Source organism: Ranitomeya imitator, chromosome 3, assembly GCF_032444005.1.
Source record: "Ranitomeya imitator isolate aRanImi1 chromosome 3, aRanImi1.pri, whole genome shotgun sequence".
NCBI classification, from domain to species: domain Eukaryota; kingdom Metazoa; phylum Chordata; class Amphibia; order Anura; family Dendrobatidae; genus Ranitomeya; species Ranitomeya imitator.
Genome location: NC_091284.1, coordinates 254,226,282 through 254,298,370, shown reverse-complemented (window position 1 = coordinate 254,298,370; position 72,089 = coordinate 254,226,282). Strand labels below are relative to the sequence as shown.

Genomic DNA, 72,089 nt, shown 5'->3' with positions numbered 1-72,089 from the left:
CCTACAAACAACCACGCAGAGGGGGCAAAAAGACCCTCCGCACCGACTAACGGTACAGAGGTGCTCCCTCTGCGTCCCAGAGCTTCCAGCAAGCCAGAAAAACCAATTAAGCAAGCTGGACAGAAAAAATAGCAAACAAAAATAACACAAGCAAAACTTAGCTTATGCAGAGCAGACAGGCCACAGGAACGATCCAGGAGGAAGCAAGACCAATACTAGAACATTGACTGGAGGCCAGGAGCAAAGCACTAGGTGGAGTTAAATAGAGCAGCACCTAACGACTTCACCACATCACCTGAGGAAGGAAACTCAGAAGCCGCAGTACCACTCACCTCCACCAACGGAAGCTCATAGACAGAATCAGCCGAAGTACCACTTGTGACCACAGGAGGGAGCTCTGCCACAGAATTCACAACAGTACCCCCCTCCTTGAGGAGGGGTCACCGAACCCTCACCAGAGCCCCCAGGCCGACCAGGATGAGCCATATGAAAGGCACGAACAAGATCGGCAGCATGGACATCAGAGGCAAAGACCCAGGAATTATCTTCCTGACCATAACCCTTCCACTTAACCAGATACTGGAGTTTCCGTCTCGAAACACGAGAATCCAAAATTTTCTCCACAACATACTCCAACTCCCCCTCCACCAAAACCGGGGCAGGAGGATCAACAGATGGAACCATAGGTGCCACGTATCTCCGCAACAATGACCTATGGAATACGTTATGGATGGAAAAAGAATCTGGAAGGGTCAAACGAAAAGACACAGGATTAAGAACCTCAGAAATCCTATACGGACCAATGAAACGAGGCTTAAACTTAGGAGAGGAAACCTTCATAGGAATATGACGAGATGACAACCAAACCTGTTGTGAATTCTGTGGCTGAATTCACTCCTGTGGTCACAAGTGGTATTGCAGCCTCTGGGCTTCCTCCCTCAGGTGTTTTGGTGAGCTCGTTGGCTGCCTTGCTATTTAACTCCACCTGAGTCTGTCTTCCTTGCTCCTTGTCAATGTTCCAGTGTTGGATCTGAGCTACTGCATCTTTCCTGTGGCCTGCTGCTCTGCTAGATAAGTGTTTCTTTGTTTTTGTTTCCGTTTTTTCTGTCCAGCTGTGCTATTCTCTTTTGCTGGAAGCTCTGAGACGCAAAGGGTGCACCGCCGTGCCGTTAGTTCGGCACGGTGGGTCTTTTTGCCCCCCTTTGCGTGGTTCTGCTTTAGGGTTTTTTGTAGACTGCATAGTTCTCTTTGCTATCCTCGCTCTGTCTAGAATATCGGGCCTCACTTTGCTGAATCTATTTCATTCCTACGTTTTGTCTTTTCATCTTGCTAACAGTCATTATATGTGGGGGGCTGCCTATTCCTTTGGGGTATTTCTCTGAGGCAAGTCAGGCTTGTATTTCTATCTTCAGGCTAGTCAGCTCCTCAGGCAGTGCCGAGTTGCATAGGTAGTGTTAGGCGCAATCCACTGCTGCTTTTAGTTGTGTGAGGATAGGTTCAGGTATTGCAGTCTGCAGAGATTCCACGTCTCAGAGCTTGTTCTATTGTTTTTGGGTTATTGCCATATCACTGTATGTGCGCTGATTACTGCACACTGTGTTGCCTGATAGCACAGCATAACAGTACAAGGAGCCGAACCAATGATTCTCAATAGAGGGAAAAAAGAAGTCCTGACATCATTTTTTTTTCCTCAGCTCTGTCTTCAGTTTTTTTTTTTTTTTCCCCTAGACATTAGAGTGCTTCAGGACACAGCTGTGGACATGGATATTCAGGCTCTGTGCTCCTCAATGGATAATCTCGTTATAAATGTACAAAAGATTCAAGATACAATTGATCAGAAATCTATGCTAGAACCAAGAATTCCTATTCCTGATTTGTTTTTTGGTGACAGAACTAAGTTCCTGAGCTTCAAAAATAATTGTAAGCTATTTCTGGCCTTGAAACCTCATTCTTCTGGTAATCCTATTCATCAGGTTTTGATTATTATTTCTTTTTTGCGCGGCGACCCACAGGACTGGGCGTTTTCTCTTGCGCCAGGAGACCCTGCATTGAGTAATGTTAATGCGTTTTTCCAGGCGCTTGGATTGCTTTACGATGAGCCTAATTCAGTGGATCAGGCTGAGAAAAATTTGCTGGCTTTATGCCAGGGTCAGGATGATGTAGAAGTATATTGTCAGAAATTTAGGAAGTGGTCAGTACTCACTCTGTGGAATGAATCTGCACTGGCGGCTTGGTTCAGAAAGGGTCTCTCTGAAGCTCTTAAGGATGTCATGGTGAGATTTCCTATGCCTGCTGGTTTGAATGAGTCTATGTCCTTGGCCATTCAGATCGGTCGTCGCTTGCGCGAGCGTAAATCTGTGCACCATCTGGCGGTGTTGTCTGAGAGTAAACCTGAGCCTATGCAGTGCGACAGGACTATGACTAAAGTTGAACGGCAAGAACACAGACGTCTGAACAGGCTGTGTTTCTACTGTGGTGATTCCACTCATGCTATTTCTAATTGTCCTAAGCGCACTAGGCGGTTCGATAGCTCTGCCGTCATTGGTACTGTACAGTCCAAATTCCTTCTGTCCATTACCTTGATATGCTCTTTGTCATCGTATTCTGTCATGGCGTTTGTGGATTCAGGCGCTGCCCTGAATCTGATGGATTTGGATTATGCTAAACGTTGTGGATTTTTCTTGGAGCCTTTGCGGTGTCCTATTCCGTTGAGAGGAATTGATGCTACACCTTTGGCCAAGAATAAGCCTCAGTACTGGGCCCAGCTGACCATGTGCATGGCTCCTGCACATCAGGAAGTTATTCGCTTTCTGGTACTGCATAATCTGCATGATGTGGTCGTGTTGGGGTTGCCATGGCTACAAACCCATAATCCAGTATTAGATTGGAACTCTATGTCGGTAACCAGCTGGGGTTGTCAGGGAGTACATGGTGATGTTCCATTTTTGTCTATTTCGTCATCCATTCCTTCTGACATCCCAGAGTTCTTGTCTGACTTTCAGGATGTATTTGAAGAGCCCAAGTCTGATGCCCTACCTCCGCATAGGAATTGTGATTGTGCTATCAATTTGATTCCTGGTAGTAAATTCCCTAAGGGTCGTTTATTTAATTTGTCCGTGCCTGAACACACCGCTATGCGCAGTTATGTGAAAGAATCCCTGGAGAAGGGACATATTCGCCCATCGTCATCACCATTGGGAGCAGGGTTCTTTTTTGTAGCCAAAAAGGATGGTTCGCTAAGACCGTGTATTGATTACCGCCTTCTTAATAAGATCACTGTTAAGTTTCAGTATCCCTTGCCATTGATATCTGACTTGTTTGCTCGGATTAAGGGGGCTAGTTGGTTTACTAAGATTGATCTTCGTGGTGCGTATAATCTGGTGAGAATCAGGCAGGGAGATGAATGGAAAACGGCATTTAATACGCCCGAGGGTCATTTTGAGTATCTGGTGATGCCGTTCGGACTTGCCAATGCTCCATCTGTTTTTCAGTCTTTTATGCATGACATTTTCCGTGAGTATCTGGATAAATTCCTGATTGTTTACTTGGATGACATTTTGATCTTCTCTGATGATTGGGAGTCTCATGTGAAGCAAGTCAGAATGGTTTTCCAGGTACTGCGTGCTAATTCCTTGTTCGTGAAGGGATCAAAGTGTCTCTTCGGTGTGCAGAAAGTTTCATTTTTGGGGTTCATCTTTTCCCCTTCTACTATCGAGATGGATCCGGTTAAGGTCCAGGCCATCCAGGATTGGACTCGGCCGACATCTCTGAAAAGTCTGCAGAAATTCCTGGGCTTTGCTAATTTTTATCGTCGCTTCATCTGTAATTTTTCTAGCATTGCCAGACCATTGACCGATTTGACCAAAAAGGGTGCTGATTTGGTTAATTGGTCTTCTGCTGCCGTGGAAGCTTTTCAGGAGTTGAAGCGTCGTTTTTGCTGTGCCCCTGTGTTGTGTCAACCAGATGTTTCTCTTCCGTTCCAGGTCGAGGTTGATGCTTCTGAGATTGGAGCAGGGGCGGTTTTGTCACAGAGAGGTTCTGGTTGCTCAGTGTTGAAACCATGTGCTTTCTTTTCCAGGAAATTTTCTGCTGCTGAGCGTAATTATGATGTGGGCAACCGAGAGTTGCTGGCCATGAAGTGGGCATTCGAGGAGTGGCGTCATTGGCTTGAGGGAGCTAAGCATCGCGTGGTGGTATTGACTGATCATAAGAATCTTACTTATCTCGAGTCTGCCAAGCGCTTGAATCCTAGACAGGCCCGTTGGTCGTTATTTTTTGCTCGTTTTGATTTTGTGATTTCGTACCTTCCGGGCTCTAAAAATGTGAAGGCGGATGCTCTGTCTAGGAGTTTTGTGCCCGACTCTCCGGGGTTATCTGAGCCGGCGAGTATCCTCAAGGAAGGAGTCATTGTGTCTGCCATCTCTCCTGATTTGCGGAGAGTGTTGCAGAAATTTCAGGCTAATAAACCTGATCGTTGTCCGGCCGAGAAACTGTTCGTCCCTGATAGGTGGACTAGTAAAGTTATCTCTGAACTTCATTGTTCGGTGCTGGCTGGTCATCCAGGAATCTTTGGTACCAGAGAGTTAGTGGCTAGATCCTTCTGGTGGCCATCTCTGTCACGGGATGTGCGTGCTTTTGTGCAGTCCTGTGGGATTTGTGCTAGGGCTAAGCCCTGCTGTTCACGTGCCAGTGGGTTGCTTTTGCCCTTGCCGGTCCCGAAGAGGCCTTGGACACATATTTCGATGGATTTCATTTCTGACCTTCCCGTTTCTCAAAAGATGTCGGTCATTTGGGTGGTCTGTGATCGCTTTTCTAAAATGGTCCATCTGGTGCCCTTGGTTAAATTGCCTTCCTCCTCTGATTTGGTGCCTTTGTTCTTCCAGCATGTGGTTCGTTTGCATGGCATTCCTGAGAATATTGTTTCTGACAGAGGTTCCCAGTTTGTCTCGAGGTTCTGGCGAGCCTTTTGTGGTAGGATGGGCATTGACCTATCTTTTTCCTCGGCCTTCCATCCTCAGACTAATGGCCAGACCGAACGAACCAATCAGACCTTGGAAACATATCTGAGATGTTTTGTTTCTGCTGACCAGGATGATTGGGTGTCATTTTTGCCGTTGGCTGAGTTCGCCCTTAATAATCGGGCCAGCTCGGCTACCTTGGTCTCTCCATTTTTCTGCAATTCTGGGTTCCATCCTCGTTTCTCTTCAGGACAGGTTGAGTCTTCGGACTGTCCTGGTGTGGATTCTGTGGTGGACAGGTTGCAGCAGATCTGGACTCAGGTAGTGGACAATTTGACCTTGTCCCAGGAGAAGGCTCAGCTTTTCGCTAATCGTAGACGCCGTGTGGGTCCCCGACTTCGTATTGGGGATCTGGTTTGGTTATCTTCTCGTCATATTCCTATGAAGGTTTCCTCTCCTAAATTTAAACCTCGTTTTATTGGTCCGTATAGGATTTCTGAGATTCTCAATCCGGTGTCTTTTCGTCTGACCCTCCCAGACTCCTTTTCCATACATAATGTATTCCATAGGTCGTTGTTGAGAAGATACGTGGCACCTATGGTTCCATCTGTGGAGCCTCCTGCCCCTGTTTTGGTGGAGGGGGAATTGGAGTATATTGTGGAGAAAATTTTGGATTCTCGTGTCTCTAGACGGAAACTCCAGTATCTGGTCAAATGGAAGGGTTATGCTCAGGAGGATAATTCCTGGGTTTTTGCCTCTGATGTCCATGCCCCAGATCTTGTTCGTGCCTTTCATGTGGCTCATCCTGGTCGGCCTGGGGGTTCTGGTGAGGGTTCAGTGACCCCTCCTCAAGGGGGGGGTACTGTTGTGAATTCTGTGGCTGAATTCACTCCTGTGGTCACAAGTGGTATTGCAGCCTCTGGGCTTCCTCCCTCAGGTGTTTTGGTGAGCTCGTTGGCTGCCTTGCTATTTAACTCCACCTGAGTCTGTCTTCCTTGCTCCTTGTCAATGTTCCAGTGTTGGATCTGAGCTACTGCATCTTTCCTGTGGCCTGCTGCTCTGCTAGATAAGTGTTTCTTTGTTTTTGTTTCCGTTTTTTCTGTCCAGCTGTGCTATTCTCTTTTGCTGGAAGCTCTGAGACGCAAAGGGTGCACCGCCGTGCCGTTAGTTCGGCACGGTGGGTCTTTTTGCCCCCCTTTGCGTGGTTCTGCTTTAGGGTTTTTTGTAGACTGCATAGTTCTCTTTGCTATCCTCGCTCTGTCTAGAATATCGGGCCTCACTTTGCTGAATCTATTTCATTCCTACGTTTTGTCTTTTCATCTTGCTAACAGTCATTATATGTGGCGGGCTGCCTATTCCTTTGGGGTATTTCTCTGAGGCAAGTCAGGCTTGTATTTCTATCTTCAGGCTAGTCAGCTCCTCAGGCAGTGCCGAGTTGCATAGGTAGTGTTAGGCGCAATCCACTGCTGCTTTTAGTTGTGTGAGGATAGGTTCAGGTATTGCAGTCTGCAGAGATTCCACGTCTCAGAGCTTGTTCTATTGTTTTTGGGTTATTGCCATATCACTGTATGTGCGCTGATTACTGCACACTGTGTTGCCTGATAGCACAGCATAACACAAACCAAATCCCCAACACGAAGTCGGGGACCCACACAGCATCTGCGATTAGCGAAACGTTGAGCCTTCTCCTGGGACAAGGTCAAATTGTCCACTACATGAGTCCAAATCTGCTGTAACCTGTCCACCACCGTATCCACACCAGGACAGTCCGAAGACTCAACCTGCCCTGAAGAGAAACGAGGATGGAACCCAGAGTTGCAGAAAAACGGTGAAACCAAGGTAGCCGAGCTGGCCCGATTATTAAGGGCGAACTCAGCCAAAGGCAAGAAGGACACCCAATCATCCTGATCAGCAGAAACAAAGCATCTCAGATATGTTTCCAAGGTCTGATTGGTTCGTTCGGTCTGGCCATTAGTCTGAGGATGGAAAGCCGAGGAAAAAGACAAATCAATGCCCATCCTAGCACAAAAAGCTTGCCAAAACCTCGAAACAAACTGGGAACCTCTGTCAGAAACGATGTTCTCTGGAATGCCATGTAAACGAACCACATGCTGGAAGAACAATGGCACCAAATCAGAGGAGGAAGGTAATTTAGACAAGGGTACCAAATGGATCATCTTAGAGAAGCGATCACAAACCACCCAAATGACCGACATTTTTTGAGAGACGGGGAGATCCGAAATAAAATCCATAGAGATATGTGTCCAAGGCCTCTTCGGGACCGGCAAGGGCAAAAGCAACCCACTGGCACGAGAACAGCAGGGCTTAGCCCGAGCACAAATCCCACAGGACTGCACAAAAGAACGCACATCCCGCGACAGAGACGGCCACCAAAAGGATCTAGCCACTAAATCTCTGGTACCAAAGATTCCAGGATGACCAGCCAACACCGAACAATGAACCTCAGAGATAACTTTATTCGTCCACCTATCAGGGACAAACAGTTTCTCCGCTGGGCAACGATCAGGTTTATTAGCCTGAAATTTTTGCAGCACCCACCGCAAATCAGGGGAGATGGCAGACAAAATTACTCCCTCTTTGAAAATACCCGCCGGCTCAGACAAACCCGGAGAGTCGGGCACAAAACTCCTAGACAGGGCATCCGCCTTCACATTTTTAGAGCCCGGAAGGTACGAAACCACAAAGTCAAAACGGGAGAAAAACAGCGACCAACGAGCTTGTCTAGGATTCATCCGTTTGGCAGACTCGAGATAAGTCAAGTTCTTGTGATCAGTCAAGACCACCACGCGATGCTTAGCTCCTTCAAGCCAATGACGCCACTCCTCGAATGCCCACTTCATGGCCAGCAACTCTCGATTGCCAACATCATAATTTCGCTCAGTAGGCGAAAACTTCCTGGAAAAGAAGGCGCATGGTTTCATCACCGAGCAATCAGAACTTCTCTGCGACAAAACAGCCCCCGCTCCAATTTCAGAAGCATCAACCTCGACCTGGAACGGAAGCGAAACATCTGGTTGACACAACACAGGGGCAGAAGAAAAACGACGCTTTAACTCTTGAAAAGCTTCCACAGCAGCAGAAGACCAATTGACCACATCAGCACCCTTCTTGGTCAAATCGGTCAATGGTTTAGCAATACTAGAAAAATTACAGATGAAGCGACGATAAAAATTAGCAAAGCCCAGGAACTTTTGCAGACTCTTCAGAGATGTCGGCTGAGTCCAATCATAGATGGCCTGGACCTTAACAGGGTCCATCTCGATAGTAGAAGGGGAAAAAATGAACCCCAAAAATGAAACCTTCTGAACACCAAAGAGACACTTTGATCCCTTCACAAACAAAGAATTAGCACGCAGGACCTGGAACACCATTCTGACCTGCTTCACATGAGACTCCCAATCATCCGAGAAGACCAAAATATCATCCAAGTATACAATCAGGAATTTATCCAGGTACTCTCGGAAGATGTCATGCATAAAGGACTGGAACACCGATGGAGCATTGGCAAGTCCGAAAGGCATAACTAGGTACTCAAAATGGCCCTCGGGCGTATTAAATGCAGTTTTCCATTCATCGCCCCGCTTAATACGCACAAGATTATACGCACCACGAAGATCTATCTTGGTGAACCAACTAGCCCCCTTGATCCGAGCAAACAAATCAGATAGCAGCGGCAAGGGGTACTGAAATTTGACCGTGATTTTATTTAGAAGGCGGTAATCTATACAAGGTCTCAGCGAACCATCCTTCTTGGCCACAAAAAAGAACCCCGCTCCCAATGGCGACGATGACGGGCGAATATGACCTTTCTCCAAGGACTCCTTCACGTAACTCCGCATAGCGGCGTGCTCAGGTACAGATAAATTAAACAGTCGACCTTTAGGAAACTTACTACCAGGAATCAAATCGATAGCACAATCACAATCCCTATGCGGAGGTAGGGCATTGGACTTGGGCTCATCAAATACATCCCGGTAATCAGACAAGAACTCTGGGACCTCAGAAGGGGTGGATGACGAAATAGACAGAAATGGAACATCACCATGTACCCCCTGACAACCCCAGCTGGACACAGACATTGATTTCCAATCTAATACTGGGTTATGGACTTGTAGCCATGGCAACCCCAACACGACCACATCATGCAGATTATGCAACACCAGAAAGCGAATATCCTCCTGATGTGCAGGAGCCATGCACATGGTCAGCTGGGTCCAGTACTGAGGCTTATTCTTGGCCAAAGGCGTAGCATCAATTCCTCTCAATGGAATAGGACACTGCAAGGGCTCCAAGAAAAACCCACAACGCCTAGCAAACTCGGCAAGTCCATCAAATTCAGGGCAGCGCCTGAATCCACAAATGCCATGACAGAATACGATGACAAAGAGCAGATCAAAGTAACGGACAAAAGAAATTTTGACTGTACCGTACCAATGGTGGCAGACCTAGCGAACCGCTTAGTGCGCTTAGGACAATCGGAGATAGCATGAGTGGAATCACCACAGTAGAAACACAGCCCATTCTGACGTCTGTGTTCTTGCCGTTCAACTCTGGTCAAAGTCCTATCGCACTGCATAGGCTCAGGTTTATGCTCGGATAATACCGCCAAATGGTGCACAGATTTACGCTCACGCAAGCGTCGACCGATCTGAATGGCCAAAGACATAGACTTATTCAGACCAGCAGGCATGGGAAATCCCACCATGACATCCTTAAGGGCTTCAGAGAGACCCTTTCTGAAAATAGCTGCCAGCGCACCTTCATTCCATTGAGTGAGCACGGACAACTTTCTAAACTTCTGACAATAAATCTCTATCTCATCCTGACCCTGACACAGAGCCAGCAAATTTTTCTCTGCCTGATCCACCGAATTAGGTTCATCGTACAGCAATCCGAGCGCCAGGAAAAACGCATCAATATTACATAATGCAGGATCTCCTGGTGCAAGGGAAAATGCCCAGTCTTGAGGGTCGCCACGTAATAAAGAAATAATGATCCTAACTTGTTGAACTGAGTCACCAGAGGAGCGAGGTTTCAAAGCCAGAAACAGTTTACAATTATTTTTGAAACTCAGAAATTTAGCTCTATCTCCAGAAAACAAATCAGGAATAGGAATTCTTGGTTCTAACATAGAATTCTGAACCACAAAGTCTTGAATATTTTGTACTCTTGCAGTGAGATGATCCACACATGAAGACAGACCTTTAATGTCCATCACTACACCTGTGTCCTGAACCACCCAAATGTCTAGGGGAAAAAAAAGGCAAAACACAGTGCAAAGAAAAAAAAATGGTCTCAGAACTTCTTTTTTCCCTCTATTGAGAAGCATTAGTACTTTGGGCCTCCAGTACTGTTATGATTAGGTAATTCAGAACCACAATGGACCTTGAAGTTCAGAGCACACAAAGTGACCTGACAATAACCAAAAGACATAGGACGAGCTCTGAGACGTGGGAACTCTGCTGACCGCAATCCCTAATCCTATCCAACCACACTAGAGGCAGCCGTGGATTGCGCCTAACGCTCCCTATGCAACTCGGCACAGCCTGAGAAACTAGCTAGGCCTAAGATAGAAAAATAAGCCTACCTTGCCTCAGAGAAATACCCCAAAGGAAAAGGCAGCCCCCCACATATAATGACTGTGAGTAGAGATGAAAATACAAACGCAGAGATGAAATAGATTTAGCAAAGTGAGGTCCAACTTACTGAACAGACCGAAGATAGGAAAGATAACTTTGCGGTCAACACAAAACCCTACAAACAACCACGCAGAGGGGTAAAAAGACCCCCCGCACCGACTAACGGTACGGAGGTGCTCCCTCTGCGTCCCAGAGCTTCCAGCAAGCCAGAAAAACCAATTAAGCAAGCTGGACAGAAAAAATAGCAAACAAAAATAACACAAGCAAAACTTAGCTTATGCAGAGCAGACAGGCCACAGGAACGATTCAGGAGGAAGCAAGACCAATACTAGAACATTGACTGGAGGCCAGGAGCAAAGCACTAGGTGGAGTTAAATAGAGCAGCACCTAACGACTTCACCACATCACCTGAGGAAGGAAACTCAGAAGCCACAGTACCACTCACCTCCACCAACGGAAGCTCATAGACAGAATCAGCCGAAGTACCATTTGTGACCACAGGAGGGAGCTCTGCCACAGAATTCACAACAGATAATACTCTGATGCCCATGTCCCCTGTAAAAAACAACTAAATAATAAACAACCATATCCTTCACCTGTCCAACGTGAAGATAATCCATACTGTCCCATGCTGTTTTCCATCTCTGCGACGTGATTTTCAAAATGAACACTGGCATAATGCGACCGTTCACGCTGAAAGCCAGGACACAATTAGCTGCTACGAGTGCTGCTTCAGTGACTAGTAGTGACAAACCAAATAGGTTCCCTAGGGTACAGGATACATTTATTGTGTTCTGTGAAGCCTGCAAGCATTAATGTAGGCTTCGTCCTTGTTCATTTGGGGGTGTGGAGTAATGGGTTGAGATTGGTATTTCTCTCCTTCAAGGAGATACTCAATCCTGGGCCTTTTTTATGTATTTTTGAGGCTCTAGTCCTTGTGTGTAATGATCCGGACCACGTCTCCCTTGCGTAGTCTAAGTTACATAAGCTCCAGTGACCAGCCAGCAGAGGAATTCTTCTCAAGAGTTCCGTAGATAGGCTACTGATGCACGGTGGATGCATTAGTGCTTTATGAAACTCCTATATCGTTGGAGGCCACTATGGCTCTAGCCAAACGAATAGATAGACACCTCAGGGATACAGCTGTTGTGACTCCGCCCTCTATATTACTCCTTATAACAAAGGTTCTCACTGTGTGTTCTGAACAGCTGATTCAGTTAGGAATGGCCTCCCCTCAGTATGAGTCTTTTGCGGTTTGCTTTAAAACGGAGTTGTGGTTTTTCTGTAGTCAAAATAGGCACTTTATTGGGGTCTGTCCTTCTTTACCAAAGCACAAAAAGCTGTCCAAAAACTTCTAACCCCAGGTTGTGCGGAGGGTAACAACCTGGGTGTATACTGTATATCTCCTTTGCATGTGTATCTAAGTTTTTCTTACCCACAGAAGTGGTTATTGGTATGAAAACTGAGAAGTTGTCTATCCTCTTGTAGAGTGAGGTGGGAGACAATATGGTGGATGCTCGGTTCGCACGGGACCTTGGTCTACCCTGTAGTACTCTGGCGAAACCCATCTCCATATTTGCGAATGGCTCTGTACCTCTCAGGGAAATTTTACGCTAGTAGTGCATAATGTGAACCTGTGGAAACCCGTGATTAACCTGGCTCTGCTTCTTGCCTTGGACACCGAGCCGTGGTATCACCTCACCTAAGGGACCCTGCTCAGGTACACACCGTACCGCCCACCGCGCTTCGGCATCACCGCACCTCTGCCGCCACCACACCACTGCCACAACTCCACAACTCCCATGGACACTAGGCCGTGGCGTCGCCCACCTTAGCAGGAAGGGACGCTGAGAGATGCACTCCTCACAGCCCACATCGAACATCAGCACCGCCGACACCGGCCCGAACCTATCCTGAGGAAGGGAACATGCCTCCTGTACCACTGCCAGCCCTCAAGTACGACATCTTAAATTCGGACAATAAGATGGACCCCATCTTAAACACTATGTTCCAAATTATTATGCAGATGACATTTTTCTCGCATTTTCCTAAATGGTCGGTGCAAATGACAGTCAGTCTAATAAACGTCATCACCCGTTAGCGTATACATCGAATTTTATTGAAGAAACCTCCCAATGATAACAGTGTAATCTCCAAAATGAATAAAAACTCAAAATGCACTGTTCCAAATTATTAGGCACAGTAGAATTTCTAAACATTTGATATGTTTTAACCCCTTTACCCCCAAGGGTGGTTTGCACGTCAATGACCAGGCCAATTTTTACAATTCTGACCACTGTCCCTTTTGTGAGGTTATAACTCTGGAACGCTTCAACGGATCCTGGTGATTCTGACATTGTTTTCTCGTGACATATTGTACTTCATGATAGTGGTAAAATTTCTTTGATAGTACCTGCGTTTATTTGTGAAAAAAACGGAAATTTGGCGAAAATTTTGAAAATTTCGCAATTTTCAAACTTTGAATTTTTATGCAATTAAATCACAGAGATATGTCACACAAAATACTTAATAAGTAACATTTCCCACATGTCTCCTTTACATCAGCATAATTTTGGAACCAAATTTTTTTTTTGTTAGGGAGTTATAAGGGTTAAAAGTTGACCAGCAATTTCTCATTTTTACAACACCATTTTTTTTTAGGGACCACATCTCATTTGAAGTCATTTTGAGGGGTCTATATGATAGAAAATACCCAAGTGTGACACCATTCTAAAAACTGCACCCCTCAAGGTGCTCAAAACCACATTCAAGAAGTTTATTAACCCTTCAGGTGTTTAATAGGATTTTTTTGAATGTTTAAATAAAAATGAACATTTAACTTTTTTACACAAAAAATTTACTTCAGCTCCAATTTGTTTTATTTTACCAAAGGTAACAGGAGAAAATGGACCCCAAAAGTTGTTGTCCAATTTGTCCTGAGTACGCTGATATCCCCTATGTGGCAGTAAACCACTGTTTGGGCGCATGGGAGAGCTCGGAAGGGAAGGAGCGCCGTTTGACTTTTCAATGCAAAATTGACAGGAATTGAGATGGGACGCCATGTTGCGTTTGGAGAGTCACTGATGTGCCTAAACATTGAAACCCCCCACAAGTGACACCATTTTGGAAAGTAGACCCCCTAAGGAACTTATCTGGATGTGTGGTGAGCACTTTGACCCACCAAGTGCTTCACAGAAGTTTATAATGCAGAACCGTAAAAATAAAAAATCATATTTTTTCACAAAAATTATATTTTTGCCCCCAATTTTTTATTTTTCCAAGGGTAAGAGAAGAAATTGGACCTCAAAAGTTGTTGTCCAATTTGTCCTGAGTACGCTGATACCCCATATGTGGCAGTAAACCACTGTTTGGGCGCATGGGAGAGCTCGGAAGGGAAGGAGCGCCGTTTGACTTTTCAATGCAAAATTGACAGAAATTGAGATGGGACGCCATGTTGCGTTTGGAGAGCCACTGATGTGCCTAAACATTGAAACCCCCCACAAGTGACACCATTTTGGAAAGTAGACCCCCTAAGGAACTTATCTAGAGGTGTGGTGAGAACTTTGACCCACCAAGTGCTTCACAGAAGTTTATAATGCAGAACCGTAAAAATAAAAAAATCATATTTTTTCACAAAAATTATATTTTTGCCCCCAATTTTTTATTTTTCCAAGGGTAAGAGAAGAAATTGGACCTCAAAAGTTGTTGTCCAATTTGTCCTGAGTATGCTGATACCCCATATGTGGCAGTAAACCACTGTTTGGGTGCATGGGAGAGCTCGGAAGGGAAGGAGCGCCGTTTGACTTTTCAATGCAAAATTGACAGGAATTGAGATGGGACGCCATGTTGCGTTTGGAGAGCCACTGATGTGCCTAAACATTGAAACCCCCCACAAGTGACACCATTTTGGAAAGTAGACCCCCTAAGGAACTTATCTGGATGTGTGGTGAGCACTTTGACCCACCAAGGGCTTCACAGAAGTTTATAATGCAGAGCCATAAAAATAAAACCAAAATTTTTTCCCACAAAAATTATTTTTTAGCCCCCAGTTTTGTATTTTCCCTAGGGTAACAGGAGAAATTGGACCCCACAAGTTGTTGTCCAATTTGTCCTGAGTACGCTGATACCCCATATGTGGGGGGGAACCACCGTTTGGGCGCATGGGAGGGCTCGGAAGGGAAGGAGCGCCATTTGGAATGCAGACTTAGATGGAATGGTCTGCAGGTGTCACATTGCGTTTGCAGAGCCCCTAATGTACCTAAACAGTAGAAACCCCCCACAAGTGACACCATTTTGGAAAGTAGACCCCCTAAGGAACTCATCTTGATGTGTTGTGAGAGCTTTGAACCCCCAAGTATTTCACTACAGTTTATAACGCAGAGCCGTGCAAATAAAAAATATTTTTTTTCCACAAAAATTATATTTTAGCCCCCAGTTTTGTATTTTTCCAATGTTAGCAGGAGAAATTGGACCCTAAATGTTGTTGTCCAATTTGTCCTGAGTACGCTGATACCCGATATGTGGGGGGGAACCACCGTTTGGGCGCATGGGAGGGCTCGGAAGGGAAGGAGCATCATTTGGAATGCAGACTTAGATGGATTGGTCTGCAGGCCTCACATTGCGTTTGCAGAGCCCCTAATGTACCTAAACAGTAGAAACCCCCCACAAGTGACCCCATATTGGAAACTAGACCCCTCAATGAACTTATCTAGATGTGTTGCGAGAACTTTGAACCCCCAAGTATTTCACTACAGTTTATAACGCAGAGCCGTGAAAATAAAAAATCTTTTTGTTTTTTGCCACAAAAATTATTTTTTAGCCCCCAGTATTGTATTTTCCCAAGGGTAACAGGAGAAATTGGTCCACAAAAGTTGTTGTCCAATTTGTCCTGAGTACGCTGATACCCCATATGTGAGGGTAAACCCCTGTTTGGGCACACAGGAGAGCTCGGAAGGGAAGGAGCGCTGTTTTACTTTTTCAACGCAGAATTGGCTGGAATTGAGATCGGACGCCATGTCGTGTTTGGAGAGCCCCTGATGTGCCAAAACAGTGGAAACCCCCCAATTATAACTGAAACCCTAATCTAAACACACCCCTAACCCTAATCCCAACAGTAACCTTAACCACACCTCTAACCCAGACACACCCCTAACCCTAATCCCAACCCTATTCCCAACTGTAAATGTAATCTAAACCCTAACCCTAACTTTAGCCCCAACCCTAACTGTAGCCCCAACCCTAACCCTAACCCTAACCCTAGCCCTAACCCTCACTCTAGCGCTAACCCTAACCCTAGCCCTAACCCTAGCCCTAATCCTAACCCTAGCCCTAACCCTAGCCCTAATGGGAAAATGGAAATAAATACTTTTTTTTTTATTTTTCCCTAACTAAGGGGGTGATGAAGGGGGGTTTGATTTATTTTTATAGCTAGTTTTTTAGCGGATTTTTATGATTGGCAGCCGTCACACACTGAAAGACGCTTTTTATTGCAAAAAATATTTTTTGCAATACCACATTTTGAGAGCTATAATTTTTCCATATTTTGGTCCACAGAGTCGTGAGGTCTTGTTTTTTGTGGGACGAGTTGACGTTTTTATTGAAAACATTTTCGGGCATGTGACATTTTTTGATCGCTTTTTATTCCGATTTTTGTGAGGAAGAATGACCAAAAACCAGATATTCATGAATTTCTATTGGGGGAGGAGTTTATACCGTTCCGCGTTTGGTAAAATTGATAAAGCAGTTTTATTCTTCGGGTCAGTACAATTACAGCGACACCTCATTTATATCATTTTTTTATGGTTTGGCGCTTTTATACGATAAAAACTATTTTACAGAAAAAATAATTATTTTTGCATCGCTTTATTCTCAGGACTATAACTTTTTTATTTTTTTGCTGATGATGCTGTATGGCGGCTCGTTTTTTGCGGGACAATATGACGTTTTCAGCGGTACCATGGTTATTTATATCTGTCCTTTTGATCGCGTGTTATTCTACTTTTTGTTCGGCGGTATGATAATAAAGCGTTGTTTTTTGCCTCGTTTTTTTTTTTTTTTTTCTTACGGTGTTTACTGAAGGGGTTAACTAGTGGGACAGTTTTATAGGCCGGATCGTTACGGACGTGGCGATACTAAATATGTGTACTTTTATTGGGTTTTTTTTTTATTTAGATGAAGAAATGTATTTATGGGAATAATATATTTTTTTTTTTTTCATTATTTTGGAATATTTTTTTTAATTTTTTTTTACACATTTGGAAAATTTTTTTTTTACTTTTTTACTTTGTCCCAGGGGGGGACATCACAGATCAGTGATCTGACAGTTTGCACAGCACTCTGTCAGATCACTGATCTGTCTCAGAGTGCTGCAGCCTTCACAGTGCCTGCTCTGAGCAGGCTCTGTGAAGCCACCTCCCTCCCTGCAGGACCCGGATCCGCGGCCATCTTGGATCCAGGGCTCGTGCAGGGAGGGAGGGAGGTAAGACCCCCGCAGCAACGCGATCACATCGCGTTGCTGCGGGGGGCTCAGGGAAGCCCGCAGGGAGCCCCCTCCCTGCGCGGTGCTTCCCTGCACCGCCGGCACATCGCGATCATGTTTGATCGCGGTGTGCCAGGGGTTAATGTGCCGGGGGCGGTCCGTGACCGCTCCTGGCACATAGTGCCGGATGTCAGCTGCGATAAGCAGCTGACACCCGGCCGCGATCGGCGGCGCTCCCCCCGTGAGCGCTGCCGATCGCTATGACGTACTATCCCGTCCAGGGTCAGATAAGCCCAGGGCACCTCGACGGGATAGTACATCTAAGGTCACAGAGGGGTTAAAGAACTGAAAATGCTCATTTGTGGAATTTGCAGCATTAGGAGGTCACATTCACTAAACAAAAAAGCTACTTAACTCCAAAACATCCTAACAGACCAAGTTACATGTTAACATAGGACCCCTTCTTTGATATCACCTTCACAATTCTTGCATTCTTGAGTTTTTGGAGAGTTTCTGCTTGTACGTCTTTGCATGAAGACAGAATAGCTTCCCAGAGCTGCTGTTTTGATGTGAACTGCCTCTCCCTCATAGATCTTGTGCTGGATGATACTACAAAGGTTTTCTATAGGGTTAAGGTCAGGGGAAGATGGTGACCACACCATGAGTTTATCTCCTTTTATGCCCATAGCAGCCAATGGCACAGATGTATTATTTGCAGCATGAGATGGGGCATTGTCATGCATGAAGATGATTTTGCTCTTGAAGGTACGTTTCTGCTTTTAGACCATGGAAGAAAGTTGTCAGTCAAAAACGCTATTTACTTTACAGAGGTCATTTTCACATCTTCAGGAACCTTAAAGGGCCCCACCAGCTGTTTCCCCATGATTCCGGCCCAAAACATGATTTCTCCACCTCCTTGCTGACGTCGCAGCCTTGTTGCGACATGGTGGCCATCCACCAACCATCCACTACTCCATCCATCTGGACCATCCAGGGTTGCTCGACACTCATCAGTAAACAAGACTGTTTGAAAATTAGTCTTCATGTATGTCAGGGCCCACTGCAACCGTTTCTGCTCATGAACACTGTTTAGGGGTGGCCGAATAGTAGGTTTATGCACCACAGCAAGCCTTTGAAGGATCATACACCTTGAGGTTCGAGGGACTCCAGAGGCACCAGCAGCTTGAAATAACTGTTTGCTGCTTTGTAATGGTATTTTGGCAGCTGCTCTCTTAATCCAATGAATTTGTCTGGCAGAAACCTTCCTCATTATGCCTTTATCTGCATGAACTCTGTCTGTGCTCAGTCACAAATCTCTTCACAGTATGATGATCACAAAGTTTTTGTGAAGTATCTAATTTTTTCATACCATGTCCAAGGCATTGCACTATTTAACGCTTTTCAGCAGCAGAGAGATCCTTGTTATTTCTCATATTGCTTGAAAACTTTGGCCTGCTTAATAATGTGGAACATCATTTTTAAGTAGTTTTCCTTTAATTAGAATCACCTGGAAAACTAATTATCACATGTGTTTAAGATTGATTTCAGTTATCTATTGAGCCCTGAGACACAATACCATCCACAAGTTTATTTGAAAACAAAACAAATAAATCTTTATGACACTTAAATCCAATTTGCATAATAATTTGGAACACAGTGTAAAAAACTTTTTTTTTGCTATTTTCACGCCAAAATTTGTGGTGAGTCTTATGGTCCGGTGGTGCGTCATATAGTTCGAAAAATATGGTATATCTTTTCTGTCTTTGTGGACGAGTTCTCAGAAAAGAGGTGCCAGGGAGTGCTTCCCCACTGTGTGTATGATTGCCCCATAAACTTGCTCCCTGGAGCTTAATTACCCAATGCAAAACTATAAAATCTCTGACCTTAAGGGACATATTAGACCCTCCTCTTCGCCCGTGGCTACAGGGTTCTTCCTTGTAAAAAGAAAGATGGGTACCTTCGTTCGTGCTTTACATTTTTGTGAATTAAATCGGATTAATTTCTGAGACCCGTATCGTCTTACACTCATTATTGACTTATTTAAAAAGATTGGTAAAGAGAAAAACAGCACTCGAGGATGGTAGTGCTGTTGGTGCCTGTTATGGACCTGGTGGTTAGGAGCACCCGGCACGACCTGTGTTATGTCTGCTAATGAAAGGTGTAATGAAGGCAATCCAGAAACACAGTGTGCCTAGCAATCAGAGCGCACACAGTGATCTGACAAATACCCAAAAACAAAAGAACGAGCTCTGAGACGTGGAAACTCTGTAGACTGCACACCTGATCCTATCCTAAACACAACTAAAAGCGGCTGTGGATTGCGCCTAACAACTACCTAGGCAACTCGGCACAACCTAAGAAACTAGCTAGCCTGAAGATAGAAAAATAGGCCTGACTTGCCCCCAGAGAAATACCCCAAAGGAAAAGGCAGCCCCCCACATATAATGACTGTGAGTAAGATGAAAAGACAAAACGTAGGGATGAAATAGATACAGCAAAGTGGGGCCCGATAATCTTAGACAGAGCGAGGATAGTAAAGCGAACTTTGCAGTCTACAAAAAACCCTAAAGCAAAAACCACGCAAAGGGGGCAAAAAAGACCCACCGTGCCGAACTAACGGCACGGCGGTACACCCTTTGCTTCTCAGAGCTACCAGCAAAACAAAAGACAAGCTGGACAGAAAAAAAGCAACAAAATAGCAAAAAAGCACTTAGCTATACAGAGCAGCGGTCACAGGAACAAGCAGTAGAAGCTCAGATCCAACACTGGAACATTGACAAGGAGCAGGGATAGCAGCATCAGGCGGAGTTAAGTAACGAAGCAGTTAACGAGCTCACCAGAACACCTGAGGGAAGAAGCTCAGAAGCTGCAGTACCACTTGTGACCACAGGAGTGAATTCAGCCACAGAATTCACAACAGTACCCCCCCCTTGAGGAGGGGTCACCGAACCCTCACCAGAGCCCCCAGGCCGACCAGGATGAGCCGCATGAAAGGCACGAACAAGATCGGGAGCATGAACATCAGAGGCAAAAACCCAGGAATTATCTTCCTGAGCATAACCCTTCCATTTAACCAGATACTGGAGTTTCCGTCTAGAAACACGAGAATCCAAAATCTTCTCCACAATATACTCCAATTCCCCCTCCACCAAAACCGGGGCAGGAGGCTCAACAGATGGAACCATAGGTGCCACGTATCTCCGCAACAACGACCTATGGAATACATTATGTATGGAAAAGGAGTCTGGGAGGGTCAAACGAAAAGACACAGGATTGAGAACCTCAGAAATCCTATACGGACCAATAAAACGAGGTTTAAATTTAGGAGAGGAAACCTTCATAGGAATATGACGAGAAGATAACCAAACCAGATCCCCAACACGAAGTCGGGGACCCACACGGCGTCTGCGATTAGCGAAAAGTTGAGCCTTCTCCTGGGACAAGGTCAAATTGTCCACTACCTGAGTCCAGATCTGCTGCAACCTGTCCACCACAGAATCCACACCAGGACAGTCCGAAGACTCAACCTGTCCTGAAGAGAAACGAGGATGGAACCCAGAATTGCAAAAAAATGGAGAAACCAAGGTAGCCGAGCTGGCCCGATTATTAAGGGCGAACTCAGCCAACGGCAAAAAGGACACCCAATCATCCTGGTCAGCAGAAACAAAACATCTCAGATATGTTTCCAAGGTCTGATTGGTTCGTTCGGTCTGGCCATTAGTTTGAGGATGGAAAGCCGAGGAAAAGGATAGGTCAATGCCCATCCTACCACAAAAGGCTCGCCAAAACCTTGAAACAAACTGGGAACCTCTGTCAGAAACAATATTCTCAGGAATGCCATGCAACCGAACCACATGCTGAAAGAACAAAGGTACCAAATCAGAGGAGGAAGGCAATTTAGCCAAGGGCACCAGATGGACCATTTTAGAAAAGCGATCACAGACCACCCAAATGACTGACATCTTTTGAGAAACGGGAAGGTCAGAAATGAAATCCATCGAAATATGTGTCCAAGGCCTCCTTGGGACCGGCAAGGGCAAAAGCAACCCACTGGCATGAGAACAGCAGGGCTTAGCCCTAGCACAAATCCCACAGGACTGCACAAAAGTACGTACATCCCGTGACAGAGATGGCCACCAGAAGGATCTAGCCACTAACTCTCTGGTACCAAAGATTCCAGGATGACCAGCCAACACCGAACAATGAAGTTCAGAGATAAGTTTATTAGTCCACCTATCAGGGACGAACAGTTTCTCCGCTGGACAACGATCAGGTTTATTCGCCTGAAATTTTTGCAGCACCCGCCGCAAATCAGGGGAGATGGCAGACACAATGACTCCTTCCTTGAGGATACCCGCTGGCTCAGATAAACCCGGAGAGTCGGGCACAAAACTCCTAGACAGAGCATCCGCCTTCACATTTTTAGAGCCCGGAAGGTACGAAATCACAAAGTCGAAGCGGGCAAAAAATAACGACCAACGGGCCTGTCTAGGATTCAAGCGCTTGGCAGACTCGAGATAAGTCAAGTTCTTATGATCAGTCAATACCACCACGCGATGCTTAGCTCCTTCAAGCCAATGGCGCCATTCCTCGAATGCCCACTTCATGGCCAGCAACTCTCGGTTGCCCACATCATAATTACGCTCAGCGGGCGAAAACTTCCTGGAAAAGAAAGCACATGGTTTCATCACTGAGCAATCAGAACCTCTCTGTGACAAAACCGCCCCTGCTCCAATCTCAGAAGCATCAACCTCGACCTGGAACGGAAGAGAAACATCTGGCTGACACAACACAGGGGCAGAACAAAAACGACGCTTCAATTCCTGAAAAGCTTCCACAGCAGCAGAAGACCAATTAACCAAATCAGCACCCTTCTTGGTCAAATCGGTCAATGGTTTGGCAATGCTAGAAAAATTACAGATGAAGCGACGATAAAAATTAGCAAAGCCCAGGAATTTTTGCAGACTTTTCAGAGATGTCGGCTGAATCCAATCCTGGATGGCTTGGACCTTAACTGGATCCATCTCGATAGTAGAAGGGGTAAAGATGAACCCCAAAAATGAAACTTTCTGCACACCGAAGAGACACTTAGATCCCTTCACAAACAAAGAATTAGCACGCAGGACCTGAAAAACCATTCTGACCTGCTTCACATGAGACTCCCAATCATCTGAGAAGATCAAAATGTCATCCAAGTAAACAATCAGGAATTTATCCAGATACTCACGGAAGATGTCATGCATAAAAGACTGAAACACAGATGGAGCATTGGCAAGTCCGAACGGCATCACTAGATACTCAAAATGACCCTCGGGCGTATTGAATGCAGTTTTCCATTCATCTCCTTGCCTGATTCTCACCAGATTATACGCACCACGAAGATCTATCTTAGTGAACCAACTAGCCCCCTTAATCCGAGCAAACAAGTCAGATAACAATGGCAAGGGATACTGAAATTTAACAGTGATCTTATTAAGAAGGCGGTAATCAATACACGGTCTCAGCGAACCATCCTTCTTGGCTACAAAGAAGAACCCTGCTCCCAGTGGTGATGATGATGGGCGAATATGTCCCTTCTCCAGGGATTCCTTCACATAACTGCGCATAGCGGCGTGCTCGGGCACGGATAAATTAAATAATCGACCTTTAGGGAATTTACTACCAGGAATCAAATTGATAGCACAATCACAATCCCTATGCGGAGGTAGGGCATCGGACTTGGGCTCTTCAAATACATCCTGATAATCAGACAAGAACTCTGGGACCTCAGGAGGGATGGATGACGAAATCGACAAAAATGGAACATCACCATGTACCCCCTGACAACCCCAGCTGGATACCGACATGGAATTCCAATCCAATACTGGATTATGGGTTTGTAGCCATGGCAACCCCAACACGACCACATCATGCAGATTATGTAGCACCAGAAAGCGAATAACTTCCTGATGTGCAGGAGCCATGCACATGGTCAGCTGGGCCCAGTACTGAGGCTTATTCTTGGCCAAAGGTGTAGCATCAATTCCTCTCAATGGAATAGGACACCGCAAAGGCTCCAAGAAAAACCCACAACGTTTAGCATAATCCAAATCCATCAGATTCAGGGCAGCGCCTGAATCCACAAACGCCATGACAGAAAACGACGACAAAGAGCATATCAAGGTAATGGACAGAAGGAATTTGGACTGTACAGTACCAATGACGGCAGACCTAGCGGACCGCTTAGTGCGCTTAGGACAATCAGAAATAGCATGAGTGGAATCACCACAGTAGAAACACAGCCCATTCAGACGTCTGTATTCCTGCCGTTCAACTCTGGTCATAGTCCTATCGCACTGCATAGGCTCAGGTTTAACCTCAGGCAATACCGCCAAATGGTGCACAGATTTACGCTCGCGCAAGCGTCGACCGATTTGAATGGCCAAAGACAAAGACTCATTCAAACCAGCAGGCATAGGAAAACCCACCATGATATCCTTAAGAGCCTCAGAGAGACCCTTTCTGAACAAAGCTGCCAGCGCAGATTCATTCCACTGAGTGAGTACTGACCATTTCCTAAATTTCTGGCAATATACTTCTATATCATCCTGACCCTGGCACAAAGCCAGCAAATTTCTCTCAGCCTGATCCACTGAATTAGGCTCATCGTACAGCAATCCGAGCGCCAGGAAAAACGCATCGACACTACTCAATGCAGGGTCTCCTGGCGCAAGAGAAAATGCCCAGTCTTGAGGGTCGCCGCGCAAAAAAGAAATAATAATCAAAACCTGTTGAATAGGATTACCAGAAGAATGAGGTTTCAAGGCCAGAAATAGCTTACAATTATTTTTGAAACTTAGAAACTTTGTTCTATCTCCAAAAAACAAATCAGGAATAGGAATTCTTGGTTCTAGCATATATTTCTGATCAATAGTATCTTGAATCTTCTGTACATTTAAAACGAGATTATCCATTGAAGAGCACAGACCCTGAATATCCATGTCCACACCTGTGTCCAGAATCACCCAAATGTCTAGGGGAAAAAAAAAAAAATGAACACAGAGCAGAGAAAAAAAAAAAAAAAAAATGATGTCAGAACTTTTTCTTTCCCTCTATTGAGAATCATAAGTTGGCTCCTTGTACTGTTATGTCTGCTAATGAAAGGTGTAATGAAGGCAATCCAGAAACACAGTGTGCCTAGCAATCAGAGCGCACACAGTGATCTGACAAATACCCAAAAACAAAAGAACGAGCTCTGAGACGTGGAAACTCTGTAGACTGCACACCTGATCCTATCCTAAACACAACTAAAAGCGGCTGTGGATTGCGCCTAACAACTACCTAGGCAACTCGGCACAACCTAAGAAACTAGCTAGCCTGAAGATAGAAAAATAGGCCTGACTTGCCCCCAGAGAAATACCCCAAAGGAAAAGGCAGCCCCCCACATATAATGACTGTGAGAAAGATGAAAAGACAAAACGTAGGGATGAAATAGATACAGCAAAGTGGGGCCCGATAATCTTAGACAGAGCGAGGATAGTAAAGCGAACTTTGCAGTCTACAAAAAACCCTAAAGCAAAAACCACGCAAAGGGGGCAAAAAGACCCACCGTGCCGAACTAACGGCACGGCGGTACACCCTTTGCTTCTCAGAGCTACCAGCAAAACAAAAGACAAGCTGGACAGAAAAAAAGCAACAAAATAGCAAAAAAGCACTTAGCTATACAGAGCAGCGGTCACAGGAACAAGCAGTAGAAGCTCAGATCCAACACTGGAACATTGACAAGGAGCAGGGATAGCAGCATCAGGCGGAGTTAAGTAACGAAGCAGTTAACGAGCTCACCAGAACACCTGAGGGAAGAAGCTCAGAAGCTGCAGTACCACTTGTGACCACAGGAGTGAATTCAGCCACAGAATTCACAACAGACCTGATAGTTAATCTCACACAGGACAAGCTCTGGGATGTGGGAGCTCTGCTGACCGCAGCCCCTAATCCTATCACAACAACTAGAAATAGCCGTGGAGCGTTCCTGACACTCCCTAGATGCCTCTTCACAGCCTAAGAGCTAGCTAGCCCTAGAGATAGAAAATAAAGCCTACCTTGCCTCAGAGAAATTCCCCAAAGGAAAAGGCAGCCCCCCACATATATTGACTGTGAGTAAAGATGAAAGTCACAAACGCAGAAATGAAACAGGTTTCAGCAAAGGGAGGCCAGACTTACTAAACAGACAGAGGATAGGAAAGGTATCTTTGCGGTCAGCACAAAAAACTACAAAAGACCACGCAGAGTGTGCAAAAAGACCTCCGCACCGACTAACGGTGCGGAGATGCCACTCTGCATCCCAGAGCTTCCAGCTAGCAAGGCAAAATCATGATAACCAGCTGGACAAGGAAACAATGAACAAATAATAACTAGCAGGAACTTAGCTTCTGCTGGAGAAGACAGGTCACCAGAAAGATCCAAGAGCGAACTGAACCAATGCAGGAATATTGACAGCTGGCATGGAGTAACGATCTGAGTGGAGTTAAATAGAGCAGCCAACCAAAGGATAAACCACGTCACCTGTGTAAGGAACCTCAGAAGCAGCAGCTCCACTCACAGCCACCAGAGGGAGTCCATGGACAGAAGTCGCCGAAGTACCATTCACGACCACAGGAGGGAGTTCGACAACAGAATTCACAACAGTACCCCCCAGGCCGATCAGGATGAGCCAAATGAAAGGCACGAACTAGATCGGCAGCATGAACATCAGAGGCAAAAACCCTGGAATTATCTTCCTGACCATAACCCTTCCACTTGACCAGGTACTGGAGTTTCCGTCTCGAAACACGAGAATCCAAAATCTTCTCCACCACATACTCCAACTCCCCCTCGACCAACACCGGGGCAGGAGGATCAACGGAAGGAACCATAGGCGCCACGTATCTCCGCAACAACGACCTATGGAACACATTATGGATGGCAAAAGAAGCTGGAAGGTCCAAACGAAATGACACAGGATTAAGAACTTCAGAAATCTTATATGGCCCAATGAAACGAGGCTTAAACTTAGGAGAGGAAACCTTCATAGGAACATGACGAGATGACAACCAAACCAAATCCCCAACACGAAGTCGGGGACCAACACAGCGCCGGCGGTTAGCGAAACGTTGAGCCTTCTCCTGGGACAATGTCAAATTGTCCACCACATGAGTCCAAATCTGCTGCAACCTGTCCACCACAGTATCCACACCAGGACAGTCCGAAGGCTCAACCTGCCCTGAAGAGAAACGAGGATGGAAACCAGAATTACAGAAAAAAGGAGAAACCAAAGTAGCCGAGCTGGCCCGATTATTAAGGGCGAACTCAGCCAAAGGCAAGAAGGACACCCAATCATCCTGATCAGCAGAAACAAAGCATCTCAGATATGTTTCCAAAGTCTGATTAGTTCGTTCGGTTTGGCCATTTGTCTGAGGATGGAAAGCCGAAGAAAAAGACAAATCAATGCCCATCTTAGCACAAAAGGACCGCCAAAACCTCGAAACAAACTGGGAAACTCTGTCCGAGACGATGCTCTCCGGAATGCCATGCAAACGAACCACATGCTGGAAAAACAATGGCACCAAATCAGAGGAGGAAGGCAATTTAGACAAGGGTACCAAATGGACCATCTTAGAGAAGCGATCACAAACCACCCAAATGACCGACATCCTTTGAGAAACAGGGAGATCAGAAATAAAATCCATGGAAATATGCGTCCAGGGCCTCTTCGGGACCGGCAAGGGCAAAAGCAACCCACTGGCACGAGAACAGCAGGGCTTAGCCCGAGCACAAGTCCCACAGGACTGCACAAAAGAACGCACATCCCGTGATAAAGAAGGCCACCAAAAGGATCTAGCCACCAAATCTCTGGTACCAAAGATTCCAGGATGACCAGCCAACACCGAACAATGAACCTCAGAGATAACTCTACTAGTCCATCTATCAGGGACAAACAGTTTCTCCATAGGACAACGGTCAGGTCTATCAGCCTGAAACTTCTGCAGCACGCGCCGCAAATCAGGGGAGATGGCAGACAAAATTACCCCCTCTTTAAGAATACCCGCCGGCTCCGGAACACCCGGAGAGTCAGGCACAAAACTCCTTGACAGGGCATCAGCCTTCACATTCTTAGATCCCGGAAGGTATGAAACCACAAAATCAAAACGGGAGAAAAAGAGCGACCATCGAGCCTGTCTAGGATTCAACCGTTTGGCAGACTCGAGATAAGTCAAATTCTTGTGATCCGTCAAGACCACCACGCGATGTTTAGCTCCTTCAATCCAATGTCGTCGCCACTCCTCGAATGCCCACTTCATGGCCAACAACTCTCGATTGCCAACATCATAATTGCGCTCAGCAGGCGAGAATTTTCTAGAAAAGAAGGCACATGGTTTCATCACCGAGCCATCAGAACTTCTTTGCGACAAAACAGCCCCTGCTCCAATCTCAGAAGCATCAACCTCGACCTGAAATGGGAGCGAAACATCTGGCTGGCACAACACAGGGGCAGAAGAAAAACGATGCTTCAACTCCTGAAAAGCCTCTACAGCCGCAGAAGACCAATTGACCTTTGCGGTCAGCACAAAAAACTACAAAAGACCACGCAGAGTGTGCAAAAAGACCTCCGCACCGGCTAACGGTGCGGAGATGCCACTCTGCATCCCAGAGCTTCCAGCTAGCAAGGCAAAATCATGATAACCAGCTGGACTAGGAAACAATGAACAAATAATAACTAGCAGGAACTTAGCTTCTGCTGGAGAAGACAGGTCACCATAAAGATCCAAGAGCGAACTGAACCAATGCAGGAACATTGACAGCTGGCATGGAGTAACGATCTGAGTGGAGTTAAATAGAGCAGCCAACCAAAGGATAAACCACGTCACCTGTGTAAGGAACCTCAGAAGCAGCAGCTCCACTCACAGCCACCAGAGGGAGTCCATGGACAGAACTCGCTGAAGTACCATTCACGACCACAGGAGGGAGTTCGACAACAGAATTCACAACAGGTGCCCAAGTCAGGTATCCAACCCGTAAATATAAAATATAACAAACTTGGCACTCGGTACTTGAAACGCAGAAGTTCCTTTTATTATGCATGCAAAAAATGTTATGAACGTTTTCAGTCCGGCATAGGACCTTCATCAGATCAACGGGCATTCCCACGGCTCTGCTCCATCGCTGCTTCACGGACCGCGGTTCTCAGCGCTCTTCCATTGCAACGTCGTTGCCTCTACCCCTAGCGCTTTATGTGCCACGTAATAACAAGCAGCAGTTCAGCTTATGTTTAAAATTGATCGGGATTTTTTTGTATGCATAATAAAAGGAACTTCTGCGTTTCAAGTACTGAGTGCCATGTTTGTTATATTTTATATTTACGGGTTGGATACCTGACTTGGGCACCAACAGCACTACCATCCTTGTTATATTTTTTATTTAAAAAGATTGTTATGGCAAAATGGTTTTCTAAGTTGAATCTCAGGGAAGCCTATAATCTGATTAGGATCAAGGCGGGGTATGAGTGGCAGATGGCCTTAAACACTCCTGAAAGGCCTTGTGAAAACTTTGTCATACCCTTTGGTTTATCTAATACCCCTTTCTAATATTTTGTTAGCAAAATTTTTTGTCATCTAGTGGGTAGATTTGTAGTAGTGTATCTTAATATTTTAATATAATCACCTGATCTTAAGTCACATCAGATACATGTTTTACAGGTTTTGCAGGATAATAAACTGTACACCAAATTAGGGAAATGTGAATTCGCTGTACAAGAGGTTCAGTTCCTGGGTTTACTAGTGTCTGGTTCAGGTTTCCGGAAGGGCCCAATAAGGTCCATACAGTTCTGGAATGGGATCTGCCAGAAAATCTGAAAATGTTGCAACGCTTTTTGGAGTTTGCTTACTACTATGGAAAGTTTATCAAAAATGTTGTGTTGATTATCAAACCTCTTGCTGACATGACAAAAAAAGGTATGGATTTCTCAAGGCGGTCCAACTGCACCCATCAGGCATTTTCTTCTTTTGAAGAAATGCTTTTCCACTATTGGTGTACTCATTCAACCCAATGCTTCTGAACCATTTATTGTTGAGGTTGTGCATCTGAGGTGGGAGCCGGGGCTGTGTTGTCTCAAGAGTCGTCCCCTGGTAAGTGGCACCCATGTGCCTTCTTCTCTAAAAAATGAACATCGGCGGAAAGGAACTATGATGCAGATAATAGAAAACTTTTGGCCATCAAGTTGGCTTTTGAGGAGTGGTGTTACTTTTTGGAGGGGGCTACCCTGTCACTGTCATTACTGATCGTAAAAATCTGTTGAACCTCAAATCCGCTAAACGTCTTCATCCTGGGCTTAAGAACGTCAAATCTGATCGCCTGGTGGGAGATATTCAGCACTTGCATAGAGTTATCTCAAATCACAGTCCTCTTCCGGTTTCACTCAAATTGGGCACAAACTCCCCCAGACTCAAAGTTAAATCAGTTCTGGCTACAAATCATAAATCTACAAAAAGTGGCTGTAGACCTCAAAGAGTTTTTCAAAATTAATAATGGAACAGCATGTATTCCATCGGTCTATGAGTCTATGAAGGTCTTCCTGAGAGGGATATTTAATTATTATAGAGATAACTAGGAGCAAAATGAAAACTAAAACAGCAGATCAGGCAGTATTTCAAGAACTCAGGCAGGCTGAAGTTAACATAATAGATAATCCTACAACTGAGGCTCAAAGTAGGCTTAAAACAGTCCAGTCCCTGGCTATATGGATGTTATTGCAAACAGCTGAGAAGAAAAGAGCCTTTCAGGAAATCACCTTTTTTGAAGGTAAAAGAGTAGTGCACTTACTATCTCTTGTCACTGCAGTGCAAAGGGATTCGTCCCATATTTATAAGCGTCGCTCTCAAAATGGGGATTGGGCAGAGTTTACGGGAGAGAGGTTCTGCTTTAATTTTCATGAGACACTATACTCTTCAAAGGTTAGACCTCCAGAAGGAGAAATTTCAAATTTTTTAGAAATTCCCAGGTTGCTCATATTATCTGAATATGAGAGGAAGGCTGTGGATGGTCCCCTGTCACTGGAGGAACTAGAAAATGCTTTATCTTCTATGCCAGGTGGTAAAGCTCCAGGAGTAAATGGCCTCCCTGCAGAGGTGTATAAGCATTTTAACAAGGTATTACTCCCAAATTTGTTACAGTTATACAACCAATCACTTGCAGTGAGTTCATTACCACTATCCATGAGAGGCAATTATTCCTATTATTTCTAAAAAAGGGAAAGATCCTCAGCTTTCTGAGTCATATAGACCTATTTCTCTGTTGACAGTAGATATCAAAATATTGGCTAAATGTTAGCTAATAGCTTGTCAGGAATAATGTCTAAGGTGATACATCCAGACCAAGCTGGCTTTATGGCCAACAAATCCACAACAATTAATTTGCGCCACCTCTTTTTGAATTTGCAGCTCCCAGGGGATAACATTTGGCATCGAGTGGTGCTGTCATTGGATGCAGCAAAGGCCTTCGATAGCATGGAGCTTTCTCTGGGAGGTGTTGAAGAAAATGGGGTTCAGACCCACGTTTATATCATGGGTGCAGTTGCTATACTCCTCCTATACAGCTAAAATCAAAGCAAACGGTGAGCTGTCTCAAAGCTTCATTTTATATAGAGGCACAAGACAGGGGTGTCCTCTGTCCCCATTATTGTTTCCATTGCAATAGAACCCTTAGCGTTAGTAGTGAGAAATTCTTCTGAAGTTAGAGAATTTCAATATGGGAATATAGAAGAGAAAATGCATTATATGCAGATGACCTTCTGCTATTTCTGGTAGATCCCTGAATAGTGTAATGGATATACTTAAACAGTTTGGACAGTTGTCATGTCTGAGTATTAACTGAGATAAATCTGTACTATTACCCTTAGATGGCCCGGTAGACCGTTCAGACATTCAGCATACCGAAATAGAGGTGGTTTACCAGTTCAAATACTTGGGGTTCGTAATATTGTCCCCTCTTAGAGATTATGAAAAACAGAATCTACTGCCTCTTCCTGACAAAATTAAGTGGAAAATAACGGCATGGTGTAAACTCCAACTCTCTCTGGTGGGCAGGTTAAATCTTATTAGGATGGTGTTGATGCCTCAGATTTTTTCTATTCTACATAATACTTCCATTTGGCTCCCGCTATCTAGATTCCATAAAATAAACACGCTTTTCAGAGATTTGATCTGGTGTAAAGGGCAGTCCAGATTTAGACTAGAAACTTTGCAGAGACCTAAAGACGACCGTGGCCTGGCACTGCCCAATGCATGGTTATATTTTCTGGTGGCTTAATGTTAACATATGAAGGGATAGAAAGAAAGTGACATGGGCAGTTCGATCTGTAAAGTTATTCAAAACGCTATGGGACAGGGACCCCTTTAGAAAGTTTAGAAGCAGACAGGTTTGGGGGTCTCTCAGTATACCCTACATTGGACTTATTTTCCCAGGTTTGGCTTAAAATCAAACAAATAAGAGAGATCAAATACTTATCAATGTACATACCTATTTGGAGTAATGACTTAAGGGGAGACCCATGGCCAAACTAACTGAGTTCGGGAACTGGAAGAGTATGGGTGTACAGTAAGTTCACCTGGTGCTTGGCAATGAGAGGATTAAATCCTGTCTGCAAAAAGAGTTCCATCTACCTGATATTTGCTTCTTTCAATACTTTCAACTCAAACACGCCTTTAGAACCCAATGTAAAGTGAAAGATGTTAAAACTCAGAGATGTGGTATTGGACACTATTTGCTCTGAGGGAGCCACGAAGGGGATAATATCTAGTGTCTATGGTGACCTTCTCTTTGTCTTCCTTAAGAAATTCCCTCTGTTGGTTAGACAGAAATGGGAGACGGAGATTGATGTGATCACAGCTGATGAGTGGGCTTCAGTGCTGGAATACATACCCAATCTTTCGCTTAGTGAGCCCAAACGACTCTTGCAGCTCTATGTCATTCACAGGGTATACAGATCACCTGAAATGATGTTTAAAATAGGTCTTAGAAATGATTCTGGATGCTCGAGGTGCGCCCAACAGGAAGCAGGAATATTGCACATGTTATGGTCTGTTAAAATACGCTTATTTTGCACATTTATTTAATCAGGACTATTCACCAGGTGCTTACTCTTAAAGAAAAATGTCATGATATTCTCATGAAAAATATAATGGTTTATTGAATTGTCCACAGGAAAACAAAATTGCAGCAAAACATAAAAATAGATGAAATAGTTACGAACAGATTGTCCATGTGTAAATATCAGCGCTTGTCTTGTTACTCACCTTTCCCAAAGTTCTGAATGGTAAAACCGTCTGTCTGTGTGAAGTCTGAAAACATCATGGCTACCGGCTATTCCTTCCTTGTGACTTGTCTGTCGTCCATGGAGAATGATGGTGAAGGCAGGAGGTGGCAGCTCACACGTGACAAAAGACCCCCCACCCTCCTAAGAGACGTTATTTATATGTCCCACAGACCACGTGTTCTCTGTATATGGCATTGACTTATACTCTGAGCTACATACACTGAAATAGCGGTTTGTAATGTCAGCGAGAAGCAATGTGCTAAGTACAGAATAAGAATAATTCAATTAATAATTAATATTTAACATGGTCATGCCCACATCTGTACTCATATTGGGGAGCAGTTTTGGGCCATATAGAATCAGCCTATGGGTGCGCGGTGACTAGTAATCCTCTCACCTGCATACTGGGATATACAGATGAACTGTGTACTGTTGAGACTGGGAAATTTACCATAGCTCGATTACTGTACATGGCTAGAAAACTCCTATAGAAGGATTGGCTACACATATGGCACTTCCCAAATTCAAATGCACCTATAAATTACGGAAGCTGATGCCAAAATTCAAATATTTTAAACAGAAATATCTTTATTCAATACATTAAATAAAAGCATATCACACTGGAGATACATACGCATACAAGATAGTACCGCCATATAGAGGTGACCAGTAGCAGGAGTGTATACACAATTTCCAAATACATATGGTTGTTAGTTCAAACTGACACAGAGGCATATATAAAGAATCCTTACAGTCAAAAGAGTGTCACAGTTCAGGCGAGATATGTTATAAATGTAAAGGGGGTATAGAAAATATTTAGTACCATATTCATGGCTACATGGCTAACCCTTATTTACTTATTTGGGCTGACATTGAGGCTTATGTGAGGCCAATATGTATATAGATGTTTGCTTGAGATAGCTGTGTATATTGGTCCTACTACTGGCGTTATCCCTCTAACTTTGTAAACTTTAAGGGGATTGAGATTAGGCATGTAGCCATGAATATGGTACTAAATATTTTCTATACCCCCTTTACATTATAACATATCTCGCCTGAACTGTGACACTCTTTTTACTGTAAGGATTCTTTATATATGCCTCTGTGTCAGTTTGAACTAACAACCATATGTATTTGGAAATTGTGTATACACTCCTGCTACTGGTCACCTCTATATGGCGGTACCATCTTGTATGCGTATGTATCTCCAGTGTGATATGCTTTTATTTAATGTATTGAATAAAGATATTTCTGTTTAAAATATTTGAATTTTGGCATCAGCTTCCGTAATTTATAGGTGCATATGGCTAGAAAACGGTTTGCTAAAAACTGGATTTCTGCAACTCCCCCGACAGAGTTAATCAAGTTACGTCTCTCATATCATTGGAAAAAGGGGTATACCTCAAAAGGGATAGAAGTAAATATTTTGATAAAGTATGGGGTCCCTAGCATGGAGGTGACCAGTGATCAGCCTTGTTAGGCTAACTCTGACCCTGTTTTACAGGAAGGGGTTGTTGTCTCTGCATTCTGAGCTGGAGGAAGAGTAATTGAAAGCTCTGAGGGATGCCACTGCTTGTCCTTGAGGGAAATTATTTGTAACATTGCATCTGCGTCACAAAGTTTTAGTGGCACATCAAAGCTCGGCTCTCACTGGTCACCCAGGTAGTAAAGCAACCTTGGACCTCCTTTTTCGGCATTTTTGGTGGCCAAGGTTGCATCGGGATATGTCAACTTTATGTCTTCCTGTCTGTTTGAGTTCAACAGAATGCCATTCGGGCTGGCTAATGCTCCAGGAAATTTTCAGTGACTCATATCGAGCAGGCAAGGGCAACAGAGCACAGACAGGGGTAAGAGAGAGCAGGTAACAGAGAGTAAGCTGGCATATCAGAGAGCAGGTAGGGGTGGAGTCCAGAGTAACTCTGCTGCCTCATTATAGTGAATGGATCCATCAGGGGTTTCCTCTGTCACATTACTGAGAGATGGAAACCTAAAAGTAAGTGCTCAGCGTAGAGCACCGGATAAATGTGATCCCAAATGTTATGTAAAATGTTCCCAATAAAAGCTTCAACTCAATCCACAAAAAAAGCAAGACCCCACTCAGATCTGTCATCTGTTAATGGAAATATGGGGGCTTCCACATTACTAGTAGCACAAAGGCTCCAGAAAAGCTAAATGGCTCCTCACTCCCTTAAAGAAATTCAGCAAATTCTGTGCTCCCAAAATCCAAATGCTCCCTCCATTCTGAACCCCAGTGTGCCTAAACCACATTAAGGGTATGTGCACACGCTGCGGATTCCGTTGCGGAATTTTCCGCAGCGGATTGGATTAAATCCGCAGTGCAAAAAGTACTGCGGATTTATCGCGTTTTTTTGTGCAGTTTCCACTGCGGTTTTAGACACCTGCGGATTTTTAATATGGAGCAGGTGCCAAACCGCTGCGGATTCCGCACAAAGAATTGACATGCTGCGGAAAATAAACCGCAGTGTTTCCGCGCGTTTTTTTCCGCAGCATGTGCACAGCGGTTTTTGTATTCCATAGGTTAACATTGTACTGTACACCACATGGAAAACTGCTGCAGATCTGCAGCGTCAAAACCGCTGCGGATCCGCAGCAAAAACCGCAACGTGTGCACATACCCTTAGCGCCCACGTTTGGCATTTCTGTAGTGATGAGAGCCCGCCAAGTTTACAGGTGTTTGTCTCCAGAAGCATGAGCTGGGAATAATGTTTTCCACTTATTCAACATTCACTACTGTTTGTTTCTAGAAAACACTCATGGAGTCAAAATCGTCACTACATCTGTATATAAATTCCCTAAGGGTTATAATGTCCAAAATAGGGTCACCTGAGTGGAGACTCTGCTTTTCTAGCAATGAGGGCCTCCTTATATGGAATCCACAAACTATTCTAGGAAAATTTGCAGGAGGCAAACAGCGCTCTGTCCCTCCCGAGTCTCTCCGTATGGCTAAGTAGTACTGTACATCCACATATGGGGTATTTCTACAATCAGCAGAAATTTGGGGACACATTTTGGTGCCATTTTTACCCATTTCCCAATATGAAAATGTAGAACTTGGGGCTAACACACAATCTTGGTGGTAAAAATGTAAATTATTTTTTCTTCATTGCCCAATGGTATAAAAGTCTGTGACACACCTGTGTAGTTAATATAATTATTGCACCCCTAAATTAATTGAGAGGTTTAGCTTGTAAAATGGGGTCACTTATGGGGGGTTCTGCTGTTCTGGCACCTCAGGGGCTCTGCCAATGTAACATTGCACCCTCAAACAAGTGCAGCAAAATCTGCACTGTATTATGGTGCTACTTCCTTTCTGAGCTTTGCACTGAGCCTCAGAAGTAGTTTTCAACCACATGTGGGGTATCCGTGAACTCAGCAGAAATTGCACAACAAATGTTGGGGTCCATTTTGTCCTGTTACCCTTGTGAAAGTACAAAATTTGGAGCTTTAAAAGTTTTGTCTTAAAAATGTGATTTTTTTAATTTTCACTGCTTAACGTTATAAACTTCTGTGAAGCACCTGGAGGTTCAAGGTGCTCAATTCACATCTAGGCAAGTTCCCAAAGGGGTCTAGTTTCCAAAATGATGTCACACGGGGGCTTTCGACTGTTTAGGCCAGTGTTCCCCAACTCAGGGCCTCAAGAGCCACCAATAGGTCATGTTTTGAGGATTTCCTTAGTATTGCCCAGGTTATTGAACACTTGCCTGTCCAGGTGATGCAATTATCACCTGTGCAATACTAAGCAAATCCTGAAAACATGACCTGTTGGTGGCCCTTGAGGATCGGAGTTGGGAAACACTGGTTTAGGCATATCAGGGGCTTTCCAAACGTGACATTGCATCCCCTAATTATTCCAGCTAATTTTGCAATCAAAAAGTCAAATGGCGCTCCTTCCTTTCCAAACCCTGTTGTGCGCCTAAACAATTGTTTTCCTCCACATATTGGGTATCGGTGTACTCTGGAGAAATTGCACAACAAATTGTATGGAGCCATTTCTCCTGTTACCCTTATGAAAGTGAAAAAATTTGGAGCTAAAAGATTTATCTGTGAATGTGATTTTTTTTAATTTTCACGTCTAACGGGGGTTCAGGGTATGTGCACACATTGCTGATTTGGCGCTGCCGATCTGCAGCAGTTTTCCATGCAGTGTACAGTACCGTGTAAACCTACGGAAAACCAAATCCGCAGTGCACGTGCTCCAGAAAATTCCGCGCGGAAACGTAGCGGTTTATTTTCGCAGCACGTCAATTCTTTGTGCAGATTCTGCAGCGTTTTACACCTATTCCTTTATAGGAATCCACAGGTGTAAAAACGCTGGTGAAATCTGCACAAAAACTGCACCAAATCTGCGGTGAATCCCCCTGCGGTTTACCTGCGGATTTGGCAGAATCCGGCGGAAAAATACGCGATGAAATCGGCAACGTGTGCACATATCCTCAAGGTGCTCAATACACTTCTAGATAAGTTCCCAAAATGGTGTCACTTGTGGGAGGTTTCCATTGTTTAGGCACATCAGGGGATCTCCAAACATGACAAGGTGTCCGCTAAATATGCCAGCAAATTTTACATTCAAAAAGTGAAATGGTGCTCCTTCCTTCCGAGCCCTGCTGTATGCCCAAACAGTAGATTCCCCCCACATATGGGGTATCAGCATGTTCAGGAGAAATTGTAAAACAAATTGTATGCTCCATTTTACCCTTCTAAAAGTAAAAGAAAATAGGTCTAAAGGAAAAATGTTGTGAAAGTTAAATATTTATTTTTTTCCTTCCTCATTCTATTAATTCCTGTGAAGCACCTGAAGGGTTAATAAACCTGAATCTGGTTTTGAGTACCTTGAGGGGTGCAATTTTTAGAATGGTGTCACTTTTTGGCATTTTCTGTCATATAAGCCCCTCAAAGTTACTTCAAGTGTGAGGGTGGTCTATAAAAAAATGATTTTGAAAATGTTGTTGTAAAAATGAGAAATCACTGGTGCTGTTACTGTGCTGATGTAAAGTAGACATGTGGTAAATGTTATTTATTAACTATTTTGTGTGACCTGACACTCTGGTTTAAGGGCATAAAAATTAAGTTTGAAAATTGCAACATTTTCTAAATTTTTGCCAAATTTCCGATTTTTTCACAAATAAATACAAGTCAGATCAAAGAAGTTTTACTACTATCATGAAATACAATATGTCATGAGAAAACATTCTCAGAATCAGTGGTATCTATTGAAGTGTTCCAGAGTTATTACCACATAAAGTGAGTGGTCAGAATTGTAAAAATTGGCCCGGTCAGGAAGGTGAAAACGGTGAAGGGGTTAAACAACAACCACAAGATGGATTTCATCAACCCAGGTATCATTGTAATCAGTATAATGGTGCCAACCTGACACTGTCTGTAGGTTACTCGGCACAATCCTGCTGACAGAATCCCTTTAAGTCTCCTTTCCCTTCCTGGGCCGTCTCGTGTACAAAAGATTTGGCTAAATACAGGGACTATATTTTTATTGTTTGTTTTATTATGAAATTCAATACAAGGAATATTGTGCCTGCAACTTGGCACACATACATATTGATATAAAAAAATAAAGAAATAAAACATCACTGCTCATCTCCAATGAAGCACATCTTCCTTATCCACAGTGGTAGGGGACCCGTCCCACTTTTTACCAAAAATATTCTTGCCATCTTGCTGACAGCATCTCATTCCTCAAACCAATACAGTTCAGCCATGGCTTAAACATTCAAATAAATGAGAAATCCCAACTGCATGTGGTGGGGTAGTGAGAGCACCACACACTCTTTGAAACTTTTCTATTTAATCTTTCCATGTGTCCACAGAAATCTTCTTTTCTCACGTGTGATGCTTTTACTTTTTACGTCTCAATTTAGGCTTTTTCACAGGTCGCAGGTAAGGGTTATCTATCAGCGTCTCTTCACTGCCCTTCATTGAATTCTGCTGCAAAACTGATGAGTTTTCTTTTTCCGCACCCGAATCATCCTACCAGGTGAAATAAAAATATTACTACAGTTAGCAATGAGTAACTTAGCGAAAATCCTCCACACTGCTTCTTGTCCTTACGTTACACAGGTGTCCACACTGGATCTGGAGAAATGTAGATCCAGAGCAATTACAGCAAATTGTTATTGTAGCTTGTGTTCATATCGAATATTGACATTTTCAAACGTATGGAATTCCCCATAAAGCATAACATAAAGGGGTTGTCCAGGCATAGGTATTTGATGAACTGTCTATAGTACACGTCATTAATACCAGATTAGTGCGGAATTGACACCTGAGTGTTCAAGGATCAGCTGATTTTTCCAGATGTAAACACTTTGGGACCGACTGTTCACGCTGGTCTTCAGGAGGCGTGCTGGAGTCAGACACTGCCGATTCATGAAGCATATTCATCTAAAGAGCCTGATAAGTGGCGTGCGTCTCTATACACCACGCCAGTCAGGTACTGGAGTAAGATTTCTTGTGTAGGAAGTGCAACAACTGATCATGAAATAGACTAGCTGTGGCATCCAGTCCAGCTACAGCTTTGCCCATTTTGTTGGAGTAGAGACATTTTTGTTACTTTTCAAAGCTTTTTCACAAATTTTGGCATGAAAGCTTGGATGAATCGGGGCCTTTGATCAGTGTTGTTGAGCACAACTCCATTTAAAATGTAGCAGCTGTTGTTGGCTACTGAAGTACAGCTTTTATCCAAAAGAACAGGAGCTGTGCTGCAGTGCTAGGCTCTGGGCTACACTTTGCAGGGCGTGGCTCTCAAAAACTCAGTTTTAAGTGTTCACATCCTGATGCTGCCAGAGAAGAAAACATTTTATGTAACAAATATCCCAGCTGATCAGAGGGGGTCACCAGATCTGATCTGATAATCTATAGATGGTGATCAAATACCTACACCAAGTCTATCCCTCTGGCCACATATCTGAAATGAAATGATGACGTATGCTAAATTTCATTCAAGCAAATTCACAGATTTCTTTCATGGTTGGAAAAAGGGGGTATAAGGAAGGGAAAAGAAATAAAGAAATTTGAAAATATAAGGCTCCCTGGTAGTATGTTCCCGGTCCACCGCCTGGTGCATTGATGAGACATAGGTTATGGCAGTTAATGATTCCAGGTTAGAAAATTACAGTATTCCCAGGTAATGGTCAAAGGGGTTGATTAAAATCATAAAGTTCAGGGCCGACTCTTTAATGCCAGTCAATTCAGGATGTATGCGGTATATTGAAATATGTACGTAGTTTGTTCTGGCATGTTGCCTAGGGGGTGTTGGGGAGAGTTATCAGTTTATATTTTTTAGAATTATTAATAAATAAGAGATAAAGATGTTGATATAACTGGATAGTGTATACATTTCATGGATACCATTACTGTGATGGCCTATCATGTAATTATATACATGTTATTGTTAATTGGCTGGTTTGTTATATTGCTCTATATATTTTCTCTTATCAATAAAAAGGTTCCGATTAAAAAAATAAACAACAATCATAGATTTCTTTAAATCTTTTAGGCTGTTCGATTATTCACTTTAATGGAGAATGATTAGGCAAAATGATTGGTAAACCGGGCGAAAACTATACTTTTTCAAAGGGGAAAAAAAACTCCACCCAAGTCTGAACTGTCATGGCCATCTTCATGCAATTTTGACTCAAAAGCGTTAATGGGAAGTGATAGCTTCCCCAAACCATGTATAAATCCCTTTATACCCTCCCTAGCACGCCCTTTTAGGGCTTATTGATGAGACTCGCATATGCTTAAAATCAATTATATAACTGTGATATGCTAATTAGTGGGCCACTAGTCGTAGGGGTGTTGTTTAGCCCCAATAATCATTTCATCACTTTCCTATGAGCATGAGTGACCCGATTTGCAAGTAGTAGTCATGTGTTACCGCTGTCTCCCTGGGCATGCGCAGTGGGTAATAAAGCTGGGGTGCTCTTGCAAATCATGTTTCATGAAATCCCCTCCACCTATGCTGTAACATCTGGACGCTGCGTGTTTGACGCTGCGGCTCTACGCAGAGTCAAACACTCAGCGTTTCCTGAATGTGGAAACATACACTAAGGGTATGTGCACACGTATTCTGGAGGACTGCGGATTTGGAAAAACCGCAGTGAAAAACCGCTGCATTTTTTCCTGCGGATTTATCGCGGTTTCTACTGCGGATTCCGCTGCGGCTTTACACCTGCAGTTTTCTATTGGAGCAGGTGTAAAACCGCAGCGGAATCCGCACAAAGAATTGACATGCTGCGGAATGTAAACCGCTGCATTTCCGCGTGTTTTTTTCTGCAGCATCTGCACTGCAGATTTCATTTCCCATAGGTTAACATGGTACTGTAAACTCATGGAAAGCCGCAGCGGATCCGCAGCGTGTGCACATACCCTAAGGGTCAGCACTGTAAATATTGAGTCTTTACATAAACTTGATGTATTTGTCAATAAAAGTGAAAAACTAATCTGTAAAATGCTTCTAATTGTATTTCAGGAACCAAAGAAATATCCGACTAAAGAGCTAATAACACTGACCCAGGAATCTCTGTGAAAACCATAATTTGTGCCAATCTCAATTATTAGCAATAGCTGTAGGTATAAAAAAATAAAATAAAAATGAACAAACAGAAATCACATACCGCATGAAGGTGCATGGAGAGGTTCTCATTATCAGTCTGATCGTCCTGCTCAGAGGAGTCCGTTTCCTCAATCTGCTGTAATTCCAGCTCTGATGGGAGGAGAGCATTCAAATATGGAATGGACATTGGACGAGCAGCAATCACTAGGTACGGCAGGAAGCAAACACAGCACAGGAAGTACTTAGAATTGGTGTTCCAGATGTTAACAATTATCACTTATCCAATGGACAGGGGATAATAATAATCTCTTTATATAGCGCCAACATATTCCGCAGCGCTTTACAGTTTGCACACATTATCATGCAGTATGTCTTGGGAATGTGGGAGGAACCACGGGGAGTACAAACATCTTGCATCCATATTAGACCCTGCGGGGATCGCTACAGAAAAACTGTGGAGTGCTGTTATTTAGTTGTTTATGTACCTCCTATAGGATAAATCCACACAGATTTCCTATGGACGTACTTCAGATTTACTTTTTGCAATGCAAATTCCGTAGCAGTTTATCATGCTGTTTATTTTAAATGTGCAGCAGTGGTATATTTTTGCTGCAAATTTACTACACAGCGGGTGACCATCAGTAGAGTAATATACAACAGATTTTCCAACTGAAAAAAATAAATATAAAATCAACAGTGACCACTCTCGGTGCATATACCCATTAGTTTGTACAGAAAGTATGGATTGAACAAACGAAAGTTAATGCCAAAATGTTATCTCACATGGAAAAGTGCTTGTATCATCTTTAAAAAGGCTCTGCGTCTCGCCTGTCTTGGCCATAAATCGAGTAAGGGCTCTCTCCACATCTCTCCGCTGGGATGCTGCTTTTTCCCTTAAGACTTGGTAATCTGCAACTGGCTCTCGACAAGTCTTAAAACAAAAGTAGTAACTAAATTAGTTTGCAGAGAATCTTAAAGGCCAAGTCACTCAGTTTCAATAGCGTTAGGAAAGTCCGACAGTTCTACGCCAAGCTCTCCTCCTCCACACACAGCATACGGGTACTTTCTCAGTTCAGAACTGGACTTGCACACAATGGGAAACATTTTATTTTCCTACTCTTCTTACCGGAGTCTTAATGTAAGTGTGGGGATCTGGAAATTCTGGAAGATGACTTGGAATATGTGCAGGATGCGGCTTGTTCTGCCCAGCAATCAATGCTTTAGGGACAACAGGATTATTTGTCACAGGGGCTAAACGAAAGAAAAATAAAGCAAGCAACATTCACAAGAGTCCCTTACGCTCACTTCTTAAAAATGGTGTGCCCCTGCTGAGAAATATTACAAGTGCTAAAACAAATGCATTTTCGAAACTGAACCAGAGTCTTCATCAGACGCACATTTTGTTATTATAAGGCTTGGAAGTAATGAGCTATAGTTTGCCATGGATCAACCTCACAATTTTTTCAACAATATAGCAATCATAAAAATGTTGCATTGCTAGCACAATACATGGAAGCAAAAAGAAAGGTAATGGTAAGAACTGATTTAAAGGGAACCTGTCACCCCGTTTTTTCAGATTGAGATATAAGTACTGTTAAATAGGGCCTGCGCTGTGTGTTACTATAGTGTATGTAGTGTACCCTGATTCCCCACCTATGCTGAGAAATACATTACCAAAGTTGCCGTTTTCGCCTGTCAATCAGGCTGGTCAGGTCAGGTGGGCGTGGTGACATCGCTCTTTTCTTCCCCAGCTTTCCATTGGTGGCGTAGTGGTGTGCGCATGTCGCAGTGACGAATCCACTGCGCGCACGTGAAGAAGCAGCGCGCGATCTGCGCTATTACCCCCTGTCATCGGTGGGGGCGGCCATCTTCCTGGGGCCGCGCGTGCGCAGATGGAGTGCTCTGCTGCACGGGGCTTCAGGAAAATGGCCGCGGGAAGCCGCGCGTGCGCAGAAGAGATCGCGGCGGCCATTTTCCCAAAGCCGAGTTTGCAGTGGATTCGTCACTGCGACATGCGCACACCACTACGCCACTAAAATTAATAGAATGCAATCCGCAATTTTTGTGCACATGTTGCGTTTTTTTCCGTGAAAAAAATGCATTGCGGTAAAAAACGCAGCATGTTCATTAATTTTGCGGATTTCCCGCTATTTAATGCATTGGGAAGCTCTGGAAAAAAAACGCAAAAAATCTGCACCAAAAAAAAAAAAAAACCGCATGCGGATTTCCTGCAGAAAAAGTTTGGTTTTGTTCAGGAAATTTCTGCAAAGAATCCTGAGGTGTGCACATAGCCTAAACATAATTAACCTACATATGCTGTAACAAAACAGCAACTGTCAGAAATCTGCGTGAAATGCAGTATCTGTTTATCTTTCAAAAAATGTAAAAAAAAAAATTGCGTGGGCTCCCGCTTAATTTACATAACCAGCAGAGGGAAAGCCGACGGCTGTTAATATTCGGGGAAGGAGCGCCAAAAGTTCTCAGGCTATTAATATCAGCTCACAGCTGTTTGCTTAGCCTTTACTGGCTAGTTTACAGGGGAACCCAAGAAAAAAATTTGACATGGGTCCCCCTATAAAATCGAACTGGCAAAGACTAGGCAGACAGCTGCGGGCTGATATTAATAGCCTGGGAAGGGGCCATGGATATTGGCACCCCCCAGGCTGAAAACAACAGCTTTCAGTACCCCAGAAATGCCGTATCTTATAGATATGCCAATTCTGGCACTAAGGGCCAGAAATACGTGCGAGTCTCGCATGTTAAAACCAAGCTCTGGCGCCGGCACTCAGGAGCGGAGCGTGCACATATGGGTGTTGATATGCGGTCGCACACTCCGCTCTGGAGTGCCAGCACCAGAGCTTGGTTTTAACGTGGGAGACTCGCACATATTTCTTGCAAGTGAAAAGGAGCCCTTAGCCTCGCTCTTCCCACTTGCCCTGTAGCGGTGGCAAGTGGGGTTCATATTTATGGGGTTGATGTCACGTTTGCATTGTCAGGTGACATCAAGCCCACGGCTTAGTAACGGAGTGGTGTCTATGAGACACCTATCCATTACTAATCCTATAGTTACATGGTAAATAAAGACACGGATAGACTAAAGTCCTTTATTTGAAATAATCACACAGAATCCTTTATTGGATCTAAATTTACCATACTTACTGAACGCCTAATCCCAGATGCCCTCGTCTCCTGCAAACAACCAAAAAATAATAAACCAATATATAATACTATCCTGTCTGACGTAGTCCACTTAATACCGAGTGTGATGAACTCCAGTGAACTCTTACGGCGGCTCAGTGATACACTGACAGGAAGGTGATCGTTCCCGCAGTGTATCGCTGGTGCCTGGGTTTTTGGCAGCAAATACACAAACCTTTTTACACCTGGGTTTTTGCTGCAGATTTCACTGACTTAAAGGGACACTGTCACCTGAATTTGGAGGGAACAATCTTCAGCCATGGAGGCGGGGTTTTGGGGTTTTTGATTCACCCTTTCCTTACCCGCTGGCTGCATGCTGGCTGCAAAATTGGATTGAAGTTCATTCTCTGTCCTCCGTAGTACATGCCTGCACAAGGCAATCTTGCCTTGCGCAGGCGTGTACTATGGAGGACAGAGAATGAACTTCAATCCAATATTGCAGCCAGCGGGTAAGGAAAGGGTGAATCAAAACCCCGCCTCCATGGCTGAAGATTGTTCCCTCCAAATTCAGGTGACAGTGTCCCTTTAATTGAAGTCAATAAGTCAAAAAGCTGCAGAAACGCAAAAAGAATTGACATGCTGCAGAAAATAAAAAGCTGCAAATACGGACGGAAATTTACGGATCATGTGCACAACACATCAGGATTGTCATTGCATTACCTTGCTTTAATATTCCATGACGTTTTTGGAGCATTTTCGCACGTAAAAAAACGCATCAAAAACGCATAGTGTGTGCATAGCCTTATAGTGTATCACGTGATAAAAGGAATGGAGTCATTCAAAAGAACAATTTGTCCTGCAAAAAACAAACAAACCACATAAAACTATGTGGACGGAAATATTACCGTATCTTGGAAAAATGGAAAAAAAAAAAAAGAAAAAAAAAATGGAATCTGGTTGCAGCAGGAAGGGGATAAGGCGCATTTACACTACAAGATTGTGAACGAGCGTTCCTATTTCACATCACCCTGTCAAGAGTTTAGTTTCAGTGTGGTGAGCAACGTACATCCGCTCTTATCGCATTGTTACCATGTAGTCGCCCTATGTGCACGGTAAGCTACAAACCCGGGAAAATTCAGAAATACAGCCATATAACCAATCACATAGAAGACTTACGGGCAGTTATCACCATCCTCTGAGAGCGCTTGGCGTATGCAGGCAATGTGTCCACATTAAACCCTGCAAACAATCAATATAATTACTATCACTTACATTTAGTGCCAAGATCAAACTTGTAACTTGACAACACAGAACTTACCCATTTCTATCAGGGTGACCACAATGTCCGGAAGAGTGGGCTGTGTACGCGCGGTATGTTCACAATAGGATTTGGCACTGCGACCGACTTCTGTAAGGTCTGGGGATAAAACATATCAGAATACTTTAGATCAGCGTTTCATAAGCTCCAGGAGTCACAGCCCCCAACAGATCATGATTACGCCTGCACAGGTGATGGAGCATTTGATGCCTTGGTAATGATTCCACCACCCACGGAATACTAAGGAAATCCTGAAAACATGATCTCTAGGGGCATCATTTTGAAAACATATAAATTACAGAAATATTATTTACAGGATGTCTGCAGCATTAATGCTCTGTATCATGGCACACCCCCTTTAAGTTTTCAGACTTCCACTGATCAAATGTTCATGTCGTTGTCCCTTTACAGAACACTTTGTTTTATAACTATTGCAACTTACTGAGTATAACATACTGTCACCACTGCTGACTAGAGATGAGCGAGTATACTCGTTGCTCGGGTTTTCCAGAGCACGCTCGGGTGTCCTCTGAGTATTTATGACTGCTCAGAGATTAAGTTTTCATCACGGTAGCTGAATGATTTACAGCTACTAGCCAGGCTGAGTACATGTGGGGGTTGCCTGGTTGCTAGGGAATCTTGACATGTAATCAAGCTGGCTAAGAGATGTAAATCATCCAGCTGCCGAGATGAAAACTAAATCTCCGAGTAGTCATAAATACTCAAGAGACCACCCGAACGTGCTCAGGAAAACCAAAGCAATGAGTATACTCGCTCATCACTACTGCTGACCCAATCTCTGCAGCCAATCGGGGAGGTCACAGCTTGTACAATCTGCACTGGCAGAGTCGGTGAGCTCAGTGACTGGCTGCAGCGCTGTCACCGTTATGTTATCACTGCAGACAATTAATGGAAATCAGGGCAGCAGCAGACACTCAGCGCTGGACCTAGGGAGGTTAAGTAATAGTTCAAAGTTTTTGTTTTTATTAAGAACTAACGGAAGTGAAAGTGTAAAGTTTTCTGAAAACACAGTCTCTATCCGTACACCCTGCTGCTCTGAGATATGGATGACCACGGCTTGGTGACCGCGGCCCGGAGAACACGGCTTGGTGACCGCGGCCCGGAGAACACGGCTTGGTGACCGCGGCCCGGAGAACACGGCTTGGTGACCGCGGCCCGGAGAACACGGCTTGGTGACCGCGGCCCGGAGAACACGGCTTGGTGACCGCGGCCCGGAGAACACGGCTTGGTGACCGCGGCCCGGAGAACACGGCTTGGTGACCGCGGCCCGGAGAACACGGCTTGGTGACCGCGGCCCGGAGAACACGGCTTGGTGACCGCGGCCCGGAGAACACGGCTTGGTGACCGCGGCCCGGAGAACACGGCTTGGTGACCGCGGCCCGGAGAACACGGCTTGGTGACCGCGGCCCGGAGAACACGGCTTGGTGACCGCGGCCCGGAGAACACGGCTTGGTGACAGTTTCCCTGGAAACAGTAAGAATTATTCCAGCACATAGCATCCAGCACTTACAGCTCTGCAACATCTCAGTCAGCGTTTCCACTGCCGCTTTCTCTGCACTATCAAACCCGGCTTCTGTGAGCAGAGAGCTGACCACCACCTGGAGGGTCCTCCGACGCGCCAGGATGTAGTTATCCGCAGGGGTGGAGGAGCCGCGGCCTGAGCGCTTAGGAGAAAAGAAAGGGAAAATGCTATTTAGTTCCTTCATGGTCCCCAAAGCTGTGAGAACAGAGATCACATACAGCCAGTGCTCCATTTACTTCCATGATGAATACAGCGCCGTCAGTTCCATAGAAGTGAATGGTGCGCTGGCTGGTAGTGTGGGCATCCTGACCTATACAGTGCTCCATCAGTTCTATAGAAGTGAATGGTGCGCTGGTTGGTAGTGTTGTCGTCCTGACCTGTACAGCGCTCCGTCAGTCCCATGGAAGTGAACGGAGATCTGGCTGGATGTGTGGGCGTCCTGACCTATACACCGCTCCGTCAGTCTCATAGAAGTGAATGGAGCACTGGCTGGTAGTGTGGGCGTCCTGACCAGTACAGAGCTCCGTCAGTCCCATAGAAGTGAACAGAGATCTGGCTGGTAGTGTGGATGTCCTGACCTGTACAGTGCTCCATCAGTCCCACAGAAGTGAATGGAGCGCTGGCTGGATGTGTGGGTGTCCTCACCTGTACAGTGCTCCATCAGTCCCACAGAAGTAAATGGAGCGCTGGCTGGGCATGTGGGCTTCTTGACCTATACAGCGCTCTGTCAGTCCCATAGATGTGAATGGAGCGCTGGCTGGATGTGTGAGCGTCCTGACCTGTACAGAGCTCCATCAGTCCCATAGAGGTGAACAGAGCGCTTGCGGGATGTGTGGGCGTCCTCACCTGTACAGTGCTCCATCAGTCCCATAGAGGTGAACAGAGCGCTTGCTGGATGTGTGGGCGTCCTCACCTGTACAGCGCTCCATCAGTCCCATAGAAGTGAATGGAGCGCTGGCTGGATGTGTGGGCGTCCTGACCTATACAGCGCTCCATCAGTCCCATAGAAGTGAATGGTGCGCTGGCTGGATGTGTGAGCGTCCCTGACCTATACAGCGCTCCGTCAGTCCCATAGAAGTGAATGGAGCGCTGGCTGGATGTGTGGGCGTCCTGACCTGTACAGCGCTCCATCAGTCCCATAGATGTGAATGGAGCGCTGGCTGGATGTGTGGGTGTCTTGACCTATACAGCGCTCCGTCAGTCCCATAGATGTGAATGGAGCGCTGGCTGGATGTGTGGGTGTCTTGACCTGTACAGCGCTCCATCAGTCCCATAGATGTGAATGGAGCGCTGGCTGGATGTGTGGGCGTCCTGACCTGTACAGCGCTCCATCAGTCCCATAGATGTGAATGGAGCGCTGGCTGGATGTGTGGGTGTCTTGACCTATACAGCGCTCCGTCAGTCCCACAGAAGTGAATGGAGCGCTGGCTGGATGTGTGGGCGTCCTGACCTGTACAGCGCTCCATCAGTCCCATAGATGTGAATGGAGCGCTGGCTGGTAATGTGGATGTCCTGACCTGTACCGCGCTCCGTCAGTCCCACAGAAGTGAATGGAGCGCTGGCTGGATGTGTGGGCGTCCTGACCTATACAGCGCTCCGTCAGTCCCACAGAAGTGAATGGAGCGCTGGCTGGATGTGTGGGCGTCCTGACCTGTGCATTTTGGTCAGGAGTGGAAGGTTATGAGGGGACAAGAGGACTGACCACATGGAGACTTCTCCCCTCCGCTGCTGCACATTCACCACAGACACATAACCCGCCATTAGGGCACATGCTGCATCCTCTATCCTAACAGTGTTATCCCCTATAACATAACTACATCCCCTAGAACACTCCCCATAACAGTGTTATCCCCTATAACATAACTACATCCCCTAGAACACTCCCCATAACAGTGTTATCCCCCTATAGCCCAGCGTCTCAACCCCGACGTGACACACGTGACTAGAGCCGGCCTATCGCAGACTTCCGTGCACTGTGCTATGTGAACAGCTCGGCAGCCCGAGGGTTAGGGCCGTCACTAATACATCCGCAGCTGCCGCCTGTTAGTAGATGCAGCGCCCAGCACAAAGCTCATCCCTCACAGGTGTAACGTTACCGTGCCGGAGCTCCCAGAACTGGCCACAGCCACCGAGCTCTCCGCCATCTTGGATACACGTAACACGACGTAAGGGCTGATGGGAAATGTAGTCTTTCGTGCAGTTGTCAGTAAGTGGCCGAGAGCTGTCCAGTACTGAAACCGCGGAGCAGTGTGCGCAGAGCCGCCGTGCAGAGCCGCCGTGCAGAGCCGCCGTGCAGAGCCGCCGTGCAGAGCCGCCGTGCAGTGCCCGCTACATGCCTGGGTCCTGTCCATGCCCAGCAGTATGGAGGCTAGTCAGCGTGCTGGAGGGAGCGGCCATGTGTTGGTGGAGGAGCTCTAGTGTCCTGCAGAGCAGCATGGAATACAATTTTATGAAACCAGAACACATGAGCTGCGCGCACAGTGAACAAGCCCGTAGAGACATGTTCACACCACCAAGAGACTTGAAAACACAAAAAAGCACAGTAAAACCAAAAACACACTGTTGCAAGAAAATCACAGTGGACATTAAGTGCTAGTAAAAAGATGGAAAAAACAGGGTATTTGGTTGATACGTTTTTTGCATAAAATGTATATTAAGCCGCTCTACCAAACGTCAAGGTATACCCATATCAGAGCAGTCCTAACTAATGTATGGAATCCCTATCTGATGTATTTAAAACCTGGTCATATGTACAATACCTGTATGAGCAAGATTCAGAAAACACACAGGCCAGGTTTTTTGGGGCAGGTGTCGCATTGATAAATGGTGTCCTTGCGTTTTCCCCTTTTGTAACACACTCGGCACCTTTTTTGCGACTTACCTTTTTTTCCAGTTTGCGAGACCTCACTCGGGAAATGCTGACCTGGTATGATATGAGCACCTTCAGTTCCAGAAGTAGTGGGGCCCACTCCTTCCCTCGTGCCAAATATCAGGGTCTTAACCACTACCTCCTGGAACTGAAGGTACGACGTATCGGTGTGGCGTGCACATCGTGACAGCAGGAAAGCCTTGAGCATTGCCATTTGTACGATGTACACAGACAGCTTTTTGTACCACACCTTGGCCTTTCTCAAAGCACTGTACGGTTGGAGGAGTTGATCAGAGAGATCAACGCCCCCCATGTTTTTGTTTTACCCCAGTACACAGGTTTGCTAACCTGTGTAGTGGTACCCCCTACAGTGCTGAGGGCACTGCCATCACCGTGTATGATGGTCAAGAGAAGGACATCCCTCTTGTACTTGACCACCAGCAGGTGGTCGCCACATTGGGCTCTGCTGTCACCCCTTCTGAGCATCTGCCCAAGTAGCGTTTTCGGGAGGCCTCTCTGATTTTTGCGGACAGTACCGCAGGCTGCGGTACCTCGCGCAGAGAGGGATTTGTGGAGTGGGATGCTGGAATAAAAGTTATCGGTGTAGAGGTGATAACTTTTATCCAGCAGTGGGTGCACCAAATCCCACACAATTTTCTCACTCACTACCAGGACAGGGGGACACTCAGGGGGATCAATCCTGGTGTCCTTCCCTTCGTAGACTCTAAAGCTGTAGGTGTACCCTGAGGTACTCTCACACAGCTTGTAGAGTTTGATTCCGTACCTGGCCCTCTTGCTGGGCAGGTATTGACAGAATCTGAGCCGCCCCTTAAAATGAACCAAGGACTCATCCACGCAGATGTCCCTTTTGGGCACGTACACTTCACCAAACTTTTTGTTGAAGTGTTCGATGACAGGCCGAACTTTGAACAGACGGTCAAAGTTGGGGTCATCTTGTGCGGGACACTGTGCATTATCAGAATAATGCAGGAACTTATGGATGGCCTCAAAACGTGTCTGGACCATGACCATTCGGAACACTGGAGTGTTGTATAAAATATCAACACTCCAATTTTGCTGAATTTCTGGCTCCTTCAGCAGCCCCATATGAAGCATCAGGCCCCAAAACTGCATCATTTCAACTGCGTCTACAGGAGACCAGTTAGAATATGATGAACCGGTGTTTTGCTCCAAAGATTGACGAGCATACAAATTAGTTTGCTCCACCATGAGGTTAACAAAATCCTCAGAGAAAAAGACTTTGAAAAAGTCTATTTCTGTGAGGCCGGTGGTGTCAAACCTGATTCCTGATTCTGCCACAAAATCAGGAGTCAGTGGCTCGTAATTTTCTGGGGGGCGAGGTCCATACGGGGTCCGAAGAGGGGTGCGCTGGTTCATCTTCAGGAGTGGGCCCTGCCTCATCTTCATGAATGATGGGCACTGCTTCTGTCCTTCGACGTCTGCGTGGCGGTTCCACAGGGCCAGAGGAGGAAGATGGGAGTGGGAAGAAGATGAAGAAGAATCAGAAAAATAAAGAAAAGTGGGATCCTCTCCTTCGCTATCAGTGTCGGAGGCAAGGAAAGAATATGCCTCCTCCGCTGAATAGCGCTGTTGGGACGAACAGGACGAGTGGGACATTTTTTTTGTGAGTATGTTGCTTGGGTGTACTTTATTGGTAACTATGTGTACGTGTGGGGGGGGGGGATAATGATTGGTGCAAACTATTCTGAAAAGAAAGAGCTAAAGGAAAAAAAAAAGCAAATAGGGAGAAAAAAATACCTGTGAAAAGAAAAGTCTAAAACAGCAGGCCCTAGCTCTGATAAGTGAACCGCGTCACTTATCAAAGTTCGGCGGCTGCTGGGTGAGCGCACAGGGATGGGAAAAGGGAAGGCACGGATTAGACGCGTCGGCTGGGTGAGCGCACGGGGATGGGAAAAAAAAAGGGAAGGCACGGTTTAGACGCGGCTGGGTGAGCGCACGGGGATGGGGGAAAAAAAAGCAAAGGGAGGGCACGGATTAGACGTGGCGGCTGGGTGAGCGCACGGGGATGGGAAAAAAAAAAAGGGAAGGCACGGATTAGACGTGGCGACTGGGTAAGCGCACGGGGAAGGGAAAAACAAAAAAAGAAAAGGGAAGGCACGGATTAGACGCAGCGGCTGGGTGAGCGCACGGGGATGGGAAAAAAAAGGGAAGGCACGGATTAGACGCGGCGGCTGGGTGAGCGCACGGGAATGGGAAAAAAAAGCAAAGGGAAGGCACGGATTAAACGCGGCAGCTGAGTGAGTGTTAAAAATCGTTATTGCGCAAAAATATCTAATCAAGACTTAACCAGGTGCGTTTTATTGAATAGTCCACAGAAAAAACAAATTACAGAAAACATAAAAGTAGATTGTCCATGTGTAGATATCAGTGCTTGTCTTGTTACTCATCTTTCCCATGGTCCTGGATGGTAAAAGTCATCTGTCTGTGTGAAGTCGAAGGTCATCATGGCTTCCGCTATCAGCTGTTGCTTCTTCATCTGTTGTCCATGGAGAATGAATGTGCAGGAAGGGAGGTGACCGTCCCACGTGACAAAATCCCCCACACCCTCCTAAGAGACGTTTATATATGTTCAACACAGATCACGTGTCTTCTGTATATGGAGTTAACTTATACTCTGAGCTACATACACAGAAATAGCTTTTGATAGTGTCAGCAAGAAACCATGTGCTCGGTACAGAATAAAAATAAGAATAATTAATATTTAACAATTCCCCCTTTTGAGGGTGACAGACATTGATTGGAACCCTCAAATTAAAATATTAATAAAATCTACTTTCTTCTTTAGTAAAATGATATAATAATATCAATAATATTGTTTTATGTTCTCAATAATATAATGATATGTAAATTCATGTTATGGTAAGCCGTGACTAATATTCATATAAAATTATATAATTATACTTCACTATATCTACTTGAAGCATCTCAGGTCTGATGTCATCTGGTCTTCATATTGATGTCTTCTTGGTTCTTTTAAACAATCTTTATTATAAGTCTTTTGAAATAGATGATAGCATGTAGATATGTAGAGACTGTGTGTCATGTGTCAATCAAAGTCCATAAATTCAAATGTTGATAAGAAAACAAAGTCCATAGATGAAATGTCACTTTAATATCTGTGCAGTGTCACCTTTAGAGACCTGGACTTACATTGGCTCGCCTTGGAAATCATCTGGAATCCTCATATCGTCCGCACTGGTCTTGGGACAGGTGTGACGTCTTTGGTCAGCACAGCAAGGGTTACATTGACTCTTCCTTGCCAAACATAGCACCATAACCAGTCCTTAGTGCACAGGACACATGTCAGGGTTGTAGCGTCCTGACAATTACCTGAGTGTTCACCAGCTTTCATGGAAGTCTTACAGGTGATAGGAAACCACTGGAACGTGATAAGAACGTAATAACACAGTTCATCTTTGATACTGTACTCATAGTCAGTGATGGATGCTGTAGTTGTGAATGGTGACATGAATTGTATTTGACACAGTCTATTATTACTCAGAAATCAGAGCATTGTTACCTTGTGGAACTTCTGGATAACGGCTTTTCTTCTTGCAACTTTTTAGAATCAATTGAATTTAGAAAAATGTAAAGTCTTTATTAACATAACGTCAGTATCTTGATTGAAGTCTTCATTCCCTATTCTATACCAAATCTGGTAATTTCCCTAACTTATAATATCACAGCGTACCATAGCAATCAATAATATCCATATAATTATTAAATGATATTAAAATGGAATTTATATTTGGAAAAATAAAATAATAATAATAATATATGATATATTATTAACCATTTTCTTCATGTGATAGGACATTTTTATGTCATAGGTGTAATTTCTTCTTGAACCCATAGATGTCGGTGTGTCTTTTATGTAACAAGTGCTGATATTTATTATTAAAACTTTATTAATTTATGTTCAGTAGACCAATAATATGTAAGTATGTATAGCCATGAACCAAAATAAGAATATATATATGAATGAATGAGTGAAAGAATTGTTGTATTTAACTTAGAATTGAAACATTTCTTATATAATGAAACCATATGATCACTATATTTGATAAAGCAATATGCTTGTAGACATTACTCTATTAAATATTGTTTTTTCCTTGATGAAAAATAAAAATGAAAAATAAAAATGAAGAAAAAATTAAAAATTAAAATTTAAAATAAGGCCTTCAAAAAAATGAAAAATTAAAAATAAAAATGAGAATAAAAAATAAGAATAAGACCTTTATATGTTGATGACAAATGCTGAGATTATGTCTCAGTAACACATTCCCTTAATATTTTCCCCATGTAGATGTTGTCATAACCTTGGATTACCAAAATATTGAAATTATGCAACTTTGCATATAATACCCTTCATAAGAGAAAAAAAATGATATTTATAATATTTATTGTTATTGTACCCAATAATACCTTATTAATATTTCTTCTTTATTAAAATGTGAGAAAAAGAGGTATTGATGAAATGTGATGATGTGATCAAGATCAAAAACACATTTCCCCCTTAATATCAAAAAATATTATTTTGTGAAAAAATTAATTTGTAAAAACCCAAGTGAAAAATAATTATTTTTATAACTGTCATATCAACTTGTGCCATATATTTGTTTGAAGATGTGTACTCATCTATGTAACTATAAAAAAACACTGAATATGAAAAAATTATAATTTGGAAAAATTATTCTAAATGTAGGTTTTCTAGAAAAATCATATTGATGTATTATTGTACTTATTAAATAATAATCACTAAAGAAATATATGTTGAATAATAATATTTAAATATAAATATTCTAATAATTTAACTGAATCCTATTTTTTTTTTTTTAAACACAAAGGTTTTTTTTTTTTCTTTTCTTTCAAACATACCATAAATCATGAGGCCTCTGTCAAACTGTGCATACACATTCCACATTCCACATACCACACTCTGGTCACTTTTACATTGGATTCACCCTTAGCAGCTGCCCATACACTTCTCTGTCATCTGTCACATGTGACACACATATAGACGTTCACAATGTATTTCACATACAAAGAATACACATATATTAACCCAAAATATTGTATCCTAATTATTAATCAATGCGCATTGTAATCTATTAAATTTAGTATTCTAATATTCCTTTGAATATTCCCCAAATATTATCTAACACTATGTTTTAACCTATAGAAAGGACTCCTCCATAAGAAACGAGTTGAATGTTCCAACGCTATTTCGGTACAGGCCTGTAACTAAAACCATTTGAATGTAAGGCTGAGGAAAATTCCTAAAACTAAAAAACAAGGCTATATGATATCCCTTTAACTCACATATGTCACACCATGCAGTGGGAGGAACATAATGTTACAGAAAAACATGTAGTACACACATTTTAGGTTTTTAGTAATTATTATTTATTTTTTAAGTGTTAAATATATAAAAATCATGCAGTTAATATAGCTTCCTGTGTGAATAAGACATAAATTCATGAAACAGGTATTTTTTGTTCAATCCTCGCTTTGAAAGTAAAATTCTAAGGGAAAATGAAAGATAAAGGTTAATTTCATATTTATTTCAAAACAAAATAATTTAGATATTTTATACATATGTATATATTTAATAAATGTATTTAATTGTAATTCTAAATATTTTTTACTGGAGTAAATTTTAATTATTTCACTATATGTATAAAAATGCAGTTAATATAATCTCTACTTATACAAATATGCTACAGTATTTACTGTATATTATATTAATATATGTAACTACAGAATTATATTGAAATAGAATAATTACATTAATAAATAATACATTGTATAACTCGTCATATAATATACCAGTAATTACATTTTTAGCCAATCCCTATCCCAAAATTTACCTCTCTGTTGATAATTTGTTGAAAACCTAAAACTGCCATCTTTAGTCTTATGAGCTGTGAAAACGGAGTGTTCAGCTCGCTCCCTATGCTGTTGCACACCTGCTTCCATCTGTCAATTTCCGACAGATCTGAGCCTTCAGATTTTAACCCTTTCAAAGGAATTTCTTTAATAGATTCCTGAATCGTTTCATAGGGTTTGTAGCAAATATGTAATTTTCTTCGTACTTCATAGATTTGATTTTGGATCAGATTTGAAGATTTTGATTTTGGCTTTTGATAAGATTGAATTCTGCCTGGTTTCAAAAACTTAGTAAAATTTGTTTTCCTTTCAAGATTCTCGTGTTTTCTAGAAAAATCTAGGGATTTTGCACATTCGTATAAGGAATTTTTCTGTGAAGCAATTATACGAGATACAGGATTTAAGAATTTAAATTTGTTTACAAAACAATTTATCATGGATTGTTGATTCAAATTCGTACAGACCAATTTATAAGTCCTTTCAAAAATGGCCATAAAAGTAAATGTACATTCTTCCCGGCCAATCTTCAATTTTAGAAGAATATCAAGATCTGGATAATTTTCTTTCAATCCACAGAAAATCAAAATTCTTAATCTTTCTACATCAGTCATCTTTTCGTGGAACTCATCAGTCTGAATTTTTAATGAATATCTTCTAATAAAATTTACTGGAAGCCAAATTTTGAACAATTTATTTTTTTCTTGATTAGTCAAATCAAACTTATCAGCAAAACTCTCAAATATCTCTGAATTTCTGCACACATGGATTTTGTCATCATATGCAGGAATGGTTTTGCATAATTTTAGCAGGATTTTCCTAGATTTAAGTTGGAGTTGGGCCTCTGAGTCGTCTATTTTTAGTGGCCCTTGTACATCTGTCCCTCGTAGATCATCTTTGTCAATTGTCATGACTCCTACACTTCCTCCATCTTGTTTTTCATCTTGTGTCACAAAGTCAATGTCACTTTGGGTGGTCATCGTCATTACAGATACGTGTATCACATCTTTCTCACTCTTCCCATTACAGTCAATCTTGGGAACATCATTAGTTTCCTTAGAAATTCTTTCTACACTGTCTTTTTTGAACTTCTCTGTCACAAACTCGTTAAATACATAAACCATATGTAAAATATTCTTCAGTTGTTCTTTTTCTTTTTTCCGAGACATTAGCTTAGAATCTAATTTCAAATTCGAATTCGCTATTCTGCATTCTGCAAATAAATTAGACCAAAATATTTCTAAGCTAGATCCGTACAAACTTACAAATTCTATCTGACTTGATTTAGCATATGAATTAATCAAATCCATTTGTCTTACCTTGAAATCTCAGCTTGTAATCCCTTTGCTTTTACAACGCTGGGCTCCGGACTTCGGCACGGCTATTTTCAGCACGTCTGTTCTTCAGCACTACCAGTGCTTGCTGTCAATCCGTCTGACACCTGTTAAAGTCTCCGTAATTCATAGGTTCTTGTATGAGTTCTTTGTGACTTGAAGTTTTGAAGTGGAATTCCTGAATACTTGCACAATCTAGCGGAACTCTTCTGTCTTCCCCCGTGTGCAAGAAGAAGGAAATTCACGCAAAAATAGCACAAAAAAATCAAAACTGGCTGGCTAGGCCAATGTTAAAAATCGTTATTGCGCAAAAATATCTAATCAAGACTTAACCAGGTGCGTTTTATTGAATAGTCCACAGAAAAACCAAATTACAGAAAACATAAAAGTAGATTGTCCATGTGTAGATATCAGTGCTTGTCTTGTTACTCATCTTTCCCATGGTCCTGGATGGTAAAAGTCATCTGTCTGTGTGAAGTCGAAGGTCATCATGGCTTCCGCTATCAGCTGTTGCTTCTTCATCTGTTGTCCATGGAGAATGAATGTGCAGGAAGGGAGGTGACCGTCCCACGTGACAAAAGCCCCCACACCCTCCTAAGAGACGTTTATATATGTTCAACACAGATCACGTGTCTTCTGTATATGGAGTTAACTTATACTCTGAGCTACATACACAGAAATAGCTTTTGATAGTGTCAGCAAGAAACCATGTGCTCGGTACAGAATAAAAATAAGAATAATTAATATTTAACAGTGAGTGCACCGGAATGGGAAAAAAAGAAAAGGGAAGGCACGGATTAGACGCGGAAGTTTGGTGAGCGCAAGGGGATGGGAAAAGAAAAGGGAAGGCACGGATTAGACGCGGCGGCTGGGTGAGCGCACGGGGATGGGAAATAAAAAAGAAAAGGGAAGGCACGGATTAGACACGGCAGCTGGGTGAGCGTACGGGGATGGGAAATAAAAAAGAAAAGGGAAGGCACGGATTAGACACAGCGGCTGGGTGAGCGCACGGGGATGGGAAAAAAAGAAAAGGGAAGGCACGGATTAGACACGGAAGCTGGGTGAGCGCACGGGGATGGGAAAAGAAAAAGGAAGGCACGGATTAGACGCAGCGGCTGGGTGAGCGCACGGGGATGAGAAAGAAAAGGGAAGGCACGGATTAGACGCGGCGGCTGGGTGAGCACACAGGGATGGGAAAAAAAAAGGAAAGGGAAGGCACGGATTAGACGCAGCGGCTGGGTGAGCGTACGGGGATGGGAAAAGGGAAGGCACAAATTAGACGCGGCGGCTGGGTGAGCGCACGGGCATGAGAAAAAGAAAAGGGAAGGCACAGATTAGACGCGGCGGCTGGGTGAGCGCACGGGGATGAGAAAAAGAAAAGGGAAGGCACAGATTAGACGCGGCGACTGGGTGAGCTCACAGGGATGGGAAAAAAAGAAAAGGGAAGACACGGATTAGACGCGGCGGCAGGGTGAGCGCACGGGGATGGGAAAAAAAAGAAAAGGGAAGGCACAGATTAGACGCGGCAGCTGGGTGAGCTCACAGGGATGGGAAAAAAAGAAAAGGGAAGGCACAGATTAGACGCGGCGGCTGGGTGAGCGCACGGGATGAGAAAAAGAAAAGGGAAGGCACAGATTAGACGCGGCGACTGGGTGAGCTCACAGGGATGGGAAAAAAAGAAAAGGGAAGACACGGATTAGACGCGGCGGCAGGGTGAGCGCACGGGGATGGGAAAAAAAAGAAAAGGGAAGGCACAGATTAGACGCGGCAGCTGGGTGAGCTCACAGGGACGGGAAAAAAAGAAAAGGGAAGGCACGGATTAGACGCGGCGGCTGGGTCCGATCAAGTGTGAGGATTCCTGCAGAGCAGTCAGACAGGTCAGGGGCAGGTGAGACAGATCACAGAGCGGTCATACCGCTGCTGTGACCTGTGATTGGTGGGATTGACGATCACATCGATCGCGCCAATCTGCTCTGGCCTCGCGTAAGATCGGTGCTGCAATAGCACTAGCACCGATCCAGAAAGTTACCGCGATCAATTGGATTGGCGCGATCAATGTGATTGTTGATCGCGCCAATCCTGGGGGGTTTTGGCCGATGCCTGGCGTTGCCAAGCACCGGCCTAGGATCGAGTACATCGGTACTCGATCCTAGCCTGGGACCTCACTGTTTCAGCCAATCTGATTGACTGAAACAATGAGAAAGGCTGCGATTGGCTGTTCAGAATTCCGGTCGCGAATTGGCCCCTCCCTACTCCCCTCCAGTCAACGCCCACATATGTTATGGCTGGCAATCAGGCAACACAGCGTGCAGTAATCAGCGCACATACGGAGATCTGGCAATAACCAAAAACAATAGGACGAGCTCTGAGACGTGGAATCTCTGTAGACTGCAGTACCTGATCTATCCTCACACAACTATAAGCAGCAGTGGATTGTGCCTATCACTACCTATGCAACTCGGCACTGCCTGAGGAGCTGACTAGCCTGAAGATAGAAATACAAGCCTGACTTACCTCAGAGAAATACCCCAAAGGAATAGGCAGCCCCCCACATATAATGACTGTTAGCAAGATGAAAAGACAAACGTAGGAATGAAATAGATTCAGCAAAGTGAGGCCCGATATTCTAGACAGAGCGAGGATAGCAAAGAGAACTATGCAGTCTACAAAAAACCCTAAAACGAAAACCACGCAAAGGGGCAAAAAGACCCACCGTGCCGAACTAACAGCACGGCGGTGCACCCCTTTGCTTCTCAGAGCTTCCAGCAAAAGTTAATAGCAAGCTGGACAGAAAAAACAGAAAACAAACTAGAAGCACTTATCTAGCAGAGCAGCAGGCCCAAGGAAAGATGCAGTAGCTCAGATCCAACACTGGAACATTGACAAGGAGCAAGGAAGACAGACTCAGGTGGAGCTAAATAGCAAGGCAGCCAACGAGCTCACCAAAACACCTGAGGGAGGAAGCCCAGAGACTGCAATACCACTTGTGACCACAGAAGTGAACTCAGCCACAGAATTCACAACAGTACCCCCCCCTTGAGGAGGGGTCACCGAACCCTCACCAGAACCCCCAGGCCGACCAGGATGAGCCACATGAAAGGCACGAACAAGATCTGGGGCATGGACATCAGAGGCAAAAACCCAGGAATTATCTTCCTGAGCATAACCCTTCCATTTGACCAGATACTGGAGTTTCCGTCTAGAGACACGAGAATCCAAAATCTTCTCCACAATATACTCCAATTCCCCCTCCACCAAAACAGGGGCAGGAGGCTCCACAGATGGAACCATAGGTGCCACGTATCTCCTCAACAACGACCTATGGAATACATTATGTATGGAAAAGGAGTCTGGGAGGGTCAGACGAAAAGACACCGGATTGAGAATCTCAGAAATCCTATACGGACCAATAAAACGAGGTTTAAATTTAGGAGAGGAAACCTTCATAGGAATATGACGAGAAGATAACCAAACCAGATCCCCAACACGAAGTCGGGGTCCCACACGGCGTCTGCGATTAGCAAAAAGCTGAGCCTTCTCCTGGGACAAGGTCAAATTGTCCACTACCTGAGTCCAGATCTGCTGCAACCTGTCCACCACAGAATCCACACCAGGACAGTCCGAAGACTCAACCTGTCCTGAAGAGAAACGAGGATGGAACCCAGAATTGCAGAAAAATGGAGAGACCAAGGTAGCCGAGCTGGCCCGATTATTAAGGGCGAACTCAGCCAACGGCAAAAATGACACCCAATCATCCTGGTCAGCGGAAACAAAACATCTCAGATATGTTTCCAAGGTCTGATTGGTTCGTTCGGTCTGGCCATTAGTCTGAGGATGGAAGGCCGAGAAGAAAGATAGGTCAATGCCCATCCTACCACAAAAGGCTCGCCAGAACCTCGAGACAAACTGGGAACCTCTGTCAGAAACAATATTCTCAGGAATGCCATGTAAACGAACCACATGCTGGAAGAACAAAGGCACCAAATCAGAGGAGGAAGGCAATTTAACCAAGGGCACCAGATGGACCATTTTAGAAAAGCGATCACAGACCACCCAAATGACCGACATTTTTTGAGAAACGGGAAGGTCAGAAATGAAATCCATCGAAATATGTGTCCAAGGCCTCTTCGGGACCGGCAAGGGCAAAAGCAACCCACTGGCACGTGAACAGCAGGGCTTAGCCCTAGCACAAATTCCACAGGACTGCACAAAAGCACGCACATCCCGTGACAGAGATGGCCACCAGAAGGATCTAGCAACCAACTCCCTGGTACCAAAGATTCCTGGATGACCGGCCAGCACCGAACAATGAAGTTCAGAGATAACTTTACTAGTCCACCTATCAGGGACGAACAGTTTCTCGGCCGGACAACGATCAGGTTTATTAGCCTGAAATTTCTGCAACACTCTCCGCAAATCAGGGGAGATGGCAGACACAATGACTCCTTCCTTGAGGATACTCGCCGGCTCAGATAACCCCGGAGAGTCGGGCACAAAACTCCTAGACAGAGCATCCGCCTTCACATTTTTAGAGCCCGGAAGGTATGAAATCACAAAATCAAAACGAGCAAAAAATAACGACCAACGGGCCTGTCTAGGATTCAAGCGCTTGGCAGACTCAAGATAAGTAAGGTTCTTATGATCAGTCAAAACCACCACGCGATGCTTAGCACCCTCAAGCCAATGACGCCACTCCTCGAATGCCCACTTCATGGCCAGCAACTCTCGGTTGCCCACATCATAATTACGCTCAGCAGCAGAAAATTTCCTGGAAAAGAAAGCACATGGTTTGAACACTGAGCAACCAGAACCTCTCTGTGACAAAACCGCCCCTGCACCAATCTCAGAAGCATCAACCTCGACCTGGAACGGAAGAGAAACATCAGGTTGACACAACACAGGGGCACAGCAAAAACGACGCTTCAACTCCTGAAAAGCTTCCACGGCAGCAGAAGACCAATTAACCAAATCAGCACCCTTCTTGGTCAAATCGGTCAATGGTCTGGCAATGCTAGAAAAATTACAGATGAAGCGACGATAAAAATTAGCAAAGCCCAGGAATTTCTGCAGACTTTTTAGAGATGTCGGCTGAGTCCAATCCTGGATGGCCTGAACCTTAACCGGATCCATCTCGATAGTAGAAGGGGAAAAGATGAACCCCAAAAATGAAACTTTCTGCACACCGAAGAGACACTTTGATCCCTTCACGAACAAGGAATTAGCACGCAGTACCTGGAAAACCATTCTGACTTGCTTCACATGAGACTCCCAATCATCTGAGAAGATCAAAATGTCATCCAAGTAAACAATCAAGAATTTATCCAGATACTCACGAAAAATGTCATGCATAAAAGACTGAAAAACAGATGGAGCATTGGCAAGTCCGAACGGCATCACCAGATACTCAAAATGACCCTCGGGCGTATTAAATGCCGTTTTCCATTCATCTCCCTGCCTGATTCTCACCAGATTATACGCACCACGAAGATCAATCTTAGTAAACCAACTAGCCCCCTTAATCCGAGCAAACAAGTCAGAAATCAATGGCAAGGGATGCTGAAACTTAACAGTGATCTTATTAAGAAGGCGGTAATCAATACACGGTCTTAGCGAACCATCCTTCTTGGCTACAAAAAAGAACCCTGCTCCCAAAGGTGACGACGATGGGCGAATATGTCCCTTCTCCAGGGACTCCTTCACATAACTGCGCATAGCGGTGTGTTCAGGTACGGACAAATTAAATAAACGACCCTTAGGGAATTTACTACCAGGAATCAAATCGATAGCACAATCACAATTCCTATGCGGAGGTAGGGCATCAGACTTGGACTCTTCAAATACATCCTGAAAGTCCGACAAGAACTCTGGGATGTCAGAAGGAATGGATGACGAAATAGACAAAAATGGAACATCACCATGTACTCCCTGACAACCCCAGCTGGTTACCGACATAGAGTTCCAATCCAATACTGGATTATGGGTTTGTAGCCATGGCAACCCCAACACGACCACATCATGCAAATTATGCAGTACCAGAAAGCGAATAACTTCCTGATGTGCAGGAGCCATGCACATGGTCAGCTGGGCCCAGTACTGAGGCTTATTCTTGGCCAAAGGTGTAGCATCAATTCCTCTCAACGGAATAGGACACCGCAAAGGCTCCAAGAAAAATCCACAACGTTTAGCATAATCCAAATCCATCAGATTCAGGGCAGCGCCTGAATCCACAAACGCCATGACAGAATACGATGACAAAGAGCACATTAAGGTAATGGACAAAAGGAATTTGGACTGTACTGTACCAATAACGGCAGAGCTATCGAACCGCCTAGTGCGTTTAGGACAATTAGAAATAGCATGAGTAGAATCACCACAATAGAAACACAGTCTGTTCAGACGTCTGTGTTCTTGCCGTTCTACTTTAGTCATAGTCCTGTCGCACTGCATAGGCTCAGGTTTACTCTCAGACAATACCGCCAGATGGTGCACAGATTTACGCTCGCGCAAGCGACGACCGATCTGAATGGCCAAGGACATAGACTCATTCAAACCAGCAGGCATAGGAAATCCCACCATTACATCCTTAAGAGCTTCAGAGAGACCCTTTCTGAACAAAGCCGCTAGTGCAGATTCATTCCACAGAGTGAGTACTGACCACTTCCTAAATTTCTGACAATATACTTCTACATCATCCTGACCCTGGCATAAAGCCAGCAGATTTTTCTCAGCCTGATCCACTGAATTAGGCTCATCGTAAAGCAATCCCAGCGCCTGGAAAAATGCATCAACATTACTCAATGCAGAATCTCCTGGTGCAAGAGAAAACGCCCAGTCCTGTGGGTCGCCGCGCAAAAAAGAAATAATAATCAAAACCTGTTGAATAGGATAACCAGAAGAATGAGGTTTCAAGGCCAAAAATAGCTTACAATTATTTCTGAAGCTCAGGAACTTAGTTCTGTCACCAAAAAACAAATCAGGAATCGGAATTCTTGGTTCTAGCATCGATTTCTGATCAATAGTATCTTGAATCTTTTGTACATTTACAACGAGATTATCCATTGAGGAGCACAGAGCCTGAATATCCATGTCCACAGCTGTGTCCTGAAGCACTCTAATGTCTAGGGGAAAAAAAAGACTGAAGACAGAGCTAAGAAAAAAAAATGATGTCAGGATTTCTTTTTTCCCTCTATTGGGAATCATTGGTGGGCTCCTTGTACTGTTATGGCTGGCAATCAGGCAACACAGCGTGCAGTAATCAGCGCACATACGGAGATCTGGCAATAACCAAAAACAATAGGACGAGCTCTGAGACGTGGAATCTCTGTAGACTGCAGTACCTGATCTATCCTCACACAACTATAAGCAGCAGTGGATTGCGCCTATCACTACCTATGCAACTCGGCACTGCCTGAGGAGCTGACTAGCCTGAAGATAGAAATACAAGCCTGACTTACCTCAGAGAAATACCCCAAAGGAATAGGCAGCCCCCCACATATAATGACTGTTAGCAAGATGAAAAGACAAACGTAGGAATGAAATAGATTCAGCAAAGTGAGGCCCGATATTCTAGACAGAGCGAGGATAGCAAAGAGAACTATGCAGTCTACAAAAAACCCTAAAACGAAAACCACGCAAAGGGGCAAAAAGACCCACCGTGCCGAACTAACAGCACGGCGGTGCACCCCTTTGCTTCTCAGAGCTTCCAGCAAAAGTTAATAGCAAGCTGGACAGAAAAAACAGAAAACAAACTAGAAGCACTTATCTAGCAGAGCAGCAGGCCCAAGGAAAGATGCAGTAGCTCAGATCCAACACTGAAACATTGACAAGGAGCAAGGAAGACAGACTCAGGTGGAGCTAAATAGCAAGGCAGCCAACGAGCTCACCAAAACACCTGAGGGAGGAAGCCCAGAGACTGCAATACCACTTGTGACCACAGAAGTGAACTCAGCCACAGAATTCACAACACACATAGCATTTTAGCAGTCCGTTAACACTGCCATGAACCCTGTAAGTGTGACCTACTTTTTACTATTGATGCTGCCTATGCAGCATCAATAGTAAAAACATATAATGTTAAAAATAATACAACAAAAATCATTATATTCTCACCTTCCGGCGTCTGCGGCAGCCTTTCCCACTCCTCGCAACGCTCCGGTCCAAACAATGCATTGTGGCAACGACCCGTGATGACGTAGCAGTCTCGCGAGAACCGCGAACGGAGCATCGCTAAAGACCTGGGCTGGATCCGGGGACCGCCGGAAGGTGGGCATATAACTATTTTTTATTTTAATTCTTTTTTTAACAGGGATATGGTGCCCACATTGCTAAATACTGCGTGGGCTGTGTTATATACTACGTCGCTGTGCTCTACACTACGTGGGCTGTGCTATATACTACGTGGCTGTGCAATATACTACGTGGCTGTGTTATATAGGCTGCGTTCACATTTGCGGTTTGCGCCGCAGCGGCGTCGCCGCAACACAACGCATGCGTCGTGCGGCCCTATCTTTAACATTGGGGCCGCATGGACATGCGTTGTCATGCGTTGTGTTGCGTTTTGCAACGCATGTGTCGTTTGGCAGCACCTGGCAGGGCGCGGCAACCGCAACATGTTGCATTTTTTCGGCGGCGCCTACTTTTAAAAAAACGCATGCGTCGTGTTTGCGTCGTGTTTGCGTTGTCAATGCGCCTAATACCCCATTGAAGTGTATTGACAACGCATAGGACGCAAGTACTTGCGTTGTCGTGCGCTGTACGACATATGCGTTTTAATTTAAAAAACAAGGAAAAGTGTCTAGACGGTGTCTAGACACTGACAAAAGGTCACTATATATATAATGAAAAGGGGTTGGCATTGTCTTTCACTAGGCTATTCAACAGAGAAGACACAGAGAGGAGCAATCTGCTTTCAAAACCTGTAAGTATATATATTTCTCATTGCATTTTATTCTGTGTTTTATTTCTTGATTTTGAATGTATTTTTGTGCAATTTTTGGTCTGTGCTATTGTACGGTTATGCCACTGTGTGTTATTATTGAAAATTTATCTGGTTTAATGTATTTCTGACGTTATACGATGGCTTTTCTTGTCTCCGGCCTTGCTGGTTTTTAGATTTGTTGTAATTGGATTTTGTGTTTTTCTGGTGTCATGCGGTTGTTCAAAATGATTTTTTGTTGTTTAATTTCTGGTGAATGTCTTGTTATTCTGGTTTCTATTTTTTGTGGTAACCGTATGGCGTTTTCTCGGCTCATGTATTGTCTTCGGTGTCTTTTCTTGGTGGTGGGGGGCTTATGATTGGGTTGTTCCGTGCGGCTATATGCCTTTTTTTCCCCATTGTATTGTTATGTTTTATTTTATTTTTTTTGTTTTCTGTATCTGATATTTCCGGCGTTTGTAACCATATGGCATATATCTCCTTCCTTGACTGTTTGCATTGTAAAGTTTTTAGTATGGATGCAAATTTATTTTTTTTGTTGGTGAGCCTGTTATTTTTTTTTTTTTTTCATGTTTTTTTTTCGCTTTGACTATGGTTTATGTTGTATTGGGTTGCTGTAGATTTTAACAGCGGCTGTAACATAATGTTTATTGCTTTATATCAAATGGTTTTTATATCTGTTTCTGATGTATTTATGTGGTACAAGATGGTGTTGTTTTGGATAATGTCTTGTTGTAATTGTAAAGTATGGCGTTTTACTCTAGTTTGCTAGTTCTTGTGCCATATTTTTTTTTGTTATTTTTTAAAATATGTGTCATTTTCTTCACAAAATTGTACCTAGTGGTGTCTTGTAGCTGAATGTTTTTTGGTCTATTCTGGATGACACTTTTTGCTTCTGCATTGTGTTGTATCTGCTATTGTATTCAATTGAGATGTATGGCGTTGTGGTATGGCTTGTTGAGTTTGCATTGTCCTATGAGTGAACATTCCATTGTGGTAGTAATGGTTTTTTTGTTAATTTTTTTGCTATGTTATTGTATGTGGCAGTGTTTGCTTTTGAATAATTTTTTTTTCTTTTTCTCCTTGCAGAATAACTTGAAACAATGGCGTCAGATTCACCAGCTAGCAAATCGGCACAGGGGAGTTCGGTGAGTAATTATGTCCAGTTGCTTACTATTCGGTGTCATTTGTAGCCTTGGCACTAATTTTAAAACAATTTTCAAGTGAGGAGGAAGGGACCCAGCAGGAGCAGCGAGATCGGGGCCAAGGTGTGGCGTCAAGCGGGCAAGTAAGTATTTTTTTTTATTTTTTATTTTTATTATTTCTTTACTAACATCCAGTTGTGAGGAAGGATGGCTATTCTTTCACTTGTGATGTTGACATTAGGGCAGCAAGTATTGGGGGATGGAGACATTTTAGGTGAACTCCCAGCACAAGAACAAACAAGTGGCATATACTTCAAATACAGGACAGGGCAAAAGTACATATCATGACAGGTGCTGGTGGTTGTTGTGAATATTTTCAAATATTTAACCTTACTGTTTTCCTATTATTCTAGGTTTCACAACGGGGACACGAGAGTATTGATGTTGACCTGCTAATTACAAGCATCCAGGAGCGTGGCCCGTTGTGGGACAGCCGTGATCCCCGGCACGCGGACCAGGTGGTGTTGAGGCGGATGTGGGTTGAGGTGGCAAAAGCGCTGCGGGATGGCTTTGACAGCGCTTCAGCCAAGGACAAAGGCAACTTTGGTGAGTATTGCTGATACGCCGCTATCATCAGGCCAGGATAAAACAACTGTGTGTGATGTGAGCAACGCCTTCAACTTTGCATCACAAACAGTTGTGTTATCATTTTTAAATGCTAAATATTTAACCATTTTTGTTGTTTTCATTCACAGTCAAAAAGTTGAAGACCAGATGGCGATCCATGAAGGACCGTTTCAATAAGGGCATCCGTGCTGAGGAGAAGCAAGCTAGCAGTGGTGCTGCTGCGGCCGGTTCTGTGCCCTATAAATACAACAGGGCCTTACAGTTCCTGAGACCGATCCTTGGCCGCCGACAGTAAGTATATACTGCACAATATGCATTTCCACATAGCATATTGCACAGACACATTGTACATTGCCCAGCCACGTACATTGCGCATCCACATAGTATATTGCCAGGCCACTATATCGCAGCCACATAGTACATGTTCTAGCCACGTATCCACATAGTATATTTTACAGGCACACAGTGTATTGGCCATCCACGTAGTCAGCGTAGCATATTGGGCATCCACGTAACTTTTGGGATGGTATATTGCTAGTGTTGAGCAATAACTTCCGATACTTGAAAGTATCGGATAGTATCGCCCGATACCCGAAAAGTATCAGATATCGCCGATACTGATACCCAATAGCAATACAAGTAAATTGGACACCAAGTATCTGAAGCTATCCTGTATGGTTCCCAGGGTCTGAAGGAGAGGAAACTCTCCTTCTGGCCCTGGGCTCCATATAAATGTTTAAATTAAAGAATAAAAATTAAAAATATTGATATATATACTCACCCTCTGACGCGCCCTGGTTGTAACCAGCAGCTTCCGTTCCTTTGAATGAGCGCTTGAAAGTCCATGACGTTGCGGCTTGTGATTTGTTGCGTGAGCGGTCACGTGACCGACACGCAACCAATCACAAGCCGCAACGTCATCTGGTCTTTCAAGCGCTCATTCAAAGGAACGGAAGCTGCCGGTTACATCGGTAAGGTCCAGGCTGCGTCGGAGAGGAGAGTATATCAATATTTTTTATTTGTATTTTTTATTTTAATTTCGATCCCGATACCGATTCGCAATATCGCAAAATTATTGAAACTCGGTATCGGAATTCCGCAAACACTGATAGACAGAGGATTGTAATCTATTGTTGTGTGACGTAATTTAAACATTATTATTACAGGATTTGGCGTATGTGAGAGGTTATTATTTGTAGACTAATGTTGCCCTTTTCTTTTCACAGAACACACAGCAGCACCCTCGAGCCTGGCCCATCTGGAGCGGTCCGTCATGAATCGCCATCTGGAACATCACAGCCATCCCACAGCGCGAGCAGGCTTGTACCACTTTCTGGGGAACCGGCAGCCGGTCCATCAGGTGTTCCCCTGCCCGAGGCCTCTGGCGCTCCTTCTTTCGGGTATTCCCGTCAGCGTCAGCGGGCCTCGGCCGCTAATGCCCGAATTTTTGCATTTGAGCACGGTGTTCCAGAATTGTTTCAAGGCGCTGGGCGATAGAATGGACACTGCTCTGTCCAATATCGACCGGCACCTTGAAACAATGGAAACCGAGCTCTCGAGGCCGGCAAAACATTTTTTTAGTGCCATTGCTAAGGGCATGCTGGAACACCTTACGCCGGAACTCCAGATTTCGGTGATGCAGGACTGCAACACTTCCTACATGAGCGCTCTGCAGCAGGCTCGGAGAATGCAGTCAGCGACTACAATGCCCGTAGTACCATCGCTGGCTAGCATGACTCCGACTCCTGCTGCAGAGCCGCTCCAGCCATCCCACCGAGGTCCGCGTGCGGAGGGACGCCACCACAGACATTACATTGCGCCGCCGACTCCTGCTCCTGCCAGGCCCTCAACCTCCAGTACCCGTCATGCTGAAGGAAGAAAAAAAAAGAGGAGGAAGACTACAAGGTCATCATCTGAGTCTCTGGCTGCTCCAACACAAACACCCAGATCTCGGCTGGGGTCAAGCCGGAGCAGGAGCAGCCAGAGCCAGTCGAGATCAAGTGGGAGACTTGTCATGCCTCCTCCCTCCCCTACAGAGGTTGCTGTCTCGTCGCCAGCGTACATTGAGGGCTTTGAATTGCCCTCTAGTTTATTGGAATATGGCTCCACATCCTCATCCTCTTCCTCTCCCCACTCCCAACCAGAGACTTACCACTCACCCATGATAGCTGAGGTTGATACACCATAGTTTTATTTCCCGTTTCCCCAAATAAAAGTTTTATATTTCAAACAATATGTGTTTTTATTGGGCAGTAGACTTCTCGGCAATTCACACCGTGCGCTGTCTACACATATCTTGTGTTTCAAAACACCTCATATATATGCAATGTCAGACACAATTTTATCAATTTTACCTTTTCCTTTTTTTGGGTGTCTCACATTGCTGTATGAGGTGTTTAGAAACACTTTAGGCCAGTTTCACACGTCAGTGTCTCCAGTACGTGAGGTGACAGTTTCCTCACATACCGTAGACACTGACACACGTAGACCAAATCAATGCATCTGTTCAGATGTCATTGTTTTTTTGCGGTCCTTGTCTCCGTTTTCCAAACACGGAGACATGTCAGTGTTCGTGGGAGCGCACGTATAAGGGACCCATTAAAGTCAATGGTTCCGTGTAAACACGTACCGCACCCGGACGTTGTCCGTCTGCAGTCCGTGTGCGTGCATGAGACACCGCTACAGTAAGCGCTGTCCCCCCCACATGGTGCTGAAGCCGCGATTCATATCTTCCCTGCAGCAGCGTTTGCTGCTGCGAAGATAAGAATTATATAGTGTTTAAAATAAAGATCTATGTGCCCATCGCCCTCCCACCCCCTGTGCGCCCCCCCGCTGTTCTGAAAATACTCACCCGGGTCCCTTGTTGGCTGTCGCTGCTTCCTGTCCTGGGCGCACCTTGTACTGTATGCGAACACGTGGGGCCGCCGATTAGAGTCATCAATAGGCGGCTCCACCTCCCATACTGGTGTACCCTTCTATTCATGACTGTAAATGAGCGTCCCCACGTGACCGCATACAGTAGAAGGTGCGCCCAGGACAGGAAGCAGCGACAGCCAACGAGGGACCCGGGTGAGTATTTTCAGAACAGCGGGGGGGCGCACAGGGGGTAAGAAGGTTGGGGCACATAGATCTTTATTTTAAACACTATATAATTCATATCTTCGCAGCAGCAAAAGCTGCTGCAGGGAAGATATGAATCGCGGCTTCAGTACCAGATGCTGGTACGTGTGGTACCCAGTGGGCACACAGGCGGCACACGGGTGCCGCACGTGTGCCACACTGATGTGCCACAGAAACGTAGGGGCACACGGACACGTAATTCCAGTACCGATTGTTTCCAGTCCCGGAATTATGTTGACGTGTGACTGCCCTAGATTGTATACATAAGGGTTTTGCAGACCATTTGGGAGCTGGTAATCACCAGAGTACATTTTGTGCAGTACACCGTTTAGCCCAGTTGGTAGATAAATGTACTTTGGAGAAGTGTTGAAAAATTCAAAAAGTTTTTTATTAAACAACAAGTTTTTAGAAAAAGGGTAGCAAGTTTAGTCAAAACACAAACATTTATGAAGTATAGGTAGATGCCAAATTGGAAATTACATTACCCACCTACACTGATGACATTTATTGCACATAATACTGTATAAATATTTTATTATCATTATATTATATATTTAGCACAGTTACAGTAAAGGTATTTAGTGTTGTAGTTAAAACCAGTAAAAAGTACAATAGTCAAACATAAACACTACACCATAGTATCTTGCCATGCTACACGTCCAACATCTGAAACAAAATAGGAAGCAAATCGATCCCTCATCTGCGCAATTTCAACACTTGTCCTCAGAGGATGATCTTGGTAATCGGGCAATGGGTTTGGAATGGGTTCATCGAGTTCCACGTTCAGTCTCTCTTTGGCCATAATATAATTGTGGAGAACCACACAAGCCTTCACCACCTCATCCACTGTTCTGCCCATCTTAATGTGCAGAGAGTTAATTATCATGTTATTCAAGTTGTGGCCACTGGAAGTCATCAGTTGCCTACTTTTCATGTTGTTTACCAACCTTTCCCTCCTAAGAGCAATGTCTTATGGGTTAGTTCCGCCCACATTCTTCTTGTGAAGACAAGCTTCAGTAGCCATTTTTCCTCAGATCTGCAGAGAGGCACACGTGCTCCTGTCTCGCTTACTTTCTTACCCCTGTCCTAACGGATCTCGGTACGTTTATAAAGGTTTAATG

The 72,089-nt window shown here is 44.3% G+C and overlaps 1 protein-coding gene across 2 annotated transcripts; it reads right to left on the bottom strand.

Moving 5' to 3' along the window:
* Nucleotides 1-37,920: 37,920 nt before the first annotated feature.
* TAF8 (TATA-box binding protein associated factor 8) lies at nucleotides 37,921-49,174 on the bottom strand. 2 transcript variants are annotated; one of them, XM_069756395.1, is made up of 8 exons: nucleotides 49,093-49,174; nucleotides 46,999-47,152; nucleotides 45,468-45,566; nucleotides 45,326-45,388; nucleotides 42,138-42,262; nucleotides 41,795-41,942; nucleotides 41,073-41,215; nucleotides 37,921-38,424 (listed from the first exon to the last, which is right to left on the bottom strand). In XM_069756395.1, exons 2-8 carry the CDS (start codon nucleotides 47,009-47,011, stop codon nucleotides 38,293-38,295), a joined length of 723 nt encoding a protein of 240 aa, XP_069612496.1. In that variant the 5' UTR covers nucleotides 47,012-47,152; nucleotides 49,093-49,174; the 3' UTR covers nucleotides 37,921-38,292. The 2 variants fall into 2 exon arrangements, with proteins under 2 accessions (XP_069612496.1, XP_069612495.1); XM_069756394.1 differs by having other exon boundaries at nucleotides 49,107-49,174.
* Nucleotides 49,175-72,089: the final 22,915 nt, after the last annotated feature.

Excerpts from the sequence above, each read along its gene's own strand:
- TAF8 (XM_069756394.1), bottom strand. The coding sequence starts at position 49,154 with ATGGCGGAGAGCTCGGTGGCTGTGGCCAGTTCTGGGAGCTCCGGCACG. Across the intron at positions 47,153-49,106 it reads GTTCTGGGAGCTCCGGCACG|CGCTCAGGCCGCGGCTCCTC; the intron begins GTAACGTTACAC and ends TTTTCTCCTAAG. Across the intron at positions 45,567-46,998 it reads GACTGAGATGTTGCAGAGCT|ACCTTACAGAAGTCGGTCGC; the intron begins GTAAGTGCTGGA and ends TTTTATCCCCAG.